We start from the raw sequence: 62,701 nt of genomic DNA on the forward strand, positions 1-62,701 counted from the left end.
AATTTCTGGAAATAATCCTATGCCATTGCGTCGCCGTCACAAAGATCACTTCCATCCAAACGCTAACCAAAACAAAAACGTATTTTAATCAACCATAGACTATAAACACTATGCAAGGATACAAATCCGATAGCCACTGCTCAATGCACTACGAAAAACAAAATAGGGGATGTTTTCCCGCTTTTCACATCGATACCACCACAACCACGTGCACCACCTGAACTCCACACCAACACTTACTCGCTCGAGCCGCTGCACTACCCTTGCCGTGACAAACGTTTTTCTGCCTTCTTTGTGGTTGTGTACGTGTACGTGTGTCTTCACACAAAGCGTGTGAGTGTGTGTGTGTGTATGTGTAATAATCCTGTTCGACCGTTAGATCCGCGCGAAACCGGCCAACGGAACTGGCTCGCGTCCACCGGGAATCCTGATGCTTCTGATCGATACCGAAGCTGGCGTGAAACTGCCGTGGCTCTCCTCGAATACGGCTGGCCGAAGGTTTCGCCTCGCGAGGTTCACAAACCCGATGCTCAACTGCTCGAATGTTTCCCCTTCACCTAAGCCCAAAAAGCTTTCACTCCGAGCGGGTTTCACGTTTTCGATCTCGAAGGTTTCCTTCGACGCTTCGCTCCGTCTGCTCGTTACCTTCGTCGCAACCTTCGTCCGACGTTTTCTTTCATTCCGTTGCATCCGTCGGCTTTCGCGGGGCTGAAGAATAATAAAGGCAAACGGAACCAGCGTGCGTCCGAACGAGAGCGGTGAATCATTCATTTGGAAAACACGAGAGAAACTACCCTCTGTCGAGAAAAATCGCGGTTCCACGAACGGGGAGAGAGAAAATTCGCGAGCAACCTTCGTCCCTGTACTTCTCTCCAACATTCAAAAACGTTTGCCCCAGTGGAAGGGGAAAGAAAAACTCCCAGCTGGTTCTCCCATTTTTCACAGCCGATTTTTCATTGCGTTGTTTTCTTCTACCGCTGCTTTGCGTTCTAGCCTTTCGGTCAGGTGAATGGAGCTGTGCGTCGAAGGGTCATTATGCGAGAACCGCAGTCATGACCGAACCATGCTCGAATATTCATGTTGTCCAGTCAGTTGTCCTGTTGGTTTAATATGGAAATCTTATATTACCATGAAAACCCTGAAGGAAGCATAATGAATATTATTTCCAGCTTAGGAAAATTGGACCTGTAATTTGCTCTTCAAAACACTATTGTTTGGATAATGTTTGTCCATAACACAAAAAATTCAAATATTTCCACATGATAAGCATTATGTTCTCGTTGTACCGCAGAGGTAATGGAGCATAATCGATGTGCCATTGTCACAACATCCTAGTTTTGCTTTTTTGGGTTCTTTTCGAGCACTCCATCCATTTCAGCCTCAAAGGTGTCCCATTCTCACACTTCAACCATTTCATTCACTCCGGTTTCGAGCATTTTCATTTTTCGCTTATGGCCACTGTTATTCTCTCGTTTTCAACTCCCCCCGAAAACCACCACCACATAAAGCATGGCGGCTGCACAACGTGCAGAGCCGGTCGTGCGCAAACGCCAATTCTTGCCGGACCTCGTCCGTACCCAGCTCCCCTTATGCTGTTAGCATCATCATCAACATCATCATAACAATCAGCAGCAGCACCAGCAGCGGTAGCCGTTGTCTGCAACCTTCAACCCAGTGCAACAGTCCGTTCCTCCCTCCCTACGGGGGACGGAGAGCACGTAGCATAAAATATGCTGCCGGCGGCGACCGCTGCACAACATTCCACCAGACTCTGCTGGCTCACTCCCCATTCCGTGGTGACCGAAAATGGTTCTCCACCTGATTCATCGGCTCGTTTGGTGGTAAACATGAATTTTTTTATGCTTGGGTTGCCCCAACATAAAGCCGCACTGGCTATAAAATCGTGGATTGTACTGTTGAAGACATAGAGAAAGTTGTCAATTGTTCTGGTGACTATTTTGTCATAACCTTAATGCTTTAAATCTAAGGGTAAACCAAATCGGTGTCATTGCCTATATTTGATGTTAGATAAGAATAAAATACAAATCAATACGTCTTATACTATTTCACAAATTATGTTAATTAACATTTGATTCTTGTTAAAAAAAATAAAGGGGAAATAAAATTTCATATTATTAAACATCTTCACTTGCTTAAATGCTATCGAAACCATGTCTCTACCGGTGGCAGCATCCGAGAGCCGACCGGTTTTGCTGTACCTTCTGAAGAACCAACGGTAATTATAGCTTACCAGGCGCATTGGCACCGGTGGAAAGATTTAATATTCAAAACTATCCCAGGGCTGGCCAGCCGGTTTGGTTCTTTGCGGCGTAGGTACCTGAACCCACAGCAGAAGGTAGGGAAGCATAGCGAAAAGCATAGAAACGGCACCAACAACATCACACAGCATAATCGCCGTTGGAAAGGAGAGTGAGAGAAACCATTGCCACCAGACCAGATGCTGGAGAACCACGATCAACATCACTGGAATCATCGAATGTTGCGATGATTGCAGGTGAGCACAGGTTTTATGCCGTTGTGTTGGTGCAGTCCCGCTGTTGCCCCTAGTAACGGTTGTAGACGCGCTTAAAGCATAACGCAACGGAACGATTTCGCGGTCGCACGGTACAGCTAAACCATAAGCATCTTGGCTTAACACGTGGGTTATATTTTTTGTAATTTAAATACTGATGGCAGCATAAAATGTAAAGACGATACGTTTTTGTGTTTTTGTTTTATTTACTTTATTTACCGTTCTTAACCTAAGAGCGCACATATTGTTTAATGTTTGTCCCTTTGATGTCTGCCTTTCGTACTCTTTCTCTCTCTCTCTCTTTCTATCTCTTTTCCCTTCGAATTACGATTAATGATATTTTCGCACTTCAACCCAACAGTCAGTGTAAGAGCAAAACCTAAGTCTTAAAACATACCATAGTGATAAACCATAAACTACCGCATATGCTTTGTTGCACTTTCCGTCCGACTTGTATGGCTGTTTTTTTTTAGTGTTGACGCACTCGAGTACGAGTTTGTTTACTATCTTGATTTCTTTCTATATTGAAATGTCTTCCTTTATCGAAAACGCTCCATACTTGGGCAACAAAAAGTAGTTTTTGAACCGAATGATTACAACAAAGTTAAGATCTCCCCGATAGGGGCGTTTGGTCTTGTATAAAGAAAAACCAAAGTCTCTGTTGTCCTGTGCATTGCGATGCTTTTTGCGTCCTGATCCTTATGGCCATTTATTGCGCTGCCTCGGAGGCGGAGGGAGTTTGTGTACTAGATATCCTTTTCTTCCATTTTCGTTCAAACGGATTCAGGCGATTGAGGATGCGTTCATCACCGACAGTGAGGCGTTCGTTTTAATGCTACCTAAAACAAACAACGCTGAACTAATTGAAATGGAACGAATGGCATATCATTAAAATGAACAGTCAAAAGTAAGTATTTTAATTATTTCGCTTGAGATCATCGAGATGTGTACGGATTGTTACGTGTGGCCTAGGGTGTCTCATCCCATACCCATGGTCAAAACCGGATAAGGAAGTTACGCCGCGTGGCGCCGTCTCATTTCATGCGCTTTTTAGCATCATCTTTGAACGCCTTTCGCATACTTTTACTTTCTATGAAAAACACACTCATAGCTTGCCGTCTTATTCACTAGAGTCTGGTAAATACAAGTTCAACTATGTCCGAACTAGGTAAATAATGTGTCGTGACAGACTGTGTATGGGCGTCGAACGATAATTTGGTCTTGAAGAACGCAATCGAAAAAGCTGTTGAGCATTTCATATGGCGGATGTTCTAATCTCATTTTTCATGGGTGTCTGGTTGTGATTTATTACGTAAGCTTTTCTTTGCTTCCTTTATTTTCCTTTTTTCATTTTGATGTGATGTGTGCTGGAAAACCCTTGTATCCATTTTTGTCACCGTCAATTTTGGGTAATTATTTTCTTTTTGCAATGATTTCTTGATCGCTGGTTGGTTAGTACCACTTGTCCTTCGAATTTCGAAACTATATTATCTTCTCACGGAACAAATCTCAATTTCTATCGTAGCTCTACGCACATCAACACATACATATCAATCTAATTCAGAACATTATACCGGTTGAGCTGTTTCCGGCTCCTCAATTTACCTCACATTACTCTTTAGCAAACTAGTTTTCCACCTATTTCGCGTTTCGACTAATGTGATAATGACGTTTCTCTTGGTTTAAGAAAAGTTCGGTTTCCTTTCAATATGTTGCCTTGTTGAGTGATTGCATTCTGTGTTATTTTTGATGTAATGTGTTTTTTGTTTGTTTGTCTTTTTAATCTAACGGCAATGTAGAAGTTTATCTATGTATGTCTGCATGTCTGAGCTTAGTTGATGCTTTACTAACATGTTTTTTTCTGCTTCGGGTTATGCTGTTGTTCTTCACTATGTTTTATTCTTAGTAGTTCTTTCATTTCCCTTCTTTGCTACTTTTACAACAAGTTATTATTAAAAATATGCACGTCATTTAGCGATTAATCGCGTTCCGAAGAAAGTTTAATCTAAGTGAGCAAAATATAGTTCAACAGTTTGTTGATTTCATTTATTTGTTTTTCTTTTTTGTTTATTTTATTACTGTATTGATTTATTTTTCTCTCACATTTCATCGCACTGCTTTTCTAATACATTCGGCGATGCATTGTAACGCTTTAATTCATTCGAGTTGCTGCGTCGGTGTAAGTTGCACGATGCTAAAGATAGGATCGTGTTCTGAGTTCCCGGTCGGTTTCTACGTTACTTTAATGTTTCATGCTTTATTTGATTGTTTCGCTTAGGTCTTAGGTTTTTTTTTTTCGAACAAAAGAGCTAGGTATTTTCCGTTTACTTGTACATCCATAAACACACACGCGCACAGTCGCAAAAACACAGTTCAAAGGCACGAAAGCACGCACGCACGAAGGAGCATCAATTAGCTACGGTCAAATAAAACGGACTACTGTACTTCTGATAGTCCAACGTTACCACGGGACAAATACTATTGCTACACACCGGATACGGTGTTCCACTGACGAAAATTAATTCTTAAGCACAAATGACACTGCGATTGGCTTCCTCTGTTTCACATGAAAATAAGGCGACGAGTTTCGTTTTCGTTTTGCATTTAATGTTGCAACTGTTCACTTTGAAAACATTGCAAAGGCATTACACAAAAGGCCATGCTGTATTATTTAATGTAACATTTTAACAAGTTTCCGATACTTGTACACGATTTATATCTGGCTGTTTAGATTAAACTTGCGTGTTGTATTGAGTGTGATGCGCTTCAGAAGAGCAGCTAAACATCGCCTTTGCTCAACTCGGTGTGTTTTGTGCTAGTTTTTTTTTTTTTTACTATGAGGCACTGAATATACACTTGAATTGCGATCAATAAGGCCAAAACAATCAATAAGGCAATCTGCTGTAATAGTCTGCAGAATCTGAACAATCGAATAGCAATAAGTCAAATGTATATTCCCTTTTGCTTAAGGCAGGCATACAAATACGCATATACTTTGTTGAGATGCGTGAGGCACGTTTTAACTGGTTTAGTGTCGTACAGAAAATAATGATCGAGAGATTGAAAGGCTGCTACGGCTTGCGGAAACAGTCGACAGAAAAGACGACGAAAAGGCGATGGGTTAATGGATTAACCCCCTTCCTGTTCAGCACCTATTTGGTGGAAAATACTGAGTATGAAGTGTGTTTTGCGGGTTTTCGTTTACCTTTTTATTCTCTAATCGTGCATTCATGCATTTTTGTTTTCATTTTCTTATCTTATTTTTAGTTTTATATCATCGAGTGTCATCTCCCCACTGAACTGAACTTCCGTACTAAGCATACAGTTGGCAATCGAAGAAGTTGAGCGCATCCGAAAAAATTACATCTCTACGGAAGTGCTCAAACGGAAGCGCGAAAGCTGTATAGTAATGTAACACTGAATCTTTAGCTACACTTTAAAACCACTGTCGAACTTAGAACTACACATAAAACTTACTTAGCTAATCTATCCTAGCTGTAACCAAATATAAATCTTTTCCATCGCATACCTCAAAACGAATTGCAGTTAAAAATCAACGAATGTCGAATCAACAGAAAGGTAAATTATATTTATGAAAAAAAAACACAGTACGAGTTTTTGCGACATTATTGAAGAGAATTAAAGTACCACTGTTGAGACAAACAAAATGTAACCGCTTTGCATTCAACTTTGCTTTGCACTTGATCGATCTAAAGAATAAACTACCTCATTACATTCTCTGACCTTAAAATAGTGTGGGGGCAATCTTTATGACGAATAAAAAAAAAATTTATATATATAGAAGCGATCTGTGTATGTCCAACGCTGGACTTAAAATTATAACCCAATTAGTTTCCTGTTCGATGGCATCAGAATATTAATCACATAACACGGAAACTTCACGGAAACTACGGGGTTTTGAGACGCGTCCATGTTAAAACGAAATTGCACACGCTAGACTTACATTCTACATCGTTAGCAGGGAAAAACAAAGATATCCACTGTGCGCCCGTACCTGCGCTGGGGGGGTGGGGAGGGGACTTTGAGTCGAATTTAAAACATATACCATCGACTATCGTGCATTTGTTCGCGAGAAACCCCCGGCAAGCGAACGAGGATCACCCTACATTGAGTTCATTTTGATCATCGTCGTACTGCTTTTTTCTGCATAACATACATTTTGACATGTGTTGTGTCCAGTTTTGCATTGGGATAATCAGACCCCACAGGTACTGCGAAGCACTTTCTGAATTTTTGGATCATCCTCCGTGTCCACTATCGATCGGCACAGTGAACACTGTTGCTCTCCGTCTTACTTTCAGCCATATCGTGAGTTGCATTTAATCCTACTACGGTTGATCAAGCAAATGAAATCTGTTTCGCTTCTTTTCCAAAACCGTACCAATGGAAATGGCATTTTATACTCAACCTTAAATTTAGATCATCCTCCCACTGGTCTAAACATGTTCAACTATAGAGGTGTGCACACGTACACGAAAGATAGCGGTAAAATGTATGTCTGCGCCCTTAAAACGTAAATCTTTAAAACTGCGTACGTCCTTCAGTACAACGCCGCTCCGAAGCTGCGATGATTGTCGAAACCGAACCGTAAAATATCGAAATGAGCTAAAACAAAACAAAACTTATGCTCGCGCGAGAACCTTACCTAACTTTCCTTACCTACACAGTAGCTTTCTAGCGCCGTTTAGAGCGGAGCTAAATGAAATTGTCTGCTTGACACGCTCGCTTGTCGCTTGGGACGCTTTTACGAACAATACGAATACGTACACACACACACACACACACACACGTACACACACACACACACGCACACACCACACCGGTTAATGCAATTGCTGCAGCGTTCCAACGGTGTTTCGACGAAAAACAAGAACGAAACTTCTCCAGGTTCGCTCGGACCTCGGAGAGTGGATTTGCTTTGCGTTTGATTGAAATCTGTACGCTTTGTTTTTGTATTGCTCGCCTAGGACTACTACAAGGACCTCGGACATTACTAGCAGCTAGTTTTAGTATGATAATGTACGAAATGATTTCTGCAATCGTGTGCCGTCTAAGATAGAACGAATTTCTCTTCGCACAGACACCTCTTGTCAATGATATCCTTTGTTTTGCTGACTTTTCTTCGAGCATTTAGCAAGCATCTAGAGCAAACTCGCCATCCACCCGGGCGGGTCCGGAAGATCGAGCTCCGCATGTGCGCCCCATGCTTTGTTTACGACACCGAGCTGATGGCATTGTGTGGCGAGCCCATCTGCATCAGCACCTTGTCGAGCCACTGGAGCGGACCGTGCAGGTGAATCTCGATCCAGCACGGCGTGGAGGTGACGTCCTGTCGGTGATACTCGGCTCCCCAGCCCTTCACGAAGCTCATGCGTATCGTGCACATCTTCGTCAGCTCGTAGACCGCCTCGAACCCGTGGTTGACCGATTGCGAGAGCAGCTGCGCAAACTCCTGATTGTTGAAGATCTTCAGCGAGCAGCCGGGCGGGATCTTGCACACCGTGCTCGGATGGAACCCGTGGTGGTGATTGCAGTTGCGGCTCTGCACGAAGATGGCCGAGTCGGACAGACACTCCGCGTACACCTCGCCACCGACGTAGTACAGGTGCACACCCTTGCCGATGTGGCGCCGCGTGTTCTCGATCGTACTGTTCCGATTGACGTTGCTCAGCTGCCCAAGGCAGAAGCGGTCGGAATTGTTCGAGGGATTTGTAAAGCCATCCACGATGATGGACGTGTTGGTGCAGTGGAATACCTCGCCGACGCGACAGTTGAGCTCGTAGTATGCTATACTGGCCCAGTACGGCGGTTCCTGATAGCTGACCGGTGCCACCTCCCCGTGCATCTGGTTCGTGTCCATCTGATTTCCATCCTGCGCTCCACCGACCGTGTTACCCTCCTCCGGCGGGCTGTAGGCTGGCGGGGGCGTTTCCGGTAGTGCCCCATACGGACTCTGAGGATTGGAATTGATCGGTCCGGGACTCGAAACGGACGACATCGGACTGTTCGGGCCCATGTGGGACGAGATGGGCGAATTAGGACCACCACCACCACCGCCGCCTCCACCACCACCAGCTCCATTTCCACCTCCGCCGTTTCCTCCGGCACCGCCACCACCCCCTCCACCACCGCCACTGCCCATGTGAGAGTTATTGAAGCCCGTGTTCGAGTAGTTCACGTTGTGCGGCATGTTCGGTTCGTTCATCTGATGGAATGGCAGCAACGAGTGGCCGGGGGCAAACTCGGAGTGGCGCGGAACCAGCACCGGCGGCAACACCGGGCTCTCCACGCGCTTATAGTGGTACGGGTTGATGCAAACCTCCTTCTGTTTGGCGCTGAACGGATACTGGCACGTTTCGATCGGTTTCAGCTCGTGGTGGCTTTGAAGGTCGGGCCAGCGCCACACACGGCAGTAGATCACGTGCGGCAGTCCCTTTCTGTGTGATACCTACAACAACAACAACAACGGAAAAAATACGTCAACTAAACATTCAAAACATTCATTCCGTTCCCCAAACTGATTACCTGCAGACGACCATCGAGCGAACGCGGTATGGTGACACACTTGGAGGGCTGCCCCGGGCAGGAGAGGGCCCGTTCCAGCTCCTCGATCGCGCCCTTTCGCTTCTTGAGCTTCTTCACCAGACTGTCGACCGCCTTCTCGGCCCATTTTTCCTCCTCATCGCCCTGCTTCCAGCCGAGCAGCTTCTTCACCGCCGGGCTGGTGAACGAAAACAGACTGTTCAGGCTCGACATCGTGCTACTGCTCGAGGATTCCACATCGTCGGTGTCCATTGTGAAGTAGTAATCTGGAAGATGATAAAAGCAACAAGATGTGGTAAGTACGATTTTCGTCGGTATGTAAAACGACCGCCATTGAAATTCATTCAACTTGGTACAGAGGAAATGTTCATGAAAGAAGAATGAATAATCCCCGTCGGCTCAAGTTGCAAGGCCGTTCATCACTAATTAACGCGTTGCTCTCGTTGCGGGACCTGTCAAAACATCCCCGTCAGCCCGGCACAGCATTCAAACTGTCGATAAACTCGCGTAAGGTCGTGGCGAAAATTGCATCCGTCAAGATAAGCATGCAACCATCCCTCCCTTCCCCACCCCAGAAACGACGTCTTGGGCGCGTTGCGAATGCAAGTAGCGAAAACATTGCACTGATTAGGGTCTTTCGCTTAACCCTTGGGCGCGCACACAATCCAAACAAAAACATCCATCCGCGGGATGCGATAATCGCGTAAGTTCCTTTCCGTCGGCCCATTCATTGACTGGTGCTGCCTCAAACATACATAAAGAGCACCGGCCGGAGCGGCGTTCCATCCGGTCCAAAGGCCCCACACCAAAGGCCGCCAGCCAATCCGTATGGGTTGAAATGCACACATCCTCCGCGTGTGCAGCACCTAACGATGATGCTGCAACTGCTGTTGATGGGCATGGTTTGATACAGGCCGACGCACCATCCATGATTTGCAGTCAAATGCAGTACCCTGGCCGCAGCTGGCACCGGCCGACCCGGGGCGCTCGGAAGGATGGCGCTGCTTTGGGTTTTGTTTGCTTGATTATGAAAACTAATTGAAAACAAACAAATCGCTCCCGTTTGCGTGGGACGTTTGATGCGAGTGGCAAGGAGCAATACAAGTTCCCGGCCGGCGCGGCTGAGCGATCTCGGATGTTATTGTGTTTGACAGGGAATTCGCAAACCGACGAGCTCGCTGATGCTGAGGTACATAATCATGCCGATCGTTCGTGGAGGCTTTAATTGTGCATGGGAAGCAAGCGAGTTGTGCAATCACGATTGAAAGGAAGCGGAATGCACTTCCCTGTTGGTAAAAGTGATATTTATGAACTGATACGATAGCATGGATTGAAGTGGAGATCATTCATTGAATAGGGAAGATTTAAACGCCGTTGCCGATTAGTTTTTTCTCTAACGCATACTTGAAATAGGGTATTAAGATTTGTATCTTGGGCATGAACTTTTGTCCCAAGAATATAATTTCATACCTCTCTAAACATTTGATTTTTAAAATGAATTTAAACATTCTTGCACTGAGATTTACACTGCAGTTGTGTAATTCAGATTCTAATTCATGAATCTGAACGATTCTTTGGGTTATAGGGATTCATGAATCTTTTAAAGATAAATTTATGAATCCCAAAGATTCTTCAACTGATGAAAAGTGATGAGCCAAAAATGGGTATGGGGACCCTTTTTTTTTGTCGCATGGTCCACGCCAATGAAAGAATCATGGAGATTCGTGAAAGATTCATGAAAGAGTCATAAAGATGCATTAAGATTTCGAAACATTCATTGGAACGTTTGAAGATTCGAATCCTAAAAGATACATGAATCCATCTAAATGAATCTTAGGTGAAAGATTCATATGAATGAATCTCGCCAAAAGATTCGTAAGGCACAACACTTATAAATTCGATAAGTGGTGCACAAAAGAGTGACACAAAATCATTAACAAAAGGTAAACTTGATACAGTCCAAAAATTGAAAAAATATGTTAGCCCATTTATATTTCCGAATTGTTCAAGAAACTCGATTGAAAAACTACATATAACTATACAAAACTTAGTTATAAATCATTACTTAACTGTTTAACATCAATAAAAACCACAACAAACTTATTTATTACCCTAGAAATAAAAGCAGACTAAATACTACGGGACACAAATGTACGACTGCGAGACCAAGTTGGTGGCCTTAGAGACAATTAACAGGGACACTTTGTCAGAACGGGATGCATTAGACACGTGTTGCTTATTAGAGAAAATATGTCCTACTTTTGAGACAACATTGAATGGCAACGTCTGTAAACACAACAGCTTATTTACGGATATATGCGAAAAAACGAAACATGAATCATAAATGATACAATTTCAACGTCTTTCAAGACCAATTTCGATATCTAATGAGACCGTGTCATTGAGAACACTTTCAGCGCGCCATTGACCTTCCAGAAAACCCTACGTCACTACCAAACTCAACCCTTCCCTTGTTCTGCAACGGGGAAGACGATCAAAAACAGTGGATGGGGAAGGTTTTTTTTTAAATACTCCACCTATTGACAGACTTCACCACCACGCGTCGTATCAATCATGCTGCATGCAGTGAGAGCCGGGTCTCGCATCTGCCACCTTCCTTCGCGTCCTGTCCCGGTGAACCAAACAAACGGATGGAAGCGAAAAAAAATCGTCAAACAAAAATTGGGTCGCCGGTTCAATTACGCAACAACAAAACGCTGCTGCTGCCCAAGGCAAAGAAAGCAACCCATTATTTATCTTATCACACGCGCGGCTGGAACCACATGCGGTCTGGGGGGTGATGTGTTTGGGTAATGCTGCTTTCTTCAATCGAACGAAGGTGTGTTTTCGAATGCATTCCCGCCTTCTTATTTCCCCCCTTTTCCCCAAAGTAACTCCCCATCTTCTCTACCGAGACGTTTGCTTGTGCCGTTTGCGGTTTTCTAATCGGTTTGTTTCGTACCAAAGCTTATCTAAGGCCATCGCATAATTGGGGAGTAAGTTCAGGCGAAACCGGCGAAATTAGGCGGAATAAAAACCAGCCCTCCCCATCTAACATAGTTTTGTGAAGGCGATGAAGGACAACTCCACCACCAGTCCACACCTTCGAAAGCCATCAGTTCTTGATATCGAATCGAGAAGAAATAATGTGCAGCTAAAGCGCGCCCCTTGATTGCTCCTTTAAACAGCGCGGTTATTAAACAGTTACCAATAGGGCGTAATTAGCGTAGCAATTCGAGGTGAACCGATTTCAAGATCACGACGATCTAATTGCGGCACCAGATTTCTTGGTGACAACTTTGTCCACAACACTCTCGCATGGTCGTTGGGGGGAAGGGATTAATTCTATCTTGAAACTGGAGGTTAGTTGGCTAAGCTGTGAGCACATGCGCTTTTACTCTAATTGCATTTCGTGTTGTCACGTTACGTGGCGATTAAACAATTTATTACACTAATAACTGAGCGTCGAGCCGGTAATCAGGCGACACTCCTTTTTAGCGTGGGGCCAACCGAAGTTTTTCGCGTGTCCCGTCCATGTCTGCTTACGTAAAGGATATTTAGAGATCAGAACAATTTTTAAGTCCGTTCGATTTTTACATTCATTTCTATCATCGATCACTTCACTTGCTGCGATCAACCGTTTTCCGTTAGTCTGCATACAACCTCAGCTCGTGTTTGTGAATGTTAGAAACTTAAAGCAGGGGACAAATAAATGCTTTTAGCAAAGTACTCCAACACCCTCCCCCCGGGAGAAATGCAGAAGTTGGCAATCACGACATCTTTTTTCCTAGGCGTGAGAAGTGGTAGTAAAATATCACCCGACCCGACAACCTGATCGAACGCACCAGACCTCTGAGGACTGACAGCGGGCGCAAGTGCAAACACAACCAAAACAGGTGTACGGAACCCGGGCGTGTTTACGGCGTTTCGCTAATGGAGGCTCAAGCGATCGCGCCGCGAAGTACAACCATTAATTCATGTTTATTGCCCCGCGCGGACGCGGATTAAAGCGCACTTTGTTCGGGGCTGCTAATCGGAGATCGGTAGCAATAAAACACAATCCAGATGCACTCACTCGCAAGACTAAACGGGGAGGGGGGTGAGTTGCACACTAAGCTGGCACGTAAATCATTTGCGATACATTTCGGTAAGATGCAATGGCGATAAACTTAGTTTGTCGACCGGGAAGCGGTACGAACTGGAAGCTTATCGTTCTCATCTTTGATCGTATGAACAACACAGTGTAACGCAGTCTAACAAGGATTATTTCTAATTTTTAGTGAAGCACATTTGTACAATTCATATATTAGACATATTTCGAAATAAAAATCACAACTTCTACCCAAGCATCTAAAACATGCTTGCACTGCAAAATCAACGCTATCAAATGTTTATCTCATATTTAACGTTAGCTTCATTGGCAGTTTACCACACACAAAAAAGGAACATAAAATAAACGTGCAAAACGCGACATGGAAAACCCCACCACATTGGCACAATTTATTCTTTTCAGCAAACCCAACATAAACAACAAACCGTTGAGGCAAAAAAAAAAGGGAATATATCGTCGAATCGGACCAACAAAACCCCACGCTCATGTTCCCCCCACGTACACACACACACACACGTGTTTGTTTTATGATTTTCGTTTGCATTTGCTTTGGAGGCAGTATTATTTTTATTTGGCCACTGCCACGGGCAAATATCTAAAACAAACTGCACTATAAATATTAACATATACCGAGAGGGTTCCGTTTGGGGCCGACGAGTCGGGGGATGAGAAAGGCGGGGGATAGTGCATACGCCTTTTTTCTGCATCGCACAAACATGCAGGAATATGCATCTGAACTGCAACAAAAACGTTCAACGTGCTGAGAGTTCAATGCAGTTTGTTGGAGAAGAAATGCATCACGAAGCGTTTGGACGAAGAACGACTGCAATTATAAATTTGAATTTAAAAAATCTTAAAGCGGACGATGCGCAATGTCACATCACTTTACCAATGTGTATTGAAAAACTGTAAACCTAATTAAAATAGCAATAAATAAAATTCACGAAAAAATTGATCATAAAAGAAGCGCAACCTTTTCCTTACGTAGCTGTAGTTTTACACTTTAATTCGTAATTTTGTTTACAATCCAAATGAGAATAACATTTTAATCGTCATTTAATCAGCCAGAAGAAATACCAAACTAACCGTTTCCGTAATTCGCCATCTCTGCCGCGGGCGGTGTGTTATAATCCAGTGAATGCAGCATTGAAACTGGTAAATGAGGTCGCGATCTTCACAACGAATGGAAAGGTGGTAATATTCACAAATAACAAATCAAAACACTTGTTTCATCCAACTCTTCCTACAAGGAACCCACATTCAGCATTCAACTGGTTAAGTTCTCTTTTTTTAAGTTTCGATCAAATCAATCGGTAGCATAAAATACACAATTATTAATGTTCAACGTTTCAGGATTACGGCAGTCCATTAGCGAGGAAACACATTTTCAATTTACTTTACTTTTCATCGCACATACACACACACAAACACACTCAACAAACCTGATCGCCACATGAATAGATGAAAAAGGTAGAGATGAGAACGGGTTAGAGACTGTTTGGATTCGCACAATTATCATCACCTTCTAACACCTTGGCAGCCACTTTCCGTTCATGCGGACTTATGTGGCAACATATTTCATCTCTTCACGCCCGAAGAAATATTTCCTAGCCCGCACCGATATTCAGCTCTCTTCTTTTAGAAGTTTTATCATCGAATCCAATGGTGGTTTTCCTCCTCGCTAATCGCTTTTGGAAAATCGTACGAAGAAGCATCACGATAATTGGATTTCACTTCGCTCCAGAAGTAGTGCGCACGAAGGGGGAGGATGATGCAAATACACGTTTGAGGAAAACTGACGACCATGATGTTGTTGATGCCGATGATGATGATGATGGTAAGCCCAATGACGACGATAATGTGTTGGTGGCGAGGTTACCCGAAGACCGGTAGCTGCATTAAAGTGGAATTCAACACCATTTGCCAGCGGTATTCTATCATGCTTAAAAAAGTAACACCTTAAACCTTCAGCTTCCGTGATCATATTTCTTTTTTGCAAGCACGAGCGAACACGAGAGCTTGTATGTTTAATCGATTGGTTAGGATTGGTGGCAGAGAAAAAAAAATTCACCCTTGCTCTGCATCGCACGAGAAGAAAGTTGCTCCAACGGGAAAGCAACGGCATTTCCCGCAGCAAAACGACCGATGTGCAAGAATAGATTGTTATCCGTATGCAAAACTCTCTCCCCCGAAAAGGAGAAAAAACACACAGGGCCAAAGGCGACCGGTTGAATGATAGAATTAAATCGTCGATATTATTTATTGGTCGTATAATTTCCATCCATTAGCTGGCAGGCTGCCAGGCAAAAACTGCTCTCCGACCCGGAGTGGAAACTTTCAGCGGAGACTAAGGCGGGATAAGCTGTAAATTGTGCCATCTGTTTCGACTTAGCGCTAGGGATTTCCTAATAATTCGCAGCAAAGCAGGAGACTTCGCTCGCTCGACCCAGTTACACACACCCTCCTCCCAAGAGGATGGGATAAATGGGAAAAGGTGAAGCGGCATTCGGAATGGAAAATTATGCAATCATCAGACAAGGCAGCACAGCACATGGTGAAAGACATGAGAATCTAAAGTTTGCTGCTAACCCGAGGCATTCCAAGGACTCGCAAAAAGTAAAAAATAAAAAACCCCAAACCAGAACCGTCCGACCAAGCAGAAAATCCCATCACATCACGCGAAATGGTCGGGACGGACGTGGTGAGAGCAAATTGATGCTATCAAACTGCTAACATATGACGATAAAGATATAAAATGACATGTTTTGATCGCCGCGTGCCGGTTTGGTTCGAACCGGAAATCGGAGATTCAAGTTCGGCTCATAAACTTCTCGGCCATAACTGAACGGTTGGTGTTTTTTTTTTCTTTGGCTTTTGTTTTTGAGGGTTGCTCTATCTGACGCTCATGAACCTTCTCCTCCACCTCCTTCTCCTCGGGGTGCTATGGAGAACGAATAAACTTTATCGCTTCATTCGTTCCCCATCGACATCGGATAGTTTAAACCGTATTATTTTATTTCTACTTTTTTCGAGGTCAACGATAAAGGCCAACATTTTGGGCACCCCAAAAATTTACATGCGGCACGTGAAAAACAAAAAAAAACCTGAGGGGAGGGAAAAACCCCCCTTGGGGCCGTATCTCGTGCAGAAGTGATTGACCGCATTACCGCGCGGTGCCCGGTAATAAACTATTTGACAAAACAAACGCCAAACCTTATCGGCCGGTAACCGGTAGCTCCTTCTTGGGCTAGAGGCTTTTAACCACCACCTAACAACAGACGCGTAGACATTTCGTAATTGCAAAACAAAAACAAATTTTTATTATGTCAAAGGTTATCGGAGGGGAGGGATGGCTCCGGAAGAGCAGGCAAGCAAGGAAACGGGGACACATTTTCGCCATGAAATTAATCAACTAGGTCAGCCACCAACAATAACAAAAAAACCTCACCGAAAGCACAACCCCTTTCTTGTGAGTACATCACAAGCGCAGATTATCAGCGCTTATTCGAGCTATTAGTTTTGTTTAAATGTTAGAGCAAATTGGTGCGCCTCGGGATCGAGAAACCGCTCAAGTTATCTCGCACGCGGGCAATAAAACTGACCATTCGGAACATCTTTGATGGGGCAAGCAATTGGTGTACTTTCAAATTGAATCCAAACCAAACCAGCACTACCCGTGGGCTAGTTCGAATGGTTAATTTCTACCAAAGGCAACCGATGGAAACGGATGCTACCGGAAACATTATCAGTACGCTGGCGCCAGTGCACGGAGCGATCGTCCCATCCCCGTCCGTTGGAAAGTGATCGACAGATGAGCCAACAATTTAAAAAAAACACATACACACACACCCAAAACACCACCAACCAGCAACAACTGCAATTCGATCTTGCCAAAGCCGTGATAATGAACGCGATTTCGCGGTTTCCACGCCTCGAAGCGATGGACGAAAGAATGAATGATTTATTGTGCGCAAAGTCGTTTTCTTTTTTATTTCCTATTTAACGGAGGGTTGCTTAGAAATAGGACACACCGAACCCTACCAGTTGACCGGCCATTTATCACCACCCCGCGGTGTGCAGCGTCAAACATGATCGAACGATAGCGGAAATTTGTGATTTCTTCGCGAGTTCTTCTAAGCAAATTTGGCGACTGAAAAATTGCACTCGCAACCTGAAGGGAAAAAAAATACTGGACAAATATCGATGAAGCAACGCGAAATTGAGATCGATCGATGGGGGAAAACTTGTCCCCCGCGCGAGGGTCGCTGACACCAACGCAAGAAAGCGCGAGTTTCTTCGGGACAAAAATCATCTTCGTTTTCGATTAAATGTTGATGTTCTTTCCTAATCAAAATCATCAACCAAAAAAAAAGGCTACCTTTTTCTGTCCACCGTTTGACACTTCTTCGGTTCGCCAGCACGGTTGTTTTATGCACTTTTCCTCCCCGGTTTCGTCATCAACCGAAGGTGTTGGTATCTAATGTCAATAGCGGAGGCAATCAAAATAAACAAATCCTTTTCCATCCGGGAGTCAGCAGTTCCTTCACCGACGTTGGGCGAAAGAAGGGGTAATGAGTGAGTGGGTGTGTGTGTGCGCGTTATGTTGTTGCTTTGCGCGCGTTTATACGATACAAAATAAACAAATATATATATTCCGAACGTTGAGCCCGTCGCGCAGAACACGAAGACGCCAACCGTGGTGTAGCCGATTTCTCTATCGCTCCTTTCTCCCGCTTTCATCTTTCTTGTTCTTGTTCGGCGTTTTCGAAACGCAACAACCGACGGTAACACAACTTAACAGAGAGGGTAAGAAAGAAAGAAAAAAAAGCATCCCCCCGTATGAGAACGAGAATTGAATCTGTTCTAAATCACGTTTCCCGAATGGCGAAGAGAGTGAAGAAGCACGGTTTGGGGGAAAGGAGTGTGGGCAATCGGAATCAAACATTGATGATCGATACCGCGCGCGCAAACCACGACCGACGGCGACGGCCGCGCACTGGCGCCACACACAACAACACATTCCACCCCTTCCCGACCCCTTCCCACGCTCCTCCCGCTAGTTGGTTTGATCCATCTTTCTCTACAAAGAATATCGAATTCGAACGGAGGGTGGAAAAAAAAGGTTCATTCTTCAACGATCGACACAATCATCATCATCATCATCATCGTCGTCGTCGTCAACGTCATCATCACTGGTTTGTGGTATCTAGATACAGCGTAGCGTGCTCCAATAGTGCGCGTTTTTCTTCGATTTACCCCATTTAGATCACTCGAGCGAGGGAATGCTATTGGTTTGCAATCACAAATAGTCATATTGGAGCGTGACGTCTTGTTTTTCCTTTTTTTTTTAGTCCCGTTAAGCAATTACGCAACTGATCGAACGATTCTCGATTTTCTGTGAGTAGTTTGTTTTGAGTTTTGAGCTAAAATTTACACCAAACTTCTTCGAATATTGTTATGAAATTCTTCACGCAGTAAAACACAAAAGTCAATCATATTCTCATCGATAATACTTTCAGTTTTCAACGCAAAACAATATAACCGTAAATGATTACACTTTTGATGATCTTTCGGTAAAAAAAACACACACATATAAACGAGCTTCCTGCTTGATCGAGCTACAAAATCCCATCCATTACGCACATAATCACGTTTTCATCGTGTCTTTGTGGTTTGGAGTTGGGTATTTCCCGACCTCGACGGAATGATATGTCACTCGAAGAGAGAGGTTCAAACACACGGCAATCGCAAACAAACTGACCGCTGACTTTGAGAACCATCAAAGGCGAAACATCGCGGAAAGGCAGAAGCAACGCAAGCAACAGCGACGTTCACGCGACGCGATCGAATCGAGAACTGATTGGCGTTAAGCGCGCGCCAGGTCCCCGGGGCCCGGAGAAAAGGCCGCAGCGACGGGTTTAAGATGTGTGTACACCGCCGCCATCGTTTCATTCCCTCCCCCTTTTCTCGTCCTCAACCAACCCACTGACGCCGCGAAAGAACGGGCGAACGAACGAACTTCGTCATGCCGCTCATGTTCGGACTCTACCCCGCATCGCGCACTCCTCCCGTTGGGCTCTCTGCCTCCTGCTCTGCCATTCCACCACCCAAACAAGCTTTTCCTCGATCGAGCGCGGGCCTGCCCGGGCGGGTTAACCCGATCGACGAGGCGTACACGATCGATCACATCTCGCCGTTGGAGAGTTATATTTAAAAAAACCGGGGGAAAAAAGGAAAAACACGAGACAGATCGCGCCAAAGCGCCTCCTCGAATCTCCTTTCCAGGCGGGGTGGAGGTGGTCGTGGTGGTGGTGATCTAGGTTTACTCCTTGCCCTGGGGATCACCCTCCGGCTCGGCTGCGTTTCTTTCGCCGGAGGAAAATATCCTCAGGCCACGTAACGGGAAGTGCGCGCGCGACTTTACACGCGTGTTTACGGGTGCGCATCAAGGGCGGCCAGCATGGAGCAGCCAAAAGCTCGTCAAACACACACTACCCGATCAAGTCAATCATCCGTTCTTTTTCCGTCTCCCCGGTGCTTAGGATCCTGTGGAAGTTTTCCATCGGGTGGCGCCAATGGGCAAAGGGGGACTTCGTAGGATGCATCTCATCGTGTTCAACAACGAGAAAACATGCGGCATACGCACGACTGACAGCGGTTTGTGTCGTCTAATTGGCGCGTTCGATTGTGGTCACGTTGTACCCTCTGAGGCGCACAAGTTGTGCAAGATCAATCTCGAACGACTCGCAAATCTTGGAATCCTTAGTGAGCTTCGTGCTTGGTGAAATCTCTAAAAATTTAAAGAATTTGTTAGGAGATCGTAATACTTTAGCATCTTCATGCAAAACATGCAATTGCCTTTATAATTTACTCGCTTTGGTGGAGTGCTTTTACTCTTTACTGGAGAGTTATGTTTTACACTTTTCCAAAAGTTATGCTTTCACATTTTTCGAAAAAAAAACATTGTGGGAACCACTCCTCTAATTTTGGACATTGTTTTCCGTTGTATGAAGTTTGTTAGTTTCAATTATGGAACATTTAAAACAGGGATGTCAAACATGCGGCCCGCGGGCCACATGCGGCCCGCGACGCCTTTGAAACATTACATCGAAAGTTTGGATCCTTGAGTATTGGCTTATAGCAAATACCAAAATATTTAATGTAAATTTTTTCACGAACTGCGAATTGCAAGAGAACTGAACGAATGTCAATTTAAACAATTTCAATAAGAAAGTGATATGCAATTTTGCAGCAAAGGTTTTACACAGATTTTTCTAGACAAGTGGATAAATAGTGTTTATAGAAAACAAACGTGATGAACTACAAGACCATTCCAAACAAAATAACAAATGCGGAGCAATAAGTTAGGTATTGTAATTATATACCTTTACTTTTCTAAAATCATTAACAAAATACACAATAGTGTTGTACTGCAACATATATTTCAATAAACTTGATTTGAATTCGTTAAAATTTGGAAAACGATTGAGGAACAAACCCTCTCTTTTACTCAAAATTTGTAAATTTTATAAGAAGTAATATAATATGAAAAAATGTGAAAATGTAAAACATGATTGACTGTTAAGATAAAACCACTTTGATAAGAACATATTTTCATCACTCCAATCAATTATATGGTTTGGCCCGCGAGCCTATTTTGGGAGAAAATGCGGCCCGCGAACCAATTTTGGGAGGAAATGCGGCCCGCAAGGTGAAACGAGTTTGACATCACTGATTTAAAACGTTATTTTTATCGATTTACCCTTGCTGTATAAACCTTGCTGCATTACCTTTGATATATGCACCTCGACATCGGATTACAGTAGCGGCCCGCAAAACGTACATACGCGGATTGAGAGTATTTTTTTTAGAATCGTATATGAGTCTAAATTTAGGTTAATGTCAACGAAACCCCTAAAGTAGCCACAGACGATTATTGTTTGATGTAAAAAAACATCGAAAGTTGAATACAATCTTTGGTTTTTGCGACACAAATACCGATTTTGGGGTTTTCTAAGATAAACTGTTTTTTGTCAAGAAGTGTTGAATGTGTACATGTTTGTTCTGTTTATGTGAGTAAACCTGAGTTTGAATTGTAAAATTTGGATGATTTTATTTAAAAAAAAACAGTGGTCAAACAAACCTTCAATAAAATCTGCAGTGCTTAAACTTAATGAAAAAAAAGAAAAGAAAAAGTTCAGCAAAGAAGGTGCAGGTTTGGTCAAGTTTTTGGTGTATAGAAATCTCCATACAAAAACAAAAGCTAAAATATATCAAAATGAAGTCCTTTTTTCAACCCCTGCTGTTTACACATTCATTTTGAAAGCTTTATAAAATACAGTTTTGATGTTCACGTTTATTTCAAAATAACCTGGTTAATTATCATCGCAGCCGGAAACTTAAAGTATGTGGTAGTGATGGAGTAAACTCCATCAAATAAGGTCCAAACAAGATAATCCATGTCAGAATTCGTCAAAAAGGTGGTAGTGAGTGAATTATAATCCCTGGTTGATGTGAAACGAGATCACCCCAGTACTGATAAAGCCTCATTTTGGCGAGTTTCAAGCTAAGTATGATGATATTCATAATTTCCGTAGTTGGTTTTTGATTATTTAATTGCTAAAAAACTAAACAGAAATGGTCAATTAAAGTTTGGATCTAATTTGTTGGGTTGTATATTGTCCCCCTTCAATTCTATTCTGGATTTGTTGGGCCTACGTTCAAAATTGTCCAAGAAATTTGGAGTTATACTCTGCGTGGAAATATACTCTGCCAAGGAATAATTGTGTATTATTATTTGCAGTTAGAAAAAGTCGAATGGAAAGAAAAGTGCAAGGGCTATGGCATGGAGTACGCAAACATAGCTGTGTCCGGCGCCACTCTCGATACGCTTCCGGCAAACATTTGCCGATGGACATCATTTAAGTGCGGGCTGTTTTCCATGCATCGAACACGCCTCAACATATCTGCCGCGCGAGCTCAAAATGTGTATCATCAACCACATGAATTCTGCCAACGGTGCACCTTTGGCTAAATATTTTACAACTCAGCGATGCTTTGCATGTTCACAACCTCATCGCGAAGGGCGTATTTCCACCTAGATATTGTTGGTCGAAACTCAAAGAACCCCAATGCGAGCATGGGTAGGGGCGTCGAAGTGTCCGCCTCGCTGTTTATCTTATGCTGCGCGCACTCCGCCGGGCTTGTTTGTGTATTGACTGCTGCGTGGGAAGAAGCTCTTCGAATCGGCGGCACCAACAACAATAATAATCCAGCGGTCCAAATACAACCTAGGTTGGCTGCAAGACTGCAACACATAAACTGCACACTACGGCACGGTTGGATCGATGTCAGGAAAACAAATTTCTTCCCACTTTCAAATCGCTTTTAAGACACGATCGACCTGGCCCTCGCCACATCCAAATCTCCTTTCCGAGCTACTCCCACAGATTGGAACCGGGGAAAAAAAATAAACGGCAAGATACCTCAATTATTCCTCCATACAGCTTTATCTTTAACCCATGATCGATTACATCGCACTTAATAGAAGTTTGCGCAACTTCTTCCATGAGCCGGGAAACCCAAAGGGGGAATCATCTAAAGGCCTGATCGCAAAAGTAACCGCAACAAACAAAACAAAAACACACAGAAAACGGGCGCCAAATTGTTGCCGCGATTATTATGGTTGCCTTTTCGTTCCTAGTTTAAACCACATTTTCTCATCTCGTTTTTTTTTTCTTCTTTGGTTTGCTTTCCGTCGTGCAAGAATCCCCCGCGGGAGCAATCGGAAACTTAAGAACGGCTCCCGAAGGCTGAGTGGTCTTGTGGTACGGGGCGAGCAAAATATGGAATCTGGTAAGTGCAACAATAATTCGAACCGATCGAAACGTGATTGAGCAGCCCGAACGGGAGCCTTTTATCGCACTCGCATCGTGCCGTGGGTAGCAAATAGGCCTTTAATGTTGTGCTTGGCCAGCCTTCTTTTGATGGATCTTAGGTTTTTTTTGTGTCTGCAAGTCTTTCATGTCGGTTATCTCCCACAGTTGCACCTTCTATTTAGGTGGGAAAGCAGGAAAGATGAGGCCTGATCCGTTCCACGTGGCTTAGAACAATTTCAATGACTGGTTGAAGCTAGTGATGTGTGAACTAAATATGAGTGAATGAGTAGTATAGTAAATTAATCGATTTCAATTCTCACAAACAATTTTGCAACGCTATAAAAATGCAAAAATGTCAGAAACAAGAGTGAATCATAATTAAGCAAACAAAAGATTAGAACACACATGGAAAACAAGTTATTAGTCGCCACAGAGATTTATAGGTCATGAAGGATGTTGAATTTAATTAAATTTTTACCCTTTTTTGGATTTTTTATTTAATCGTTTATAATTTTGTGAATCGAGTAAATTACAGTTTGAGATTCTGTTCAACTCACGTATTAATCGAATCATTATGACAATTTACAAACAAACCAGGTTCAAATCTTTTACAGACGAGTTACTCTTCCTATCACTAGTTGAAACTAGTGAAGTGCAAACTGAGTAAGTGAGTGAGTCAATTCATCGCAATGAGTGAATCGATGCAATGCACCAAGATGATTTATTTTGGCTCATTTATGGTTTGGCTCAGTGAGAATGAAATCACTATATTAAATCACTTTGAGGGAACCAAAGCATGCTGAGTAGTAGTGATATGAATCTTTCACCTAATATTCATTCAGATGGATTAATGAATCTTGCGGAATTTGAATCTGGAAATGTCAATGAATCTTTAGAAACCTTAATGAGTCTTCATGAGTTTTTGATAGATCTCTCACGAATCTCCATGATTCTTTAATTGGCGTGGGTCATGCGACCAAAAAAAAAGTGGTCCTTCATCCCATTTTTTGCTCATCAATTTTCGTCCGTTGAATCTCATGAATATCTCATTAAAAGATTCATGAATCTCTAAAACATAAAGAATCATTCAGATTTATGAGCCAATTCATTCTCACTGAATCGAATAATTCTTTGTGTCTGAGCCAAATCATACTGAGTGGATTAATGAACTGACACCCTATTCCAACGCACTCACTCCGAATTGAACCAATACCCATCACTAGTTGAAACCACAAAAAGGAATTGTGTACAAGTCTCTATGATATGTTTCGTTGCGCCAACTTATCACGATTGCGGTAGTGTCTAAAATAGATGGAAAACAAAAATAAACTAAAGGTAAAACACAGACATTGATTCACCATAACCGTAGCTTTCATCCCATAGTGAGTAACAAAACATCAAAACATGAACATACCCCGCCGGCGACGAGGAGATGACGTTGATTCGTTACGACCCATACACATCTCTGCTCGCCCAAATCCTCCCTGTATGGATAAAAGTGACCGGGTCGCGGCGCTGCAGCTCGTACACCTTTTTGCGACAAAAATCGCATAAATCACGGAACGCGCGCCGCAGACGACAACCGAGGGCCGACTGCACACATCGCGCCGGACGAATCGGGTGTGGGGTGTGCGAGCGCATAAACGATCCCGGTTTCCCTCCCCCCTCCGCCCCGGCGGGAGACTTTTCTGACCCGTACCGTTTTTCCGACGCACTTTCGCGGACCCCAAATGACGAATGTTGTCGTCGAAGGCGAAAAAGTGGACCGAGCGCGAGCGAGAACGATCGCAACGAGTTATGCTAACCACTGACCACCAACACCACCACCTGGCGCAACGACGGGTGAAGAAGGCGGTGGTCTGGCGACACACACGGCCGCGGAAAGCGTGGACATCAACATCAACAACGGAACATTATGCGCACGGAGAGCAAAACAGTGCTAGGCGCATGGCGCTTGCGACGATGCTGCCGACGATGATGACGATGATGATGCACGCGAGTGCATAAACCTATACACGATGGAGACAGATGAGGTCAATGATATTGGGACTGAAAAGTGCATGCACGAGCACGTCGCTTTATTAACAGCTGTCGGGGGGAGGGAGTTGATGGTGGGAACATCACAAGAACCCAAACAACAAAAAAATGGTGCATCCTGTGAAGCCCATCGATCAAACGGAAAGGTAATAAATGTTTATTTTATTTCTTGTGCAACAAATCAAATTAAATTATTTCAAAGTTGACAGTGGTACCTCATGCCAGTCGAATAAACGACCCGGGAAGTGAAAGCCCGCGAAAGGGTAGTGTGTAAATGCAGAACACATCCACCATCCGAACCACGGGCCAACCAGAAAGTTGTCGCTTGTTCGGTCAACGTCGTGTTCTTGAAGACAAAAAGAGCAAATTAACTCCTACGTGACACTGGAATCGCGCTGCGAACGGAGCGTCCGTCGCGACATCTTTTTTAATGATATCCTTTACACATGAAGCACACTCTTCTCTTCCTACAATTCTACATCACACGGGCACGTATAGCGGCAGAAAGAAAGGTACTCCCGATAAGGCGGCCTCGGACTTTCCCGACCGTTTGGGCTCCGAAAGCCTAATCTGGGGAACAAATTGACTCCACTTGATAAACGGTCCAACTCGAGTGGCGCCAAGCGGGAAGGTAGAGCGTCAGCCTCATTTACTCACGCTCGCCCGTCCGATCCGCCGGGGGATCGGGTCGCCTTTCTCGGCCACAAAATAGCTGCACGCGGGCACGTCCGCTGCGACGATGCAAAAATGGAACATTAAATGATCGATCGATGCAGTTCCTTCCCGGGCGGAGGGGAGGGTACATTGCTACTTGTTTTGACCATAAAACAGCCACCTTCCGCGAGGAGAACCTGTTGTCCTGAGGTGGCTCGTAGCGGGAATTTCTTCTCCATCGAAAATTATTTCTAAGGTCTACAATTTGCTCCCCGTCTGTTCCTCTCAGATGATAGCGTGAGATAATAACCAAACGCCTTCAAAACGTTGTTGCAGGGTGAATTTTATTTATATCATACCAACTTATGCGATCGATCTTTAATTTACATTAAAGTAAAAACGTAAAACAGTTCCTATCCGGTTACTTTTTCATAATCATTAATTTGATAATTAACAATCAAACAACGGTAGCACTGTACTTCAATCAATATTTGTTGTTGTATTAGTAGGTCACGTGTATTAAAATTTATAACCATTTATTTAGAACAATCCATAATAAAAATATACTTCAAAAGAAAAAAACAAACCATACAATCCCAATAGCAGAAATTTGAAAAAAAATTCAAAGAAAAGCAGATCTCGACCTCTTATCGTCAACACTACATTATTACCATTATGATCAAAACTTACAAGGTGAGATAGTAGGTCGAGCTAAACTTAGAAAATTAATTGAAAAAATGGAAAACTATATGATAAGTGGCAAAAGGACATGTAAAAAATGTGCCATACTTGTAAAGTGTATGATCTACGTCACAAAGATCATTATGCGGTACATTTTTAGTTATATCAGAACATTTTGTTAATATAGAATAGTTAAAATGAGAAAAAATAAAGAATAATGATTTATACAACGAATTGAGACGTAAATACCAATTTTGTATGCGAATAAGTCATAAACACTAATATGCAGAATCATTTATAACAATACGAAGTTTGTTGCAAATAACTTATTCGTATCGTACTTTGATTTTCTTCTATTTATCCTTTTCTTTTTTATTAATTGTATTGTTTTTAAACATTATATTCTCTTAAATATGGATTAGATAAATCTCGTTCTAGAAAAAGGGTCATTTATTTATGTTCATTTGCTGCTCAAAATTATAATCATTTGGGAGTCGTAATAATTCCCTTCCAAATTTTCCAACGAAGGAAGATAAGCTGGGAACGCCCTGTAATTCATAAAATAGCACGTCTGCCGAAATCTTGATAAATTTTAAATATGTTTTAAATTACATCTGCAAAACCGATCGATCGTACATCCATCCATCCATGCGAATCATGGCGTGTGAAGCCCGCTTGGTTTTATCGTGTTCGCGTAAATGCACGACAAATGGGCACATTAGGGATCGAATGCTCACCTTCACCGTCTTTTCGTGTTTATCTCATGGTCGCGTGGCAGGTAGCGGAACGGGAGGGTGAACAGTAATCAACCGTGGAAAATGATAGGCGATCGTGTCCGACGGCAAACGCGCCGCGACAAATCAGGTGCTGGTCGCGGAGATGCTGCCGTTGCCGGTTTATGCTGCTCGGAAGCCTCCGGCACATCGCTCTCGTTGCAGTAGTGTATGCCCCTTTACCGGGGTGACTATTTCTATCCAAGCGCCATCATAAATGTGCGCGCGAGCACGCGCTCGGGAACCAATAACGGAACGCGATCATCATAACACAGTTACCCGATAATCAGGCTGAAGGAAAATGAAGGAGGCAGTGCAAGCGTCTCGAAGGATCGAGATCGAGAGGGGTCGGGGGGACGGAGGACACGCGACCGAAGCGCCGACAAACCGGCGACAACACTTCAGCGCGATCGAATGCCGGTTTTATTTCTCTCAGCTCAATTTTCTCTTTTTTCTTCGAGCCCCGATCGCCGCTACCTTCTTGCCGATCGTACCTTTTAACCGATCGATAAATGTATCAAGTACACAAACATACCAAACGATCAGGCCCGCTTTCCCCACCCCTTTTTGATAGTACCCTTCCCTTTGAGCGATATTTTCCTTTCTCCCAAACGGGCGAACCTGACGGAGGAGGGAGGGAAAACATGGGCGTTAGGCTCATACTGGCGGAATAAAATAAACATCTCTCGTACGAAGAGAGTAGGGGCCACGGCCATTTCCCTGCCGACGCCAGGACCGACGGCGGTCCAAATCTCGGTCACCTTCGACAAATTGTTCCGTGGCGTTGTTCGGTTGTGGGCAAAAGAAAAGAAAACAAGACCCTTCGCCGATAAGATCGAATGTCTTACGAGTGCAAGATCAGCCACCTTCCGCTGGAATGGTTTAACGGGAACGCCCGATCGCTCGATAAGCCAATTTGCTCCATATTTTCCCCAACAAATCTCCCAGCCAATTGTCCCCGAAAGCGAGGGAAATTAAGTTGGCGAACGCCGGACGGAATGTGGATTGCAGTTCAGTTCGAAGAAATATGTTCTTCCGCTTCGTCCATTTGACATATGAAACGAGATTGGATTGGATAAATTTAAAGGTAACCCAACGGTGCACCAACCCTTGCACCTCCCTTCAGCAAATGGATCGTTAGTCGCAAAAACCGATCCACCTACAGGCCATAAGCCACGCCACCTTTCCCTTTACCTCGACTCTCGAGTGCTGTTCAAAGAAGCGAACGACTAGCAATGGCCATTTCTAGTGCACCCACCCCATCACATCTTCCCATCGTCATCATCATCAACATCCCCCCGTCGTTTTCTTTTTTCCCGCTGGACTTCGATCCGTCAACCTCCGCCCTCCCCCCCCGCTTCTATGCAGGCCAAACACAAGTCAAGGCTTAATATATTTATAAAGCACTTAAAGGAAATGGCTCCATCGCCAACATCATCATCATCGTCAGCGTCGTTTATGGGGACTTGAGCCCGTACGCTGGTCTCGTGTGTTTGGATGCACATTTGGTAAAGCGCAACCAACCGCCACCAGGAATAGTATGTGGATGATGGACCGCCACCAAGATGGACATTTCTTCATCTGTCAAACACTGCAGCTTGCAGCGGATGAAGTCAGAGCAGAGTCTGAAATGGCGGACAGGAGTTCATCTCTCAAGCGCGTGTGTGTGTGTGTTTGTGTTTGCCAAAGGCTACCCGAGCAGTACCGATTTGGCACATAAAACTGATGAGCCCAATAAAAAAAGTTATGGCCAAAGTAAGTAAAGCGTTTATTGAGTGAAAATGGGAGCGTGCAAAACTGGGGAATATAAAGTGAAAAAAGATATTCACATGAATAGAAGCGGAGCAACGAGAAGGACATGTGTAGGTGATAATCTGACGAACAGAAAGCATTTATATTCTAATACAAATTATAGCAATAAAGTGTACAAAAAAGAAGCATTTGACACGAAAGAAGTAAATGACCACGGTTAAGTCACCCAAGCGGTGCAAGAAAAACCCCATTCCATGGGTCGTTAGAGCTGCAAAACACACAAACGAACGAGCTAGTCACTCCTGCCTTTTCCCTCCGCAAAACGAATGCTAACGGTTTCGGTTTCTAATCCTTTTCGCCGGACCGAAGCACAACATTGCCGCCCTCCAGCTCGTTGACGGAGTGACGTATCCATTTGCAACCAACTTGCACGAGAAAATAAGGAATCGTTTTTAAGTACACCGTTTTCTAGTCACCTCCACCTTCTCTCCCCACCGAACATACACACACACGTCCATCAGCATAATGTCTCCGGCGTGAAGGTTTTTCCGCTGCGTTAGCGCGTGCCGCTCGCTTTTATATATGTCGTTCCAATTTGTTCTACTCCTTCTTCTCGGCTCCTGGACACGGCTCATCGTCATCATCGTCATCATCATCAAGACAGCAAGTAGCGTTGAGATTGTGCGGTGTGCGAGTTAAAAGTGCAGCAACCGAGCCGGACACACGCGCAACGGTTTGGATACGGCACGGACTATGCTCGGTATGATAATTGGATGGCGATTGACGTTTGCGAATGATTCCGGCGAGATGAGGTGAGGGGGAGGGGGGCGGTGGAAAGAGCACCGGAAAGATGGATAAGGTCGTCAAACGGAGATGGCGGTTCTCAGGCTCGTTAGAATGAAGCATTTATCCACTTTGATTAGGTAAAAACGATAGTCCTACTAGCGTTGTGTTGAGGGAAGAAGATTAAAGAATCCGGTTCAAAAAAATTATTAATCGATTATATATTTTAGTTTTTTTCTTTGTATGGAGCTTTGTGTTGATGTTGTTGAAGATTTTTGATCACTTTTTTAAATTTTCTAAATATTATAATTGAAACTCAGTTTTACTAACATAAACAAAACATCATAAAAATATGGAATCACAAAATATGAAAGCATTGCCAGCCACTATTGTAATTCAATGACAGCGACATTTGTCAAGGTGTATCCACCAAAGTTATACAACAGGGTATATACATCACGGGGAAATCGATGAAATATCAACCATTTTAAATACGTCGTTATTGTAACTATTGAATTAAAACATAACTCTCAAGTAAAGAGTGAAAACCATGACCCTTTTCTCAACCTCTTCTTCACCGAGCATCGCCGAGGCGTCAAGCTAGTTTAGTTATATTATTGCAACAATATTTGCTAAACCAATGACATCGGATATTTGTTTCCAGTTTTGTTTCAACATTCAATTGAAATGATTTTTAGTTTCCAAATAGTTAAAGGTTACAAATTCACAGCTTAATAGAAATATGCATTTTCCATTTGTTTCCATTTGATATCGAGTAATTTTCCCGTGCAACATTTGATTCACTACACCGATAATAATAAAACACACACACGTCAGCGACCTCCAAATCGGACGTCCTTCACCACACTGTCGATTTCGATCGGAGGAAAAACCCGCTAACTACCCTACAGCCGTTGAGTGTGGCACACCTTTTCCAACCATTTTTCCTGCACTGGATTTCCACCCTTTTTTACCCCCCACAAACTCCCCTATCCTGGAGTTGGCGCGAGTTATCCTTGACTCATTCGTTACAAACTGCACTGTTGCACTGCTGCACTTGTGTATGTGTGTGTGTGTGCGTATAATAGTGCCAGCGTCATCGCATGATTGTGAGTCGTGTGCTGCAATTAGAAACTCTTGATTGGTGCTTGCCGCCATTTTTTCCCGCTACTTCCTGATATTTACTGCCAATGTTATTACGGTGGCGGTGGCGTACGACAACCCATCGAACAGATCCCCCCCCCCACCCCTTCATTCCCGCTTCCACCACTTTTCCCTACCCCACACTGGAGGGAGGTGATTAGTGATGAATGGAAGGGCGAAATGTTTCCTTTGGGCGAAATGGGGAGGGGGAATCTCTTCGCTGTCGTTATCGGGGTTGCATCGTACGGTACGCATATATCAAAATAACCAAAGGAGTGTTGTCCTGTTTTGCAACACTGGGGAAACAAAGGGGAACCGAACGTGCCTTTGATAAATTAATCAAACGGAAGAAAAGCGCAACCCCAAAGCGAAGCATAAACATTTCGACGCAACTTAAATTTGCACGAATAATGTTCAGTTTCCAAACCAAACAACCCGGTCTAATTAATGGCCGCGCACAGTTCACAACCACGAAGGACATTTCGGCGAAAACCGACAGAGGGGAAACCCGTTCCCGGGCAGGTGCGTGGAAAAATTCTCGGAACACATCCAACCAATTCCTGCTGCCCTCGGGGTAGGAAGCTCTTTTTCGCGCTACCCCGACATCGCTAGCCAGAGAGACGACACACCGAACGCGGTCGGTCTAGATCCAAGCCAAGTGGAAAACCGAAAAAGAAAAAAAAACAATGTGACAGAAGAAGGCAACACACGCTCTGCAACGGTGGGAAAAACTAAAACAAAAATGTCCGCACGGCGCGATTCACGTGCGATAAAATTAGCGGTCGACCAAGCAGTTTTTGTACTCAACTTCTCAAAAACACTTCTCGGTGCTGAACATAAAGTGTGTAACTCTCTCTCCTCTCTACCTACAAGACGGTTCGTCGGGAAAGTCGTTATCGTAGCGTTTGTTGGTTTTGTTTTCCACGAAGGGAAAGAAAAAACGAAAATAATTCAATGAACATAGAGAACTATTGTGCATGTGTCAACCTTTAATTTCCTTTAGTGATAGCGAGACTTAAAAGACTCTTAAGGCAAAAGCCTGCATTTGAAAACTTTAAGAAAACATGCAACTGCAACTAAAAGAGACATTATCATAAGAGCATTATCAAAACAAGTAGAAATAGAACTAATCCTACCTGATAAATATAAGAGAAGAGAAAAGTAAAGCGTCACATTCATTCCTATGGCAGTCTTAAAACATTCCTTTCACCTGACATGAAGCCCGCCCTACGATTGACTCGAGAGATTAAGATCCACCCATTTCGGCGAAGACAATTTGGCAGACGGGCGATTTCGGGTCAATCGACAATAGAATACGCAAACACACACACAACACAAACCCCACACAAAAAAAGAAACACACTCTCTCACATATGCTATTTTCGCGATTCTCTCACAGGACGAAACATGATCGTAAGGTTTTGCACACAAGATCTTTTCATTTCGCCCTGATGGTGATAGTGCATCGCACACACACAAACACCGCGGACCAATACTTACGGTAGACGCAACGAAAACGACTCCATCGTGTTGATCATGATGATGACGACGGTTGTAAATTCTTTGTTGCGATTTATCACGACTGTTCTATTGCAACTTCCTTTCCCGACCCGTTGCTGCGACGCTTTGCAGTTGATATAGTTTATCACCGATCACCATCAATGCATTTCAAGGCAAAACAACACAGATCACATTTCAAACGTATGCGTATTTCATTACATAATAGAGATCGAACCATTGCGAATCGATCGACCGCACAATGATTCACTTCGGTGTGATCATTTCATTTGGCATAACATAGTACGGTTTTTATAAACCGAGAGGACGAAAGCACCACACTGTGTGGTATGTTTTCATGACTTTTTCCACCTTTAAAATGTTACTTTCAAAAGATATTTACTTTAACAGCAACCCGATGGCACGATCACCCCGAATCCGGATGCGCACAACCGAGTGGATGAAAACGATACGATAGACTGATAGACTGACGAAAAATTGCAATCGAGTGATTGCGAACCTCCTTCCTCCCAAAAAAACAGAACAAAAAAAACACACATCCTCTATCTCTTAATTTCCCCCCTACACACACACACAGGCGCACCGAAACGAGCATTTGCTCACTGAAATCTGAGATGCATCGAATTCGCGCAATGGAGCAAGTAATTACGGATCGAAAACCCGTCTTTCGTCGACACGGTCCGCTCTCGTCAAGCATGTACATTTTCCTACTGATCTCTCCTCCCCCCACCCTGTGTCACTGATGCTCGGGGAAATTCCTTCCTCCCCCCCAACCCGGCCGAAGAATATTCCCATCTTGCGCAGGAAACGATCTCATGTTTTCCCGCGACTTGCAGCGGTGAAAGGAAGACATAACACAAATCAAACGATCGAGTTTTCCGGCGGATGGGCCGGATTTCGGGGGGTTTCGGTTACAAATCGATGCTGCGCGTTTTCCGAACATAGTTTCCCCCCCTCTTTCTGCCAAAGCCGTTTCGCTCCTTTTTTTGTTCCTCTTGGCGTCTTTGTGCGAGAGAACGATCAACCGCAATCGAACGACGACGTCGACGACCAAATGTCTCTGTGGTCGATTAAGATGCACGAGATCGGACTGTGATGCTGGGCGATCAACGACGCCAGAGCGCAAAGTCCAACGCACGATGATCACTACACCACGACGACTGCAAGTAAGTGCACTACATAGGTGCACCTACACCGATGCATATGCGGGGATGCACTAGTTGTTGCGGTCAAGCGATTGAACAGCTGGTTCGCTAGTTATCGTTGCTCGGCTCTGAAGGTATTTTTTTCGATTGCGTCCTGTTTTAATTGACGAAACTTTCGTCTATTTTTTTAATTTCAACAATATCGAGTCAATAAAACCCTGCATGCTTATTCGAGAGGCCTCTTTAACAGCGCGCTTTTCAAGTTCATGCAGCTGTGCACATCATTCGTACGGCGGAAAGTACAAAGCGAAGAAATTCCAATGTTTATTAGACATCCCAAAATAATGAAAACACAACCAAATCAACCACGAAACTCGCCACTGATAGGACGAACGCGTCGAGGATGGGGGGTCGGGAAATGTCCACTCGCACCACGGGACAGTCCCTCCTTTTTTTATGCCTGATAATAATAGATTTTCCGCCGCAAGTAAATCGTGCCCTCGTCGACGGAAAATTGTCGGTACATTGGTACATGCTGCACGGTCAAACATAGCGGACACCCAACACGCAGCACAGAGGGGGTGATTGCGTCGGGGGAGGAGGGAGGCCAGACAAATCTGCCTGACAAGTGTGTAGCCCGCCCGTCCGCCCGTTTGTCTTTGGCATAAATTGAGGAATGTTTTTTGGGAAACCGGGTCTCGGCTGTATTACGCGTAGATTCGGCAAGTATTTCCCGTTGCGGAAAAACGAAGGACAAACGCGAAGAAGTCTCCCTCTCGGAAAGCGCGCGCGACAGACTTTGTGGCAAATGGCAAAACCCGAAAACGTAACCGCGTCCGTCTGCCCTCGGGGCGAAGAGTTGCGTCTAATGCATCATCATTGGCGTGGCATTCGTTGGCATCAGGTGAATGAGACAAACAGCACACGCACAGCCGGTTAACAAGTAGCGGGATTATGGATAACTAATATGTTTGTAGATGTCTGCAAGGAGAAAGCTTAGTGAGGGTGGGTGGTAAAGACTACACCTTCTGCGCCTTCGAAGAGAGATTAGTCATGAGATAATTATATGTTAAGACATCCTCGCACCAGCGATCAAAGTTTTTTATTAGTGATTTCCTAGGGATTTTTCGATAAGATTCATTGCACTTTTCTCCGAAAAATTGGTGAATCTCCCAAATTAGTTTTTACTCCGAACGCATTTTAATGAATGTTCATCGATACATTGAACTTCGAAGGTACATGAATCTGTCTATAAAAAGTCGAACATCACCTCAAATGTCAATTCTCTTAGAATCTTTAGCCCTAGAATACATTACTTTTGAATCTCGCCTAAATGCTTTAGAGCCTTCTTTTTCCTGGAACATGGAGCAAGCCGGAATGGTGGAGAGTTGCTTCAAAATAGTTAAAAACGCCAAAAGATAGTCAACAAATGAACAAAACAGTAAGTGTTTACAGATTTAAAAAATATTGGAAAACGACTGAAGTTCTTTCGTTTTGAAACAGAGCGGTCAAATTGACTACTCAAAAGCATGACGGTATGGTCTAGTGTTATACCTTATGAATCTTTTGGGGAGCTTCATTCATATGAATCTTTCACCTAAGATTCATTCAGATGGACTCATGAATCTTTTGGGAATCGAATCTTCAAATGTTTATGAATCGTTCGAAACCTTAATGAATCTTCATGAATCTTTAACGAATCTCCATGATTCTTTCATTGACGTGGATCATGCGAACAAAAAATACAAAAGGAGGTCCCTCTATCCATTTTTTGCATTACTTTTCATCAGTTGGTGAACCTTTGGGAATCATGAATCTCTAAAACACAAAAAATCATTTAAATTCATGAATCTGAACCTGAATTACACAACTCTACTAAGGTCACATGGCATGGTTTAGTGGTTCTCAAAACTCGTGCATCAGAAAAATTTGAAAAAACATATTGTTGATGTACTTTTGGATTGTTAGAAGAGACTTATTTATTTTAAAAATATTCACCCGATTGTGGAAATTCCAAAAAAAAATGGCGTTTGAGTCAAATTGACCGCTATTTGGATTTCAGTGTTTAAGTGTCTTGGATGCTAAAATTCAGATTCAGTGATTCATTTAACAGTATCCTATAGATTAATAAATCCGAAACAGAATTAGATAACCACGGATTATGCTACGAGGAAGTTAAAAAGGAGCTCGTATTTCAAATCAAGTCAAATACAAATTAAATCAAATTCGATTTTATAACTGTTACTTTAATGTACAAATTGTACCATATTGTACACCTCCACTATTACATACATCATTATAAAAGTGTTGTCCTTTTTGGGTTACTACCAACATACTTTTAGGCCCCGGTTTTTGATGGCGCATTATCACCCAGCAATTTTCTCTTTCTCTCCCCCCATTTTTACATTTCCTTAAATTAATCAACATTCCTGTTTGCGAGCAATAAACCGTCGAAACATGCAAATTGCACACAAATTGCAGGAACTTTTTCATTTTCAAAGCAACGGCATTGGGAATAGTTGCCCCTCGGGTTTACCGGGATAGAAATGGAATGAAACGAATGCAAAAAAAAAACAGAATAAAACAATCGTATTCAAGTCTTACACAAACAAGCATTCGGCGGGTATGCAATTTTGTACCATTATCTAACGCAAAACACCCCCGAAGTGATGCAAAAGTTTCCCTCCGCTGCCGGACAGAAACGACCTACAGTCACGAAACCGGGACGCCCGTGGTCCCTTATCCGTCCGCGGCGAGGTTGATGGAAGGTCAAAGCACCGTGTAGACTTTCTGCAACATCACCACCACAAGTAGTAGCTGTGTCCCGTGGTGGCGCCGGGACAGCATACTTGCAGGGACCTCAAAGTTTTTCTCGACCCCCGGAGGGTAAGCGAATTATGTACGGTTCGCACATCGAATGACCCGGAAGGACCGGTTTCGGGGAATGAAGCTTCCCGGCTGGCATTGATACCCTTAGAAGCCGGTCCGGTTCCTTCCCAGCGGTGGGTGGGAGAAATTGGACCATTGGAGTGTGACCCATTTAAATACGCCTCTGTTCGGTGATGGATGGACACAGAAGGCATTTGCGTCTCCCGTTGGATACATTGCATTCATTGCTGTGGATAAATACAAAATATCAATCCAGAAGCGGATACCGATCCGAACCCAGTATGAAGGTAAGTGGTCCAGAATTCTCTGTTCCAATCTGGTAATAACCTTTAAAATTCTTCTCTCAATAGGTTACAATCGTAGTTGCGATCTCGCTGGCAACACTGGCCTCGCTCTGCACGGCGAGCCCACTGTTGGTCACGAAGCATGTGGTGAAGAAGCTGGTCGCTAGACACATGGAACCGCCGGTGAGCGAAACCGTCGTCGTCTACACACCGGTGCAGCCTTACCACCATCAGGTGGTTTCGCCCGTCGTTCCCCACCACCAGCACCTTCCCATGGTTCAACCATTCCACGCCAAATTTCTGCCCGACCTCGGAAGTCTGATGAAACATCCGTGGCTTAAGAACCCGCTACTGAACCTGCTCCCGAAGCGCCCATCAGGTGGTGTCGTTGAGGTACATCACCAGGAAACAGTCGTCCCGAGCGCCCCCTACCCTCCGGCCGTCCACGAACTCCCTAAGGATCCCGAGCCAGAATACGTTCCTGTGCCTGTTGAACCGACCCCGGCTCCGGAGTACGTCGCTCCAGTCGTGGTCACACCCGCCCCAGTCGTTCCCGCTCCCGTCTACGGCCTGCCTGCCCCCGTGTACGGACCCCCGGAAACCACCGGAATGGAGTTCTCATCGTCGTCGTCTTCCAGCAGCTCCATGAACGTTGCTGAACCAACCGTCACCGGGGCCAAGTACGTTGCCGTCAACCCTGGAGCTCGTCACGAGGCACCCCTCCCGGGCCACACGCAGTCGGTGGTGTTCGAAAACCTGGAGCCGGCCGCAGGTACCGAAGGTCTAACGCTGCTCCCACCGGTTGTGCAGACCGACCAGCGCAGCCTCTTTAATCCGCTTGAGGCGGAAATCTACCAGCTGGCTCCGGACTATCTCCGATCGGCGGTGGACGAGGGCGATGGTCCGCGTGATGCGGTAGAGAAGGAGGCTCGCTACATCGCCATCAACGGGGATCTGCGCCACGAGGCACCCCTGCCCGGGTACGATCATTCGATCGTGATCGAAAATTTGGACACAGTTTAAGCGACAAAAGCGCTCCTAAGCCTTTTCCGGACACATTCCACCGGGTGTGTATCATTCGTGGTAATAAAACAAAAGTCTCAAAATCAATATTTACACCCAACATGCTAATTGGACAGCTGAACAGCATTCGATAAGGTCGTGAGATTTCGGCGCGTACGGGATGGAATAAATTAGAAACAGTTGGCAGGCAGCGTTCGATACCGGCTACCGAACGGAACATCTACATCTACTGGGCGAGAAGAAAGAACAAAAGGCAAACCAAACATCACGCTCGCTTACAGTCTTTTCCTCCGCGGGAGAAATACGAATGGAATGCAGGACCTGTATCACACCACATGGAGGGAAAAAAAGGTGATGAACAGACCGAAAACCTCCCAGGTCGTCAATAAACATTGTCCAAACGAACATATTTTCGATTGATTGTTAGCACGCGAACGCTAAGGTGTTAGTTACTCCTTCGTGCAATCTGTTGGAAACAAGAAACTTGGTCGTCTTATCGATTGTTTTCTAGGGCCTTAAGCGAATCGAGCGTTATAATCAAGCTAGAAATAATTGGCAACGGTATAATACATGTTGAACCCCTAACGTAAACTCGAAAGAATTTGCTACGGTCAAGAACATAAGTAAAGAGGCCACCACTTCATTTAAAAGAAGATTTGACGTTTTACCATTAAGTACGTGAAAGTAATTATCGAAATGCTAAATTTGTATGCCGTCCAGATCCATAGATGGTCGGACTATTAAGTAAATATTGTTGAACACCTCGTCAAAAACCCCAAAACAAAGTTATTCTTAGCAAAGACGAACCTGTTCGCCCAATTTTGTGATGCAAAAAGTAGCTAATGTTTACCAATTAATTTCGTATAAAATAAAGCATACAAATTATTATAAAGCAAATTCGTTTAATTTTTCAATTAAATTTACAAAGGGTGGCACAGTAATGCGTTCATGGTTGTAGTGATTCAGATAATTCTGATTCATAATATTGCGTCTTCCAAACTTATCCATCGAGCATGCGGCCTCCAACATAAAAGCCAAGTTTATTTGTTTCGAAACAGAACCACATACCACAGACCGACTGATTGTATCGAGCACTATTTGGTAAACACACCATCCTAGACGGCATTGCTCCGTAGCCAGGGGCGGCGGTGTACGACAACAAGCAACACTGATGATAAATCGTGGCTCTACGAACGAACGAACGAACTCGTTTCGAAACGCATTGATTAGTCAGCAATGCCCGTTTGCCATCGCGTGTGCTCGCGGACCTGGGGTATCAAACCGGAAGCAAACTTTCCCGCCCAATGCCCCGCGCACGGGACGCAGATGACGTCTAGCGGGCTGATCATCCGGGGCACTGATACTCTGCCCTATTCAAACAGAGCGACCACAGCTGTTGGCAACAACTTCTTCGCGCGTCACGCTGTGATGATAGTGGACCACAGACTGGGGGGTGGGGGTGGGAGGTGGGGAAGAAGAAACAGCAGCATCAATAAAACCGGAGCAACGGTAATCCGAAAAACAAAACCAGATGAATCATGGAACAGCAAGTTGGTGCATGTCGCAGGCCCCGAAACGTTCTTCTGTGTGTCTCTTCGCGCATATTCGCGGAAGACAAGCACACACACACACAACACACATGATTGGTGCCCCCTCATTTGTGCCGTCCGCATTGGCGAACACGATTGATAATCGTTGGTTGCGCTTTTTTTTTGTTTTTCACTCGTACAGCTGTGACGGACCGATCTTGGCTTGCGACAACGCAAGAGTGTCCTCCCGCGCCATTTCGGGGGTTTAGAGCGAACATGACACCCATCAGGTCGAAAGGAGTCACCATACCCACATCCCCGCCCAACGAAGGAAACCTGCGGCGAAGGAGGACGTCAGATAAACCTGTCAAAAGCGGCCTATTACTCACCTGAGTTTTCCTTCCCCGGTCCCAACTATGTGCCAGGTGTGTGTGTGTGTGTGGGATTGTGGCCCCGGTTTTGTTGTGGTGCAGAATATCCGCAATAGGTGTTGCTTCTCGGAAGAATTCTTGTCCGCTGAATCACAGACTATTTCCCGTACGCTGATGCCCTCCGTGGACAGTTGTGTCGATAAGCGAAATTCTGCTCTTCAGAACGAGGACTTACAGACGGCACTCTATTTATTTACCGGTCGCTATTGCTATGCTACCGCAATGGAAAAGAGGGATGACAAAATTAACACTGCCTACTTTGTTTGCACCAGATGTGCGCACTTTCACGGTCACGAAAAGGGAACCAAGCGGACACTACCGTGTCAGGCACGCACTGTATCCCGTTCTTGCTTCCGGCTGCTGGTTTGGCCTCGCACTTGCAGCAGCAAAACACCCACGCGCAGCAATCCGCAAATGTTGACCAACGCCTGCTGCCTGTTAGTCTCCGGAAGGATCGCTCGAGCACGGTTCTTCACCGTCGCAGCAGCGAATCACGATTTTGACGCACTCTATCGATGGCACCCCCGCTGCTTTTACCGCCGCGCACGTCCGACCACTTGCGTCCTGAAAAACTTTGGACAGCAAGCTGCGGGGTAAAAAAAAAACTCGATTCACCGCAGATAGTAACCACCAAACTGATAGTGCAGACGATGGCAAACGAATGATATCGCGGGTCACACGCAGCTTCCGGGCAGCGGAACGATTTTGGGAGCGTTCTGGTCGAACAGTATTTTGGCGTCCCTTTCCCAAAAATGACAGCAGCACTTTTGGCGAGTTTTATTGCCGCTTCTGCCCCTAGAACGCGCAGCAGCAGCACAGCAAACACTCTCGCGGCGTGGGCAAGCGAGCTCGGGAAGGAGCGTGAACGTTTCGATTTGCTTTGGAGGAACGATTCTAACTCATGGTACGCCAGGAAACACTTATTTTCTGCTAATTTGCTGCACAATCACCGTTGGTGGAGGAGGGAACCAAAATGTACCAATTCGCCATTTACGAAGACGCTCGGGCGCTTTTTGACAGTTTACATTAAATGTCGACGGTGCCAACTAGTGTTGGCAGAATCAGTTATCGAAAGACTCGAAATTTCGATTCCTTGAAGGATTGAATCAAGGTGGATCAACAAACGAGGTGGGTTCGTTCCAAATTCCAAACATTTTTTTTTTCAGAATATATGAATGTTTTGATAATCGTTCTTAGTTTTGTTTATGTATTCAATTCGTCGGTTGTTCTTATTTTCGAGTCACAGTTTGACAACGCACCAGTAAGGTTTGCATTGCATTCCTGAAATAGGCTAGCGAGAAGTAGGGTTTAACTTGACTCTGGTCGCAGTAAATCTGTGACTCTCACAGAAAATAAGGATAACCACAGAAAATACGGACATCTGGACCCGAGAAAGCATCGTTGTTGTGTATTTTTATTGGTAAACAAAACTAAGAAAGATTATCAAAAATCGGTTTCAATATGACTGCCACCAATATGGAGTTCAGATTAAGATAAACAATTTCCAGGCCGGCAATGATTGCTTTACATCGTCTCACGACTATTCAATGGATTGGAATTCGGATTTGAAGATCTGGATCTCAGAATGGATTTGAATCGAAAGATTCGAATCCCTGCAGCGATTTGGTTTACCCACCACTGGTTTCTACCAAAGGGCTGTAATACAAGGTGGAACCTTTGATAGTACGTCAGTTTGACCGACACAATAAAATTCAAACTACACGATCAAATTCGAAAACCGTTGGTAAATTTAATGTAATTAAATAAATAATGGGGGTCCGCGACAGCCGAGCGGTAGCGCCGGTTAGAAAATCGGCCCATGAGCGTCGGGGCTCACCACCTCGACGGCGTGGGTTCGAATCCCAACCGAGACCGGACCTTCCCCTGTACGAGAGGACTGACTATCCACGTACAACAGGGAAACAAGTCTCGTAAGCCCTTACGGGCAGGCATGACCAACAAGGTCGTTACGCCAAGAAGAAGAAGAAGAAATAAATAATGCGTAAGTTAGTTCTTTAAAGCATAGACTTGCAAGAAACAGGCATAGGTTTAAAATTGTTTACTCCAAAGTGAACATAATATCATGACCTTGTTGCAGTATTTTTTAGATTTGGGGACACAATATAAGGCCCCTTCCAAATTATAGGCCACAACAAATGTAGTACATGATGTACATGATGTATACTTGTTTCTATAACGTAAGTTTACTAGCATAATGAACGTAGAACGATTGGTTTTATAGACTGTTAAAATATTATTCTGCAATAAACTAAGATTTATAACGCGCTACAGTAGAACTATGCACCTTAGATAAGTGTTGCCAAAAAACCGCAACATTAAATTACACTCAATTGAACAGATTGTATTCCTTAAATAGTAACGTGTTTTATTCAAATTTTATATTTATATTTCACCTATTTTCAGGTGCTTTTCTAGTGTACTATTAGATATTTATTTTATCCCACCGCCAAACGGTACCGTCGTCGCAAACGCAAATTAGAATATTCCCTGATCTCGAGAACGAAGTTTGTCGAATGGCAGTCGTACACTTGGGATGGAATAGAGTGCTACAGCGAGGATTCACCGGATCGTCAGTGTCGAGCTCCCAAATGTACGTTCTGCCGGTTTGATTGCCCAGTGCCAAATACTTCTGCCAGTAGTCGAGCGAAAAGCGCACGAACCAAATCTCACTCTCCTTAAACTCAAGCGTGGTAATAACGGTGGCGGTGGTTTCGTTATTCTTAACCTCTACATCATCCAGCTTGCCCGGTTTCCAGCAGACGATAGTATTTTCACACGACTTCGAGAGCACAAAGTCACCTATCCATCTAACGCAATCAACGTAGTTCCGGTGGATGTCTCGGGTGGAGAACACTGGAAAGTGTTCGTTCTCCGAGGGAAACCGGGATAAACTTTTCGCCTCGTTGAAGGTGTAACTGTTGCGTATTGCATTCTTCATCGTTTCCGTATCGAGCCGCCACAGTTTCAGCGAATGGTCCATGCCGCACGACATGAACCGTGTGCCAAGAATGTCGAAATCGAAGCTCAGCACCTCATCGCGGTGGCCCTCGACTCCACCGAACACCGCGATACAAATGTCCGTCTTGGTGTTCCACAGTCGCAACGAGTGGTCTTTGCTAGCGGACATGACAAGGTAAGGTTCCTTCGGGTGGAATTTCACTTCGTTAATAGCATGCCCGTGCCCGATGAAGCATTTGTGTCCCTTGAGCGAGGCAGTGTTGAAAACCCGAATCACCCCACGGAGCCCAGCTGCCGCTAGAGTGGGTCTACCAGTTTCCACGTCGTGCGACCAGGCGCAGGTGTAGAACACTTCCTCCGTCTGAAAAATGCACTCGTGAGCGGTGGGTATATCAGCACATTTAGTACCATCACTTACATCGGGATCGGCGTAACATTGTTTTAGCGTGATTTCTCCATCCTCTTGGCATTGGTAAATCGTTACCCGGTTGCTACCGACCGTCGCGAATGTTGGTAGTTCCCCATTTTTGAGATCGTGATTGAACATGCACCCGAAAAGAGCCTGTCCGTGGTCTTCCTTCACGTAGCCGGCAAACTTGTAGATCGGTTTAGCCGGCTTGGGTGTTTTCTTTTTCGACCGGCGTCGCTTTTTCCGATTGATTTGGTTTTCACTCCCGTTTGACGTGTTGTCGGTGCAGGTACTTCCCATGCTAGATGTTTCGTGCTGCGGCAGGGAGAACAAAATACTCCGTTAAAAAACAATACCTGAGGCTTCACTTAGGGGCGTTCCTTGGCACCACGAACGCCAGCCTCGTACGTACCATGTCCTCGTCATCTTCATCTTCGGACGCCTCACCGTGTTGACTATTAATCGCCTCTTCCTTCATGGCTATTTTATTATAAAATATATTGTTTTTACAATTCAAGCCGAATCGTTCCGAAACGCCGCTGGGCTGTTTGTGATCAAACAAAGAAGAGCGCCAAATTTGACAACGACTAAAACAGTCTGGACGGGGTTAAACAAATACACTACTTAGTGACCAAATAAAACTAAAACTATACACTAAATATAATAATACATATTAATTTGTACACTTAGAGAGTATAATTGCAATACATACACTTAATCAAAATTAACACAAAAATCCGCCACAAACCGCTTGCAAATGCTGACTATAGGATTATGACAGATGTCGCTATGGGAGGCAAAACACAATAGGCAGTACAGTAGCAACCTTATGACTTGGGGTTGGAATATCTGAATACATTAAAAACATTCCCATTGTTTCATATCTTAACATTAGCAAGAGCAACTCAAATGTAGCCCTTCAAGTCTATTGGATGGATGGAAGTCTAGAAATCATTTATGAGAATCATATTATTCAAGGTTTTCAATTCCCTGTTCTATGCCAAAGCACTACTGCATAGAGGCTGCACTGTACGTTTTTCAAAGCCATCGGTTTGCAATCGCGTACAGAATTGTATTAATGAAAAATTGGTACCCAATGGTTCCAAAATTAATGTTTTCTGTTTTGTTTTAAAGATGAGATGTGATTGAATGGTACAATAATTTTTAAATCCCCTAAAAAATCCGTCTCGGTCGTTGGCGTTTCCAAAAAGCTGTCATCCGTGTGACATTCCTGTCAAACCACCATTCTGGTGAAAAAAGTGATTACCCAGTGTTTGGTGTTTTGGAGTGAAAACATAGATCGCATCGTTGTGGAAAAGAAGCACAGGGTTTTCTAGCATTCCGTACACGAAACAGGTAACAACAGCCATGGGTTCATCATCAAAAAAGCATAAACGAGATTCTAAAAAGCATAAACGTCGTTCGCGTAGTCGTTCGCGTAGCCGTTCACCACGGTACGACCGGGAACGCGAGCTGGACCATCGTTCCCGTTCGTACTCGGAGGACCACGAAAGTTACAACGATGGCGGCACGGAACGGCGCCGGCACAAGAAGCACAAGCGAGATCGCAGTGAGCACAGGCAGCACCACCACCATCGGCATCAGCAGTCATCGTCGGGTCGCGAACATGGTCGCGGCGAACGTGCGAACTACGACGGGGGTGCGGTGAACGCCGTCGACGATGACTCGGACAGCTCGGACTGTGTGGAGGTGCCACTGGAAGAGACCAGCGCGCCTCCGCCACCTCCACCGTCGATCAGTGCGCGTAAATCGCCGGACGCAGAGAAGGCCGCTCCACCATCGCCACCACCACCACCGCAGGTACAGAAGCGTCGTCGATCACCGACACCCCCACCAGCACCGAAGGCGTCCTCATCGTCCTCAAGGAAACGTTCCGTGTCGCCGATTCCAGCAAACGGTGCCGGCGATGTGCTTTCCGTGGAGGAGACAAACAAATTGCGAGCAAAGTTGGGCCTTCGCCCTCTTGATGTTGGTCCATCCAAGGTTCAACCGGAATCGTCCTCGAGGCGGCGCCATCGATCACCATCTCCCCCGCCTCCACCGAAGACATCGTCCTCTTCCCGCAAACGTTCGGTGTCACCGATCCCGGAGAATGGTGCCGGTGACGTCCTTTCAGTTGAAGCAACCAACAAACTGCGCGCTAAGCTCGGACTACGTCCACTGGACGTTGGTCCGTCGACATCCGAAGGATCGTCGAAGAGACGCCAGCGTTCACCATCTCCCCCACCGGCACCGAAAGCATCATCATCATCGTCATCATCCACCAACCGGAAGCGATCGGTATCGCCGATCCCGGAAAACGGTGCCGGTGATGTGTTGTCGATCGAGGAAACGAACAAGCTGCGCGCTAAACTCGGACTACGTCCACTGGATGTTAGCAGCACCGGACCGAGCTCGTCGTCTAAAGCGGCCACCACCAGCAGCGGTGAAGGTGGACGTAATGAGTCCGAAAACTACGACAAAATCAAGGACGATTGGGGTGAGTTCTACCACAAACCGGCAAAGAACCTGAAGGAAACTTCGCAAGAGGAAAAGATACGTGAAAAGTTGGCCGAACGGCGGGAGAAGCGCGCAATCGAGGAGAAACTGAAACGTCTGAAGACGCTGGGTGAGGAGGAGGAAGTGGATGACCTGAAAAATTGGGTAGCAAAGTCACGCGACAAGGACCGGTTGAAGCGGGAAGCGGCCGAGCGAGCACGTCAGTTGGATCAGATGGACGAGGAGCTGGTTTCGGGTGACGTGGAGGAAGCCGAATCATCCTCCGTCCGCCAAAGGCAACCCCGTCGGAGGGAGCAGTCGTACCGTGATCGTGATCTACAGGGGTTGCGCGTGGAGCACGATGTGGAAGCGTTCACGGAAGGCCGGCAGGTTATCCTAACGCTCAAGGATGCAAACGTGCTGGACGAGGAAGCGGGCGATACGCTCGTGAACGTGAACATGATGGACGACGAGCGGTACAAGCGTAGCGTGGAGAACCGGAAGGCCAATCCGCAACACTACGGCTACGATGTGTACTGTCAGGATGAGGTGGACGAGTTCGGGCAACCGAAGCAGCGTGAAATTCTCGGAAAGTACAACGAAGAGATCGAGGGCCATCGCAAGAGTAGCTTCGTGATCGGCACGAATGCAGAACAGGAGGCAAAGGAGAAGCGACGGCTGCTGGAAATCAAGACAAAGCTGGACAGGAAAAAGCTCGACTCCCTTGAAACGACTCCACTTTCGCTCGTGTCCGACTATTTCACCGAAACGGAACTGGCCTCGTTCAAGAAACCCAAAAAGAAGGTCCGCAAGATACGGCAAAAGCTACGGGCGGACGATCTGCTCGCCTCGCTACCGGAAGAGGAAACATTGGCCGATCTGGGATCGCGATCGAAGCGAAGCGAACGATCCTCCGGAACGACCCAGGAGCGGAAGAGTGTTCGTGCACGTGCCGCAGACATACTGGTCACCGATGATACACCGGCCATGCTGGAGGATCTGAGCACGGTGAAGCTGGAAGACACGGTCGAGGACGACGAAGATCTGCAGGCGGTGTTACAGAAAGCGCGTCGTTTGAAGCAGAAGGAAGCGATCATCTCGAAGGCGCTTCCGATCGATCCGGAACGCGTAAAGAGCGAGGTGAAGGAGGAGCCGGATAGTGGTGGCGAGCAGCAAGACCATCACGGTGCGATGCTGCTCAACTCAACGGCCGAGTTTTGCCGCACACTCGGTGACATCCCGACGTACGGCACGGCCGGCAATCGTGAGGAAGATCCGAACGAAATGATGGACTTCGAGCGCGACAGTGGAAGCGATCACGATGGGATGGATTCCGACCCGGACGAGGGTGCCGGAACGTCCCGGCGGCACGATCACCGGCATGGTGGTACGTGGAACTCGGTTAACACCGAGCAGGAACAGGAGGATACTACCGGCAGCCGCGAGCTGAAGAACGTCGAGGAAGTCGCCATCCTCGACGAGGAACCGGATGTGGCGCTTAGTGTGGCCGGTGCGTTGAAACTGGCCCAATCGAAGGGTTACCTCGAGCGGGAAGAAAGCAATCGGCCAAGCAATGCGCGGTTTGCGCACCTTCAGGCGCAAAACTATTCGATCGAGGACAAGAACTACGGCGAGGAGAATGACAAGTACTCGCGGCGCGATCGGTATGCCGGTCCGATCATGGAGTTTAAGGAGAAGGAAACGTTCAAACCGAACGTCAAGCTGGACTACATCGACGACAATGGCCACCTGCTGACGCAGAAGGAAGCGTTCCGCTACCTTTCGCACAAGTTCCACGGAAAGGGTCCGGGCAAGAACAAGATCGAGAAGCGGTTAAAGAAGAGCGAACAGGAGGGGGTAAGTGACGCTGTCGTCGGTCTTGGGTGATAACACATTTTATTGAGCTCCTTCTTTTCCGTTTGTGCTTTTTTCAGCTGATGAAAAAGATGAGCTCCACCGATACGCCACTCGGCACACTCAACATGTTGCAGGCGAAACAGAAGGAAACGCAATCGCCCTACATTGTGCTGAGCGGAACCAAGCAGACCACGAGCATCGTGAAGCAGAAGCGCTAGTGCTGCCAAGTCCGGTTCTCTTCCCCTTTCCGACTAGTGTGCAGCGAACTACTAGCAAACGTGTGTGATTTGTCTATTCTTCTTGTGAATTCTTCTGATCTTAGAATATAAAAACATGATTGAATAAAGTAACATTTGGATAAACCGAGAGCACCAAAACCACATGATAGGCTGACTATATTAATCCTCCCTCAAGGAAATACACTATGCGGCCGGTATATTTTTCCGGAAAAAATCCAGCCGATTCAACCGTAGTGAAATGCGATTCAGACATACGGTACGCGATAATTTACTGTTTTGGTCACAACGAGTAAAGCGTTGAATGATAACCCTGTAATATTTGTACCGAACACAAAAGAAATGCTACTCTGGATTATGCTGGAGCGTCTTTGGATGTTCCAAGAAAAATCGTCTTAAAGCAGTTCATTTTTTAAACTATTAAATTTAACGCCGAAAGTTGATTTATTTTGTCCCGTTATTTACTCGCTTTCGTTGCCTTCTGCTTTTTGCGAATTTTTTTGCCAAGTTTATCTTTTTCCGTTGCCTTTCCGGCAGTACGACTTTTCAGTGCTGCACGAACACTGTACAACACACCGAGCAGCCCGATTGCCAACGAAATCGCTATGAGCTGCGCGGTGGTAATGAGCCTTCCTTCCTGATCGGCCAATCGCATGCCAAGGACGGTATCGTGCAGGGTGCACGTTTCCTGATGTTCGTCCGCCTGCTCCCCTTGATCCTGTCGTAGCAACAGAACAGCGTCAGTCGTTCCGGAATCTAGGGAGAAGGAGATAAGAATATCAATTATTATTTATAGGAATGGAAAAGAAACAACACAGCTTAGTTCTACTTACATTCACAACCTTCGAAGAAGTTTCGCTCGATGCTGTCCACCAGAAGGGTGAGTTTTTCGAACGCCCCCGCCTCACCGCGCCCAAACGTGACCCGGAAACCGTTCGCTACGATGTCGAGGGAAAACTGTACCCCGGCGAAATTAAGTTCCGGCAGGAACAGTCTCGTCGTTCCCGGAGGAAGCCGTGGGTTGCCTATCACCAGCTGCCGGTGGCGCAATCGCACCCCAGCGTACCCGTTAATGAGTGATTGAAGGAATCCACCGGCACCGGTTATAAAGTTTCCGGCACCGTCACCACCTTCGGCATTTTCGCTCCACACGTGGAATGGGGCACGTAGGTTTTTTTGGTAGCTCCGCCGGAACATGGCGGCCGCTTGGTCCATTTCGTTTAGATCTAGGTGGCCGATCGTGTGCATGGCCCAGGTCATCGCGGGACCATCGGGACGTGTCACCATCGAGTAGAGTCGAAGGTTGTTTGCTTTGGTGGACCTAAGGTGAGAAACAGTAGAAGGGGTGTCAATTACAGTCGCACATTGGTCCACATTTTGCAAGGCTTACTGTTTCATGGGGAACTCTAGCGGATACCCAAGTAGCACCACATCCGCTTGTTTAATTTGCGTACCGAAAGTGTACTCTTTGTATTGTGGATGTACATCATATTGTGCGTTGTAGGGTAGAGAAATACTCCGGGCTACCTTTAGGAACTCCTGGAGATCATCCTCCGTCACTCCCGGCAGCGCATCCCGACAGTGGCATCCAACGAACGCTCCAAAGAACAGATTATGTGCCGCCACCACGTTCGTATAAATACTGTTCGTGACATTGTGGTGATCCTCATCTGGACCCATAATTCGACCAATATCGAAAGTATCCGTCTCCGGATTGTAATCAACCCGACTCCGCCAAAATCGTGCCGTTTCGTAAGCCAACCGACACGCATCCGTCCGCAACCACTCGAGATCCCCCGTGGCGTAGTAGTAGAGCCGGGCGGCATATGCAATATCCGCCGTTATGTGATGCTGGTACTCCGGAACTTGCGGGCAAAAGTCGGGCGTTACCTCACGTCCGGTAAACGCCGACTCCCAGGCATACTGCCAACCCTCGTAACCGTTGCTACGGGCGTAATCTGCGGCCGCTTCGGTTACGAGTGTCCGATAGTGGAGCAGTTTGCGGGCGTTTTGTGGATCGAGCAGTAGAATCGGTGGGAACATCCACATTTCCGTGTCCCAAAAGCTGTGCCCTTGGTACTCGGCTAATTCTTTACCGCCTCGACCCAGACCGGAAGGAGAGAGGCCGTAGAATGGATAGCTGGCGGGTTGGAAGGTGGCCTGGGATGGAAGCGAACTCGATAGATAAAAGGCACTAGCTTTAACGACACGGTCAAGCCGATCGTTGCCTTCCACCCGGATGCCATACTTGTGCCACATGCGATCCATCTCGAGCCGATGCAACCGTTGGTGGTCATGCTTTTTCAACCCATTAAGCTCCCTCTCTGCCTCTTGCTTGGAATGGGTGAATATTGTAAAGTAAACAAACTCCCGGTCAGTTTCACCGGTCTCGAGCGTCAGCTTACGCGGGATTTGTTTGTACGCAACGCAGATCGGATGTCCTTCCTTTTGATACTTGGGATCCTCGACTTGCTTGGTACGGCCGCACATGAGGAAGTACACCTCTCCTCCGATGTTCATCGTGTCGATTGGATCCAGCGTCAGGTCATCGCTTTTGGAACCGGTTAGCTGACGCACTTCGATCTCAACCGTTTTCTCCGACGCGAGCCTTTGAAGGTGTACCCGATTAACGATCGTTTGGTCAAAGTGTCGATTGGGATATACTTCATGCACAACCCGGTACCCACCAGCCGGGTCCTCTAGTGTTGTACGGAACGCACCGTTTCGCATGTCCAACTGGTATCGGCAGTTTTTCGGCTGCACCAGCAACGAGGAACAGTTGGCGAGCTGAATGTTGGCAAAGTTGGGAATGCGGGCTCGATGGCTGACCCCTTTGAGCCCATTATATACACCGTTCAGATGCACCGCGTCACCGTACACCACGAACCCCAGGTGTCCATTGGCGAGCGTTGGTGTTACTGCTTTGTTTGGTAGTCTGGAAGCGTAAAATGTTTTGTACACTCGCTGGGAAACATCTCCACCACGTAATAGTTACTTCGTAGCATTGAAGAGGAAGTTGTAGTCATTTCCGGCGGTCGAAAGTGCAGGTAAAACGAAGGCAAACAAAGTCAAGAGCAACATCTTTCACTGATAAATGATAACATTTTCCTATGCACGGTTCAAAATAATAGACCGGTGTTTTCTTTCGATCCGCTGACGTGTAGTGCCGTCAGTTTCGAAGTGACAGATTTAAACACTAGCCTTAGACACAACCCTGCTCAATGCTGTCAGATTCAAACGAAAACGAAATGATATTTTTTAAATACAAAAATTTGAAAAACCTTTTTTCTCTCGAAAGGCTGATCGCATCTGCACGAAAATAAAAATACGTCATTTCACGATCAAAATAGAAGTTTATTTTATTGAAAAATGACCTAATAGCTTTAAATTAGAAAAGTTTTCGTAATAAGAAACATGCAACAAGTGATACAAACGCCATCGATGTGGACTGTACAGCTGTTGCAGAATCGCTTTGATCAGCAACTTTAGTGCCGAGCGTGGTCGGTCGAAGTTTACATCCGTTGAAGGTCTGGTCTTGAACCAGTTCAAGACTGGCTTCCGTTTTGGCAGTATCTGTCAGGTGCAGAATGCAAGTAAAATTAAAAAATGAGCGCTAGGAAGCAGCTCGATCAGCTGATACTTACAGTTACAGTTGCTGCAGATAGATTGTACTTGCTTATCGACCAACAGCTTCACTTCTTCCACGGGGCCAGTTTTGAAAGACAGAACGAACTCATTTGATCGTACGGTCAACGAAAACCGAACGCCTCGGTACTCGATGGTCGGAATGATCAACGCGTTCGTGTTGGGCGTTGGGCGAGCATTTTTGATTTCCAGCCGATCCTGATAGAGGCGCACACCTGCGTATCCGTTGATGATGGACTGCAGGAAACCACCGGCACCGGTAATGAAGTTGCCAGCACCCGGTTCATTGTTGCCATTTTCGCTCCACACATTGAACGGTTGCCGGAGGTACTGACTGTAGCTCTTTTCAAACATATTGGCCGCATCTGGCAGCTGCCCGAGCTCCAAGTGGCCGATGGTGTGGATGGCCCAGGTCATCGCGGGTCCATTTGGACGCGTAACTTCAGAGTATATGCGAAGGTTGTTTGCTTTCGTTGTACTGTAAGAAAGTGACACCAATTGGTTTAGCGATCGCATGAGATGATCCGCTTCGCTCTACTTACACATTCATTGGATACTGCAAGGGATAGATGAGGAGCACGGTGTCGGCCTGCTTGATCAAGGTACCCGTTTGATATCCTTCATACTGCGGGTGAAAGTCTCTCTCAGCATCATACAGAAGCGTCAGACCCCTGGCGACCTGCAGCATCTCCTTACGCATATCATCACTGTCCGTATTACGGTTGCAGTAGCAGCTAGTAAACTCTCCAAAAAACAGATTGTGCGCAGCCATCACGTTGGTGAACGCGTTGTTCGCAACGTTCTCATGGTCCTCGTCTGGTCCCATGGCGTTCCGGATTTCGTACAAATCGGTAACGTTATTGTAGTGCACTCGGCTCATCCAGAACTGTGCCGTTTTGCTGGCAAGCGGACAGCCATCCGTCCGCAACCAGTCCATGTTACCGGTGGCGTAGAAGTACTGTCGTGCCGCAAACACAATATCGGCACTGATGTGATGCTGAAAGTTGACCACCTCCGGACAGCAATCCGGTGTTACCTCGGTTCCGGTAAAGGCCGACTCCCAAGGGAACTGTATGCCAGCAAAGCCATTCTTTTCCGCATTCATTGCAGCCCCGGAAGCTACGGTGGTGCGGTATGATAGGACTTTGCGGGCATTGACAGGATCCACCATCAGGATGGCAGGGTACATCCAGATCTCCGTGTCCCAGAAGCTATGACCCTGGTATTCCTGCTCGACGAAACCACCACGTCCAAGCCCAGCCGGTGCAAGCCCGTAGAATGGACGCCGTACGCTGGACTGCACCGTACTATGTGACGGTAATGAACTGAATAGGTAGAACGCACTCGCCTTGATGACGCGATCAAGTTGACTGTTACCCTCGACCGCTATGTCATATCGTTCCCAGAGCCGTTGCATCTCGGTAAGGTGCAGTTCATTAACTCGAGCATCAGATAAACCAGCGATGACGCCAATCACTCGTTGGCCTTCCTCTGCTGTAGCCGTGAATACCGTGAAGAGGGTGACCTCTTTAGCCATGCTGTCTGGCAGAAGCTCCACGTACTCCGGTACGGTCGGGTAGGTTACGCAAACGGTGTGGCCAAACCTTTGAATGTCCGGGTGCTCCACCTGAACCGTGGAACCGCACACCTGCTGGTAAGTCACTCCGGAAACCGTAAACTCACCGCTCGGAGACATATTGACATCAGGGCTCAGCATACCGGGAATTTGGAGCAGTCGGGCCTGGATCGTTCCCTGTGAACCGAGCCGCTGCACTCGGACACTGTTCACCAGCACCATATCGTAGTACCGATGGGGGTACATTTCATGAATCACCCGATAGTCGCTACCACCGTTTTCGTCGACCGTCACAAACTTGCCCTCCTTCATGTCCAGCTGATAGGTGCAGGATTGTGTCGGAGGTACCCCGTTTGTTGGAGCACAGTTGGCTAGCTGGATGTTGCCGTAGTTTGGCACACGCGCCCGGTGTGACTGCCCTCCGAGCCCATTGTAAACGCCGTTCAGGTGCACGTATTCTCCGTACGCTACCAGTCCTATCTCCCCGTTGGCCAACGTTGGCATCACCGATGCGTCCGGTAGCTGGCGGGGGCTTTGAAACTTGTAGCTCCCATCGCTGGAGGTCATCTGGCTTAGGACAGCGCCAACGAGCAGAAGACCCACTAAGGGAACCGATATCACTAGACGGATTGTCATCTTGCCGTTTCAAGTCGACCCCTTCGTCGGGGTGGTTACACAATTTCTATCGAGCGTTGGTTGCTCAGTACTGAACTCGTCGCCGGCACATACCTTAGCCTTATAGCGCAAAGACCGTAGACGAACGCACAATCGAACACCTGATAAGATATGGGCCCAAGTAAACCCGATAAGGAATTGGCAGCGGTAATTGATACATGCTGCCATTGTTTGTCTCACCAAAAACAGGCTTATCGATCGCTAATCGTAATCGGTATGTGACGTTTACTCATCCCCCAGGCGAAGGCGTTTATTGTAGCAATTTTTCGATCGATTCTATTCCGCGATAAAATTTATTTCGAAAAATACACGAGACAAAGCTATGTGTCACCATAGAGGGGAACACGTTTTTGGAAGCTTAGTGGACCGGAAACGAACCGGCGGGGGTTTGGTACTGTTTTCTCCAGTACAATCTATGCTTTGGGAATGTTGGCTATCGTTACAGATACATGACAATTGTGAGCAGTTTGGGGGAGTCCCTTTCCTTTTTTTTGGGAAATCTAATCAGTTACTGATAAGGGCGATGAATCTAATATTGGTAACATTGGTGTTGAACAACTTGTTGGCCTGTTAACATGTGCGCGAACTAGGAATTGTAGCAGGAAAACAAATAAAACATTTTCACGTTATGTTTACATGTTACTCCCTATGAGATCTTCCGGTAGTTCACAACCTCGATAAGGATCATGCTTTGGGCGGATGATGGCAGTTCTATTATTTAATAAGTCTGAAAATGAAAGACGGGAAAAGGAATCAAATGATGAATAATCTTAAATTGCCAAATCTTACATGTTACATTAACCATCACATCGGTTGCGATGTCCTCTCCAGTGAATTCTATCGTTAGTGCTGTTTCCAGGTTAGTCACTACCACTTCCGATTGGTTGATCGTTTTAACTATCGTGATAAGCGCTCCGAGATAACGCAAACCTTTCGCGGTAATACTAGAGCTCCCGGGGGCCTTCAGTTCCATTGGGGATTCGCTCATTGTACCACGTATTTCCAGACTGTCCAGATGTACGCGAACTCCGACGTATCCAAAGAGGATGGCCTGCAGGAACCCGCCGGCCCCGGTGAGAAAGTTCTGTGCGCCCGTTTCCGGTTGCTGCAGCTCGTACCAGACGTGAAACGGACCGCGAACGTACGGTTGGTAGCTGTGGTTGAAGTTTATGGCCGCCTGCTCCAGCTCGCCCAGGTCCAGGTGGTTTATGGCGTGCATTGCCCAGGTCATTGCGGGACCGGTTGAGCGCGTTACCGATTCATACGTCCGCAGATCGTTGCTGCGGGTGGACGGTGTTAGGCCGGGATACTGCAGCGGAAAGCCTAGGAGTACCGTGTCGGCCTGCTTTATTACCGTCCCGGGCCGGTAGCCCTCGAACTGCGGATGATAATCCCTGATGTCATCGTAGGGGAGTTTGATACGGCGTGCGATAGCGCTACGGTTACGCGACCCGACGCTTGCACCATTGTTACACAGACAGCTGACAAAGCTATAATCGGAAAGCATGGTTGCATGATGAAAAGCTGATTTATATCAACGGCGCCATACATTCCGTGTCAATCATCAAGTGATATCGCCCTGAAGGAGCTATTTAGCATCTATATTTAGCTGCCTTTCTTTTGCTGTGTATCTATCCACCTCCCGTTTCGATACTCGATTGTGCAGAAGTACATAAAAAAGAGGAAGGATGAATCAATTAATGAAACACGGATCCTCCCATCGCGCAACCCCAGCGAAACGCGTTTCACTCCCGATTAATAACTGGGTTCACCGTTTCGCACGCGCATCCGACTTTTGGTGCGTGGTTTGTTCAGATTTTGGGGCCGAACCTCTCGAGCGAGCCCCCGGTGGTACATTAAAAACACATAACATTAATTTACAACCGACCGCGCCTGTCGAAAGGGCGGAAACGGGCGGGCTTCACGCAGTTCCCAATTCCTGGCCTTCCTGGTCGAACCGGTTGAAGCTCCATTTCGGATGGGCATATGTCTATATATAGATATTTTTTTTTCTTCCCCATTTGCTCCAGGAACGTTTTCAGCGTTGGGTTTGGAGCTAAGATTTCATTCCCCACGTTGTTTGGGTACTAAACTATACTTTACACTGCCGACAACTTATGGTCGTTTGTTTGCGTCGAGGACCAGCACTGAGTAAATAAGCTGTGCAGATCCTGCAGCCACTGCAGAGGGCCGGAAACATGAACACATTCCCGGAAGCATGTGCCGGATGGCTGTCATTTCGTTGGTTTATAATTTTAATCAGATTACGACCAGAGTGGTTCAGTGAAATGTCTCCGACTGTTACAAACGCTTTCTAACGTCTCCACATTGTCTTCGGCCTGATGAAAGGTGCCGTTACGCATAAATCTGTTTGACGTCACTAGACGCGGAAGTAGCCGCATGTTCGGAATGTGTCTAGCAGCTACGAGGTGAGAGAACTTGGTGTTAGCCATTTTCTCCAACCGGCAACCTGAGTGATTTGGATCTCTTTGGAACGTAACAAGCCGCCCGACGGCTGCAGGGTTGGTTGTAGGAGGAGTTTTCAGTCTAGTGTCTAACAATATCAAGTTAGGAAACGGAGGGACGACGTCGTTATATGACTTGTCCATTTTCAATCTAATTAATCGAGGGAACCTACAACCACGGTGCGTCGTTCCTTCTTCGGGGAGGAGTAGTTGTTAGGCGTTGGGAATAACCCGCATGGCGTCGGGGTCCAGGTACTCCCGTCCGTTGTTCCGGATCGGTGGGAACACGGCTGAGAAGCATCCAATTCTGACGGGACGCCAAAGACGTTTGGAGATACTTACTCGCCAAAATACAAAGCGTAGCCGGCGATCACGTTCGTGTACGCGTTGTTGGTTACATTTTCATGATCCTCATCCGGTCCCATTACCGCTGCGATGGGTGCGATCATAAAACGGGGGGATACAAGCAGAAGAAAAGCCTGTTACCGACTGTTGGGAAGAAGTGATTAGAAGGAACACAACTCATGGGGTCTATGAATTTCCTGCACCTTAAGGCGCGGATGGTTGTGCCCGCGAGCTGGCGAGCATCTTCTACTCACCGGCAATGTCGTACTGCCCGGTGCCGGTGTAGTTGAAGGACAGTCGACTGGACCAGAAATCGACAATTTCCTGCGCCATCCGGCAGCCGGACTCCTGCAGCCATACGAGATCCTGCGTCGTGGCGAAATGGTGCCTCAGGCCGTAGCTTACGTCGCCGGTGATGTGATGCTGATACTCGGCAACCTCCGGGCAGCAAGGTTGCGTTACCTCCACACCGGTGTACCCGCTTTCCCAGGGAAATCTGTACGTTGTCAATGAGTGTGTCAGTTGACACCCTTTTTCGCCCGGTGACGTCAAATACTTACCGAGCTCCTGCGTAGCCCCCTTCGGCAGCCAAATCGTGCGCCACCTCGAGTAACCCCGAGCGATAGTTGACCAGCAGCCGGCCGTACCACGGATCGATAAGGTTGAGCACGGGCAGCATCCAAATCTCCGTGTCCCAAAACGAGTGGCCCTCGTAGTCGTCGAGGTAGCTAGCTCCACCGCCACGCCCCAACCCGGTCGGGCTGAGACCCCCGAATGGCCCGGGGGACGCCTTGTAGCTCTCCTCGAACGGGAAGTTGCTGACCAGATAAAATATGCTCGCCCGTACGGTGCGCTGTAACGGTTCTCCGCTTCCGGTCGTTAGGATGTCCGTGCGATCCCAGAAGGAGCCCCACAGTGATGTATGCGCGCGCAGTAACTCTTCCGCCGATTGCAGGAGTGCTGTGAATTATGTTATTCGGTGCGATAGCGATCAGTGCTTGCTGATGGATGTTTGCTGTTCGTGCTGTTCCAGCTGCTGGCCATCCCATCCCGAAGGGGTTTTGGTTTTGGGGCTTAGGAAAGTTGGGCACGATCTTCACGAAGCGTGAAGCGATTTAAAGCGCCGGAGGAAATGTTCCGTGTCCCACTGGAAAGCGCGCATCGGTGTAAGGAATAAACGAATGCTTTCTTTTCCGGATTACCGAAAACCAAAATGAGCATAACGGAATGGACAATGTAAATGAGAGTAGAAATGGGGCCCTTTCTTTGAGGCAACTCATCCATTCTTGTAGCGGTTCGGGTGTTCCATACCAGTTCTTAGTTCCTGTCGTGCGACGACCTCATCTCCATCAACCGCCATCACAAATTGAAACGACACCTTGCGCTCGCCGTCCCCCGCCAGGGTCAGCCGTTCTGGAACGTGATTCCATACGACACACACCGGCCTCGTTTCCGGCTGATAGGTACGACTTTCCACCTCCACCGTGCGTCCACACCGTTGATAAATTATCTCCGAAAAGGATGAGCTCGAGTGAACGCGAAACGTTCGGGCGGGCTGAAAGCGAACGTCTTCGCTGGTGAAAGGTACCGGAGGGCTCAGGTGTACCACGATGTCAGGGCCTGGAACGAGCAGAGATCGAGATTGAATGTTTTACGCCTCGTAATGAGGCAAAGTTTTGGATGTAATGAAAGGTTGGCGCTCGGGTGGCTTAATTGCTGCACGGAAAGGACGGAAACGATCGTTGCAGGCAAGTGTATCATTTTCACTGACCTTAAGGAACCGGTGAGGATCGTTTGAAGTTAATCATAATGCGGTACCTGAGGTATGATTTTGTTATTACGGGGTTTTCAGAGAAAAGTGTTCTGGTGACTTATGCCATGAAGGGGCTTTTTTATGGTCGGTTGAACATTATGGGTAAACGATGAAGCTATTCTACTTAGCTATTTTACCTTTGAATATTTTACAATTTTCTACCATGTTTAAGGTCAATTTTAATGTCATATTCAAAGGTATCCTTTTTACAATCAAGCAGGTGTCCATAGAGCCGTGGGAATAAAAGGATCGCACCTTAATGCACACAAGAAGAACGTTTAAAACCCTCCGAATGGGTTCAACACAACATGCTCTGAGTGAATAAATTAATGTTATGGATCACATTGCTTGCGGTTTGACTTCCTGTTCCCACACACTACGTCCTCGGTGCATAAATTTGCATACATTGTTTCTACGCCCTTTAAGCACAAAAAACAAACAAACCCATGTGTGCAGGAGTAACTGCATCCTTACCAGTGCCCGCCGAAAGCCGCTCGATGAGAACCTGATTAACGATCAGGCGCCGATAGTATGCGTGGGGAAATACCCGATGAACCACCCGGTAGCTCGAATTTGGGGCACCGAAAACGCCCTCCACCTGAAACAGTCCTTGCGCTGTGTTGAGTGTGAGTGTGCAGTTTAAGGTCGTTCCGTCATAGCACCCATTTTGGAGGCGCAGATTCGCGACGTTTGGAATGCGGGCCCGATGGCTTAAACCTCCAGCTCCGTTGTACAGGGTGGCCATGTAAACTGCATCACCAAAAACCGTGAAGCCTAAATGACCGTTGGAGAGTGTCGGTAGGGTGGTGAATGCATTCGCCAGGACATCACTTAAGGGAAATGCATTAAAAGAAAACATGGATAATTTTTCCCTTTTCTCAAGGATGTCTTCCCAGGACAAACACCTAGTTTCATAATCCTTGGAGGGCTACGTGTGTCCCATGATTAAAAATGTACATGCTTGATGAGGCGACTTAATTTCCGATTCCCCCAACAATGTTTCCTTCGGATCCAAGTGTTGCTCGCCTACTTTTCCCGCTGCCCGAACGATACTCGACCGAATGTCCGTTGGTCGCGTTCCCAAAGTTTTCCGTAATTACCGCTAAGAACTAGGGTGGAACCAGCCGTGCTCTGGGCGTTAAAGTCTTCCGCTGGGTTCAAGCAATATCCACCGGCTCTCCCCAGTGCGACGAATTAAAAAGCGACCGGTGAACCGGTGGGAAAATGTTTCATTTGTTCCACCAAAAACAGCGGACAACGGGGTAAACAGTGTTTTCATGGAGGCCGGTCGATGGAGAGCGGGAACCGAAGGGCCGTTAAAACATTAAGCCCAAAGGTTATGCTAATGAAATAATCATTACCGAAGTAAATTAAGCACAGAATTGTTCTCCTGTGGGACGGGAATGTGAAAACGGCGCTTCATCAATAACCGGGAACTAACCTCGATGCCGCTAGCTTATGCTGCAGTTTGTCAACGGTCGTTATTGATCCACTCGTGACCGATGGCGGAGAAACTGAACGGACAAGACGGAAGAAACTTGGCAGTAGTAGAAAAACGCAAAGCCACGGTACCCAGTTAGTCATGATGGACCGCATGGTTAGGCTTAAAATTGGATCACAGAGCGCATTAATTCAGCTAAACTTCACTCTCGGCTATTTCCCAGGCTCCAAATGGCAAACAAACACACGCGGCCACAGGTTTGAAGAACTTTCAGAGCAGTACGTTGAACTACAATTTCTTCGATGGTGGGTTTTTCGTTTTCGATCGGCCCACACAGAACCTAGGCTGCAAGGTTCCAAGCCTGGATCATGAGAAATTGCTACCACTTCCGCGTACTTCCTTGTTTACAATTTCGCGTAATTCGAGCGTGCTACCGAACGATCTCACCGAATGGTTCAATGTTTCACTTCATTCGATCGGAAGGTTCCTACACAGGTCGTGACGTATTCTCGGGCGTTGTCTACCCGATTCCGAGTTCTGCAGCAGTTGCAGTTGTGTCTAGTTACGACCGAAACCGTGACGAGCCACGCCGACGACCACGATGAATGCTAGAATGATGTTGAAATCTAATTGAAAGCTGACTCCCTTGTGAGACGGCGAGCGACCTACCGGAGGTAATCAGCTGAGTTCAGCGATAAGTCCAGTCGGTAGACCAGAAGAGAAGCGGCTCGAGCAACTTGAGGCTTGGGTAATAAGCGGCAATTGGAGCGACCCGGGACTGTTTGTTTGCTTTCGTTCATTCAAACAACAACAATGTCCGGCAGTAATTGGCGCACCATGACCGGATCTACTGCTTCGGGCGATAGGCTCGAGAACTGGAGTGGCTGTGTTTGCAATCGATGGGAATTAGAGCAGAGTTGAATGATTCTATGTCTGCCACCCTAGACGTGGAAAGTAGACAAAAATGATAGGGTCTCACGTGTGCTTACTCACGCTGATTTTGCTTCCGGTAACTAGTACTAGCACCAGACATTCATGGAATCGGGAGGGAACTTCTTCTTAGGACTTCAATTACTCATTCCTACCCGATCATATCGCAATCTTATGCAAGCTCTTTTAGATACTTATTTACCGATAAAGTTTGACAGCTCACCGATAAGATGATGAGATAGAATTGTCATATGTTGTCCGATATGCTCGCTTCACCTGGCCCAATCAAACCAATCCGTCGCTATCGGACCGAGCGTAAATGGCTAATCGATTAAAGCCAGGTAGCTGATTGCGATAATCTACGTGAGCTCCGGAGCTTGGCCGCTGCGTTGACGTTCGCCTTTGCGCAACGCGTAATGATACCCTTTCCCGTCAGCGGCCGTCGGGTTTGATACATTATCGCCTGTCATATGGAGAAGCCCGGGCGAGCGCCTGGCTTTTGCAGCGGCTACCAACCAAGCTGCTAACAGATATGGACACGATGTGTGAACCGCTCCCACCCGCCGGTAGCCAACCGGTTTCACCGTGGGCTGGGGGTGCTGCTTGCCAGGATGCCAAGTTTTGACAGGTGGGCAGAGTGTGGTCGAGATTCCGGTTTCCCCTGGGAAACGCTTCAGCAGAAGAGATCCGCCTCTTGAGGATCGCACTTCTCAAGGAAATGGAAATGGTACTGCCAGTGCCTGGGAAACAGAATTTGGAATGCAAGAAGCGGACGATACGGTGGCAAAGGAAAGGTAAACTGTTACAAACAAAATTATTCAATTATCTGTGATTGATTTTAGGATGCTTACTGGACACTTTAGCTTCGATGAAGCAATAATTCAAACGTGTCAGTTGTAGCCGTAGCATATTTACACGCGCTTGACGGGTCGTCAGAACGCGATCGCGTCTGGTGCCCGGGGAGTGCCGCTGGATGTCGATTATGCGATGCGAGAAGCTTCGAGGAACGGAAGAAGGAAAGTAAAGTGGCCAATGCTGCTGAATCTGAATCAACCTAAGCATTCGCACTCGGCGAACTCGAACCATCGGAACCTTGAGAGTGGTAAGGGAAATCACAATAATTTATATTAATTATTTCACACTACGCGCACGCCGGGACATGCCCGGAGGTTGGCGGGCGTGTCCGCGCTGGAGGCGCTTCCTGCACCTTACGTCAGGCCCCTTCAGCCAGCCCGGGTCCGGCTTCAGGCCGACCATTAATCTTTCTGTGCGCAGAAGTAATTTCGTGCCTGCTCGGCAGCAGCGTTGGCCTCACTAGTTGGCGTTCGGTTACGGTTGACCGGACCGGCGGCCAGACACCGATAACACATCAGCCGACCTGTAGATCTGTTGAGCTCGGCCGATTTGGCTGGAACTTTCCCGACTCTGAGTTAATGCCTCGGAAGCAACACGGAAGTCCTTCTCGAGAATAAATCAATAAGCGAAAACGAGTAGTCAGGAAAAGGGCGATGCGTGCAGGTTTGTTGGGTCCTTAGTTAAAGGATTGATAAAAATCAGTAATCACAGAGCGGCGCCAATGAATGACGTCCACGGTTCGTGGTTGAAGAGGTTGCGATCGACCAATTACTTGTCGAAAGCTGGAGCTGATAACGATCAGTGACGTGTTATTTTCGACTGCTAACTTTCGTTGTCGTTTGCCTGGTGGCTTTTGTGGAGTTAAAATTAAGAACGTTTTCCGCAAAATATATAAAAATAAGTGATTCAATTATGAAATTTGTAAACCTTGGTCCGTATTGTCATAATGATTTCCCTGATGTTACCTAACATGAAAGCTGACTTAAAAAGTCTACTGTTATAAACTATACAAAATATGTACAAAATGAAGATCAATGATGCGTCTAAGGTTTAGAAATCTAAAAAATATACTCGCTTCATACAAATAACAATCTACTGGATAAATTTAAATTATACTACATGGAAAGTTGCTTAAATAAAAATTTAATAAGTAAGAACGAGTTCGAAACTCGTTCGAATTACGTTTGCAAGTTTCAACTTTTCAATATTTGACTTCAGCAAATTTAAATTCGCTTATCTTTCAAGAGG

At 46.1% G+C, this 62,701-nt stretch overlaps 7 protein-coding genes across 8 annotated transcripts; 2 read left to right on the plus strand and 5 right to left on the minus strand.

Moving 5' to 3' along the window:
• Window positions 1-5,288: 5,288 nt before the first annotated feature.
• On the minus strand, window positions 5,289-9,363 carry LOC131266718 (protein mothers against dpp). The gene is made up of 2 exons (XM_058269331.1): window positions 9,080-9,363; window positions 5,289-9,002 (listed from the first exon to the last, which is right to left on the minus strand). The coding sequence occupies exons 1-2, from the start codon at window positions 9,347-9,349 to the stop codon at window positions 7,767-7,769; spliced, it is 1,506 nt and encodes a 501-aa protein (XP_058125314.1). The 5' UTR covers window positions 9,350-9,363; the 3' UTR covers window positions 5,289-7,766.
• Window positions 9,364-36,742: 27,379 nt separating this feature from the next.
• On the plus strand, window positions 36,743-37,768 carry LOC131264092 (uncharacterized). Its single transcript, XM_058266381.1, has 2 exons — window positions 36,743-36,748; window positions 36,812-37,768. Exons 1-2 carry the CDS (start codon window positions 36,743-36,745, stop codon window positions 37,766-37,768), a joined length of 963 nt encoding a protein of 320 aa, XP_058122364.1.
• A 4,324-nt stretch (window positions 37,769-42,092) lies between these two features.
• LOC131262056 (polycomb protein EED) lies at window positions 42,093-43,889 on the minus strand. Of its 2 annotated transcripts, none has more exons than XM_058263969.1 (4): window positions 43,829-43,889; window positions 43,529-43,660; window positions 43,126-43,431; window positions 42,093-43,068 (listed from the first exon to the last, which is right to left on the minus strand). In XM_058263969.1, the coding sequence occupies exons 2-4, from the start codon at window positions 43,592-43,594 to the stop codon at window positions 42,172-42,174; spliced, it is 1,269 nt and encodes a 422-aa protein (XP_058119952.1). In that variant the 5' UTR covers window positions 43,595-43,660; window positions 43,829-43,889; the 3' UTR covers window positions 42,093-42,171. The 2 variants fall into 2 exon arrangements, with proteins under 2 accessions (XP_058119952.1, XP_058119953.1); XM_058263970.1 differs by lacking the exon at window positions 43,829-43,889 and adding an exon at window positions 43,801-43,819.
• Window positions 43,890-44,413: 524 nt separating this feature from the next.
• LOC131267557 (U4/U6.U5 tri-snRNP-associated protein 1) lies at window positions 44,414-47,952 on the plus strand. The gene is made up of 2 exons (XM_058270464.1): window positions 44,414-47,472; window positions 47,550-47,952. Exons 1-2 carry the CDS (start codon window positions 44,485-44,487, stop codon window positions 47,688-47,690), a joined length of 3,129 nt encoding a protein of 1,042 aa, XP_058126447.1. The 5' UTR covers window positions 44,414-44,484; the 3' UTR covers window positions 47,691-47,952.
• Window positions 47,953-48,128: 176 nt separating this feature from the next.
• Window positions 48,129-50,789, minus strand: LOC131263246 (protein-glucosylgalactosylhydroxylysine glucosidase-like). The gene is made up of 4 exons (XM_058265412.1): window positions 50,704-50,789; window positions 49,099-50,643; window positions 48,542-49,029; window positions 48,129-48,464 (listed from the first exon to the last, which is right to left on the minus strand). Exons 1-4 carry the CDS (start codon window positions 50,787-50,789, stop codon window positions 48,166-48,168), a joined length of 2,418 nt encoding a protein of 805 aa, XP_058121395.1. The 3' UTR covers window positions 48,129-48,165.
• A 307-nt stretch (window positions 50,790-51,096) lies between these two features.
• Window positions 51,097-53,565, minus strand: LOC131265945 (protein-glucosylgalactosylhydroxylysine glucosidase-like). Its single transcript, XM_058268261.1, has 3 exons — window positions 51,896-53,565; window positions 51,353-51,831; window positions 51,097-51,281 (listed from the first exon to the last, which is right to left on the minus strand). The coding sequence occupies exons 1-3, from the start codon at window positions 53,563-53,565 to the stop codon at window positions 51,097-51,099; spliced, it is 2,334 nt and encodes a 777-aa protein (XP_058124244.1).
• Window positions 53,566-54,236: 671 nt separating this feature from the next.
• Window positions 54,237-59,811, minus strand: LOC131264093 (protein-glucosylgalactosylhydroxylysine glucosidase-like). Its single transcript, XM_058266382.1, has 8 exons — window positions 59,669-59,811; window positions 58,702-59,057; window positions 57,726-58,034; window positions 56,975-57,374; window positions 56,669-56,910; window positions 56,412-56,499; window positions 54,394-55,094; window positions 54,237-54,331 (listed from the first exon to the last, which is right to left on the minus strand). Exons 1-8 carry the CDS (start codon window positions 59,809-59,811, stop codon window positions 54,237-54,239), a joined length of 2,334 nt encoding a protein of 777 aa, XP_058122365.1.
• Window positions 59,812-62,701: the final 2,890 nt, after the last annotated feature.

This window comes from Anopheles coustani, chromosome 2 (genome assembly GCF_943734705.1).
Source record: "Anopheles coustani chromosome 2, idAnoCousDA_361_x.2, whole genome shotgun sequence".
Lineage (NCBI taxonomy): Eukaryota > Metazoa > Arthropoda > Insecta > Diptera > Culicidae > Anopheles > Anopheles coustani.

Coding starts and splice junctions, on each gene's coding strand:
- LOC131266718 (XM_058269331.1), bottom strand. CDS start 9,349: ATGGACACCGACGATGTGGAATCCTCGAGCAGTAGCACGATGTCGAGC. Junction 9,003..9,079: donor CGCTCGATGGTCGTCTGCAG/GTAATCAGTTTG, acceptor TTGTTGTTGTAG/GTATCACACAGAAAGGGACT.
- LOC131262056 (XM_058263969.1), bottom strand. CDS start 43,594: ATGAAGGAAGAGGCGATTAATAGTCAACACGGTGAGGCGTCCGAAGAT. Junction 43,432..43,528: donor ATGAAGATGACGAGGACATG/GTACGTACGAGG, acceptor TCCCTGCCGCAG/CACGAAACATCTAGCATGGG. Junction 43,069..43,125: donor AATGTTACGCCGATCCCGAT/GTAAGTGATGGT, acceptor TGCATTTTTCAG/ACGGAGGAAGTGTTCTACAC.
- LOC131267557 (XM_058270464.1), top strand. CDS start 44,485: ATGGGTTCATCATCAAAAAAGCATAAACGAGATTCTAAAAAGCATAAA. Junction 47,473..47,549: donor AGAAGAGCGAACAGGAGGGG/GTAAGTGACGCT, acceptor TGCTTTTTTCAG/CTGATGAAAAAGATGAGCTC.
- LOC131263246 (XM_058265412.1), bottom strand. CDS start 50,789: ATGTTGCTCTTGACTTTGTTTGCCTTCGTTTTACCTGCACTTTCGACC. Junction 50,644..50,703: donor TTCCTCTTCAATGCTACGAA/GTAACTATTACG, acceptor TTACGCTTCCAG/ACTACCAAACAAAGCAGTAA. Junction 49,030..49,098: donor CTAGAGTTCCCCATGAAACA/GTAAGCCTTGCA, acceptor TTCTCACCTTAG/GTCCACCAAAGCAAACAACC.
- LOC131265945 (XM_058268261.1), bottom strand. CDS start 53,565: ATGACAATCCGTCTAGTGATATCGGTTCCCTTAGTGGGTCTTCTGCTC. Junction 51,832..51,895: donor TTGCAGTATCCAATGAATGT/GTAAGTAGAGCG, acceptor ACTTTCTTACAG/TACAACGAAAGCAAACAACC. Junction 51,282..51,352: donor TATCTGCAGCAACTGTAACT/GTAAGTATCAGC, acceptor TGCACCTGACAG/ATACTGCCAAAACGGAAGCC.
- LOC131264093 (XM_058266382.1), bottom strand. CDS start 59,811: ATGACTAACTGGGTACCGTGGCTTTGCGTTTTTCTACTACTGCCAAGT. Junction 59,058..59,668: donor CATAAGCTAGCGGCATCGAG/GTTAGTTCCCGG, acceptor ATTTCCCTTAAG/TGATGTCCTGGCGAATGCAT. Junction 56,911..56,974: donor GGGGGCTACGCAGGAGCTCG/GTAAGTATTTGA, acceptor GACAACGTACAG/ATTTCCCTGGGAAAGCGGGT.